The following is a 67,793-nucleotide window of genomic DNA, read 5'->3' as shown; positions in this document are numbered from 1 at the left end:
TGGTAAGTAAGCTACTAACTATAATAATATCTTCAAATGAACGCTTTGCTTTCTTAAATACCCATAAACTCCATGGGAGATTGTGCACGACCATGTTACCACCGCCAGACTTTTGTCAACTCGCTAAGTTCCCAATCACGAGGCTCATGGATGCTTGTAAATGTTTACTAGGTGTCCGTCAATTATGTCCTCTAAGAAGCAAATCAGGCTCCTAACTCACTTAACTCGCTCGCTGGCAGGGGACATCGGTCGGCGATTTTATTATGGTTTGGGAGGGACTTAGTTTTCTTCTAGATCATGGCACCTCATACACTATGATCACTAGCAGTGTAGTACCTAGAGAGAAAAGGATCGTATCTTTGGTGTGAAAGAAGAATTTATTTTTCTTCATACGAATTCACTGTTGGACCGCGCAATGGCCAAAAAATTAAAATACTATAAAATCGGCACAGAATGTGACTCGACAGTCAACATTGTAGAAAAAGATCAATTATTTATTTACGCCAAAGATACAACCCGAATCAAAAAAATTTGTAAACTGTAGCACTTGTTTTAAACTCCATGAATGCAATTAAAATAGAGAGAGTGTGTGAGTTGGTTTTTCCATGTCACATAAAATGTTATTAGGCTCTTTTACCAAAACAATTCAGTAATGATCATAAATTGTAGCTAATCAAAGAAAGAAACACAGCTTTAGTGTGAAAAATAGCAGCGTGGATTTAAAACCTAACAGATTTTTAATTACATAAACTTGCTCTCCCTATTCATGGCTCCTACATATTAATCACTGAATCAATACCTATAAAATTACAAACAAAAAAATCCTCAATCTTTACTCTACCAATCCATCAAACGACCATAAATATCGGAAAAATCCAGCCACCAAGCGCCCAACTCACGCAAACCGGAGAACCAGACCCAGCATACTCGCCAATACCACCACCGACACCCTTTCAGACCCCACCATCTTCTGCGATAGAAGTTAATGCAAAAAAGTTCAAAAGTATTTGTAAATAAGTTTTTAATATAGAATAATATTATTCCAGGAAATAAAGGAAAGGGAAAGCGGCGGGAGAAATAATTTACCGTGGCTGACGAGATGGTGGAGTAATAACCGGTGGACGAAGCCCCCGGCGAGTGCGGCCCGGCGCCGCCGCTACTGGCGGTGGGGGCGGTAGAATTGCCGGCCGGGGCCTCCGCGACTCCAAGATGGTAGGCAGGGGAGCCGTCGGGCTTGAAGAGGCCGTAGTGGCGCTCGGAGGCGGGACCGGGCTTGAGGTTCTCGTTGAAGAGGGCGAAGACGTAGACGTGTAGCGGCGCCCCGGGGGCCATCGGGGTCCCCTTCCCCTCCGCCACCATCCGCATCAGGTTCCCGTTGTACCTCCTGGCGTTCTCCGCCGTGGCCCCGACCTCGTCCTCGTCCCCCGCCGACGGCCATCCCGTCTCCGACACCCTCACGTCGACCCCCTTCCCCCCGCCCGCTGCTGCGATCGCCGCCCGGACGGCGTCCACCTGGGCGTGCAGCATGTTGTCGTAGCGGAGGCCAGATCCGGGGTCCACCACGCCCTGGTTGGGCTGGAAGAGGACGTAATCGAGGGTCACCCGCTTGGGGTCGGCCTTGTATGCGAAGTAGGGGTACGCGTTGATGAGGAACGGGGATCCTGTCTTGGATAAGAAGGAGAGGAGGGGGGTGACGTAGGGGAGGAGATCGCGGCGGAAGGCGCCGGCGGAGGGGGGGAAGGAGGTGGAGAGGACGGCGAGGGAGTGCGCAGTGGTGACGGCGACCTGGCGGTCGAGGCCGAGGGTGGCGAGGGCGGAGTGGACGGACTGCATCGCCGGGAGGAGGGACTGGGTGAGGGCGGAGTCATTGCCGGAGAGGACCTCGTTGCCGACGGTGACGGCGGCGATGCGGGTACGGGGGAGGTGGGGATAGAGGTTGGCCTTGACCCAGGCGAGGGCGGTGGCGGGGTCGCGGACCTTGGGGACGAGGCGGTCGGGGAGGCCCACCACGAACTCGACGCCGGTGTCGGCGAACGCGCGGAGGACGCGAGGATCGGTGTCGTAGAGCTTCACCCGGCCCACGCCGAGGGGCCGGAGGAGGCGAATCACCGCCTCCGGCGACGGGAGGTTGTCGGCGACCTGGCCGTAGTTTATGCCAATCGCCGCTGACGAGGAATTGGAGGCGGAGGACGGAGAGATCGCCAGGAGGAATAGGATGAAGGGGATCAGGGAATGGACGGCCATTATTGAATCTCACGCGCTAGCACGGACGGGGAGGGAGAGAAGGTGAGTATGGTGTAGTGCGCGAGCGAGCAAGGCTGAGGGGGAGCAGTGGGACTGGGAGGACTATAATAGCCGGTATTTTTGGGCGGTGACGCCGTCAGATCTAACGAAGGAAAAAGAGGAGACGAGAGACTGTTTGTCGGTTTTTTCAGCCGTTTTCCCGTTAGTGCGCTATTTTCGCACCTACTTATCTTCCTTTCGAACAATTTTTTTAAAATTATGCGGTTATCTTTTTAGCAAAAAAAATATGCGGTCATTAGAAGATTAGCGCCTGGACCACACCTTTTATTTATTTTTTTTTGGTACAATTGTTGCTCATCCTACTCTGATATAGATGCAAACAGCAAAATTAAGAGCTACAATCTGGCATAATTGTGAAGGAAAATTCTCTGATGTATCCAGAGGACCTCATCGGAGTGCTGTGCTGCATAGAAAGCGACCCAGTCGACGGCCCTATTCACCATCCAATACACGTGCACTGCTTAAAAGGCATTGTAATCTCACACCATCCACTGAATATCGTCGAGTAGAGAGTTTCCATCCTCCCCTGCCTCTCCTCTCGTATCCAGTCGATCAACGTGGCCGAATCTTCCTCGAGGATAATATGCTCCGCCCTCAGTCTCTACCTTGCATCGGAGATACATTCCTATGTTGCTCTGAGCTCCGCCCCTATAACTATCAGTCCATCGGTGTGTCGCCCTCCTGCAGCAATAATCTGTGAGTCATAACTTCTGATCATAAAGCCCACATCTGTTCTGTCTCCATCACCAAAGGATAGGAAAACAAGGACAGATATGGGCACTATATCATAATATTTCTGGCCATGTCAGATAAAACCCTCATAGCAGCCCTAGTAATCACATCTGTCCAAGCCCTTATTTTTTTTTACAGAGAGCCCAAAGTTCCTGGGAAAGATAAAATTCTCTTAAAGCAAAAATAAAAAATAAAAAAAATCTCACGGTATCCGTACTCCGTAGGATCAGCCTTAGCTGTGTCACGACTTTCAAAGTCTACGTGAGCTGGCTAGGCTTTGAACGTTTTGCTTCCTTTCTTTGCAGGAAAGATAGGATTAGAGAAGGTTCGCGGTGAATGGGAATCTAATCCGAGTGTCAGAACTTTTCCATCCTATGTGGGAATCTAATGTCGAAAACAATATAATGGAAGTGGGTGCGGGTGGGTGCCGTCCAAATTGATCCAACCAGCGGCAACCGGAACGGAGCCGTGCCTCACTTTTTCTTTCATTCTTCTCTTCTTCTCCTCTTCTCCTCTCAAATAAAATCCACCGTCATGGACCATCTAAGAGACCGGGGATTGTGCTTGCGACAGAGGGCGTTCGGGGGCGGACGTGGAAGGAAGAGTGAGAATGCCTCCAAAAGAAGGTAAAGCATCCATGTGCGTTTAAAAGCCTTTTTCTTTTCTATTCTTTTGTGCTCAATTGTTGGGTCCACCCGTTAGGGCTTTTGATTGTTAGATATGTCCCATGGTTCAACGAAGTTTACAGTTAAAGCATGCGTAAAAGTAGCTCCGGGCTTTATCGAATTGGAGCAAGCTTCACCCTCAAGAGTCCACTCAGCAAGGAAAAGAAAACATAAGGTGGCCTTCCTATTTTGGTATTATTTTTTTAATTCCCATCTTAAAATAACCCAAACGTCAGGCTTCTACTAATGGAGCTATCAGTCCATAATTAAAAAAACAAAAAAAGGAAAAAAATATGTTCGATATCCTCTTTCTTTCTCATCAAACCCCTTTATCCGTCCTTTTTTCTTCTTCTTTCCAAGTCTTTTTGTCTTCTTCCAAATTTCAGAATTTTTGTACATAAGAGTTCATGGAATCTAAAAAATGATATATATATATAATTCCTTATGTCAGACAAAGCTAGAAAACTGCATACTATGTATTGGTGCTAATGAACATCATGTTTTGAAAATTATGTATCGATTTATCTAGAGATGTGTATTAGCTTGCTAGATAACTAATTTGCTTGGTATGTATTACCAGCAATATAGTGTATACTAGTAAAAGGTATATTCGGAAAACTATGTATCGATTTATTTAGAGGTGTGTTTTGCTTCATAGCTAGATGTGTATCAAAGAAACTTATAGTATGTTTTAGGAAGTCGACGAGTGTGTATCATTCAGTCATACAGCGTGTGCTGGTGAATATGACGTTCTAAAAATTGTGTATTGATTTACTTGGAGGTATATATTTGGTTGCTAGATCACTAATTTTTTAAGTATATATCATCCGATCATGTACTGTGTACTAGTAAACACAATATTATAAAAAATATGTATTAATTTACTTAAATATATGTATTAGTTTGCTAGATGACTAATTTGCTCAGTATGTATCATCTAGCTATGTAGTGCATACAAGTAAAAAATGAGTAAGAAATAGGATGCTATATGTGATCTCTTTTCCTATTTTGTTTTTTTTTTAAGCAAGGATTGATGACTCTATTAGTAGGAGAAGTTTCTGACTTCTGATTTTCTTTTTTTTTAAGATGGCACTAGAAAAAGTATGATAAATAAGAAAGTGCGCACTATTTTTTTCTCTAGTGCCCGCCACATATGATTTTTGTTTAATTTGATGCAAGAGATGTTAATGATTGCATTTCTTTCTATTAGTGTCTATCATCAACGAATGGCACATATGAATGATAGCTTTTTCATGCGGGTTTCAATCCATGAGTCACGCGATGTACACAATGAACGTGGGCTGGTGGAGGGATTTGGTCCGACAGGACTCTCGAGGAAAATAATCTACAAGGACTATTGAAGCCAAACGAGTGATAAGTGATAACTAGGGGAGATGTAATGTTTTCCTTGAGACTCTTTCTCTACAATCTATGCTAGCTGCAAACACTATAGTAGATAAAGTTATGAAAAATTACACACAAAATTCTAATAAAAAATAGTACATTTTTAATGAAGAGTTTTATATAATCTCATCTATTACAAGAAAATTGTTTTATGAGGGAGTCCATCTTTCTTGAGTTACTTAGTACTAACTAAAAATATTTATCATAGAGAATATTTTTGGAGGCGGTGTTTTTGAGTATAAGAAAGTTTGGCATTGCATTCATGATTCTTTGGAAATAAAGATTATTGCCACTCGAAACCCAACCTGATGGGTTGATGAGCCAATTAGTGAGGTTGTTCTACTCGGTTGGGCTGGAGAAGCATTGCATCATGTTGGATTTGATCTCCAACCATGTAATAGTGCATCAATTTGCATATTCATCCTTTACTATAAATAATAACTCATGCCAATCCTCGAGAAAATAATTAACATATCCTCCTCATAATCAACAAACATCTATCAAGCATTCAAGCCTACAAATTAACCAGACATTGGAGAAACTCTTCCTTCAAAATATTTGCAAAATCATATATACCATATATTTATTTTATATGCAAAGTAAATTATTATCAAAAACTTTTTGACAAACATCCCATGGATTTATTTTATCTGGTTAATTTTTATCCAAATGAGTTATTTCTTGATATGGGTAGTAACGTCCTTGTTGGGCATCTCTATCTCACATGACGTCAATATAAATCTTATACACCCAACCAGCCACTGTAGCTTTGAGCAGTTTGATTATTAAAGCAGCTTGGCTCATGTTAGTTCATACAAACCACTCAGTTCAAAGGATGTGCAAATGCTATCCCATGATTCGAACATTGTTAATCTTCATAGTACGATCTCAATTAGACATGTTATTAAGCTAGCGGGTCAACCGTCACACCTAGGTGTTAATGTGGTGTCTGTACTTTAGCAACCAAGAAAGGGATGTATTATCCACCATCTACAGCTATTTAATAGTCTTCCAACTTCATCCTTATCTGTAGCAATTATAGAGCAAGAAATGAGGGTCTTAGTTCTCTCTCTCTCTCTCTCTCTCTCTCTCTCTCTCTCTCTCTCTTTCCCTTTTTCTTTTTGCTTAAGCGGGTTGTTTGTATCACTCGGGTACGAACATACCTAATAAAATCGAAAAAATAAAATGTTCCAGAGTACCCTAGGCAACGCACTCTCAGTCATCCACAGCGTGCCTTCCGTGTGGTTGGCCACATAAGCCGCAACCTAGTCCGCGGCCTTGTTTGCCTTTTTATGTACATATTTGGCCTGGAAGGCCATCCCATCATTATCCATCTTCCAAATGTTTTGGGTCAGAAAGTGGTCCGTCCCCATCCTGGTTGGGCCTCTTTGGATCCATCGAATCACTGTGGCCAAGTCTTCCTCCATCAGGATGGAGCTAACCTGCAAAATATGTCGCGCATATCGGAGGCCGGCTTATGCAGCTCTCAACTCTGCACCAGGACCGTGGGTCTTAGTTCTCTTTTAGTTAACTAATTAGTTGACTAAATCTCCTACATTATTTCTATATATTTTAGGTATCTAATTGGAGATACAAATTGCATACTATTGTAATTTATCCAAAAATGCATAAATAACATAAAAAAATATTTTAGAAAATGTATCTAGTATAAAAATATGGCTTTGCTTGTGGCACTAGCTCCAATGAGGATATTCATGAGGCAGGAGTTGGAGGAGAAACCTCCAAGTCAGTGTCACTTACTCATTTGGACCAATGATTTCTATTAACTAGTACAGCAAGAGTTTGCCATGCCTTTAGCACCACCAAGCCCTCCACATGGTTTTCTACGATTTATCTCCAACGAAATTTGTTTGGGATTCATAATTGTGTTAGCATCATGGAAAAAGGAAGGGAAAGAGAAATATTTGAAGAATTTCGTAACTTCTCGAGAGCTTTGCCGAGGACTTATGGCTAGAGATTCTTCATCTATCTTCAAATCCCACAACCTTTTCTTTGAATAATAATTAGCATTAATTATCTCCTATTCAAGAAGTATTGCGTGACGCTTCAAAATTTGGGCCTTTCACTTCTCTTAGAGACAATCGAACGCTGGTTTTATAAATCCTATCAAATCAAAAGGTAATTGCTCAAACAAACTATTTATTTTATATGCATGTTTGGTACACATTCATTGTAATTGTCATGAGCCAATTAGATAGTTGATCATCCATAAAATTGCCCTATCTGAATCAATTACTAATATATAATTTGTCTATATTAGAGATAAGAAATTTCAAGTCTACCATTGATTAGGCAAAATCTCGATTTTCTATCCCCTGCCCTAGCGCATGGCGCTCACCTATGTGATTTGGCGTCGCATGGATGTTTTTTTTCATTAACGGATGCTCGCCCAGCCCAATCTGGCTCAGCACAAGTGGAGCCCCTTCGAGCCTAATTGGATGGCAAGTGGCAAATTGGGTGGGGTGACTCCGTCAACTAGAAATAGAGGAATATATATATATATATATATATATATAGAGAGAGAGAGAGAGAGAGAGAGAGAGAGAGATATTCAAAAGGCTGTGCTCATACGAGACTATGAGCTGCCGATATATCCAAAAAAATAATAAAAATTAAGAGATATTAGTCTTGGTCTCCAAAAGAATGTTTGGTATGGGCTGATGATTCCAAAATCAAAAATAATGTGAGTGGAGGTGATAGGATCATCATGCTTTGTTGCACTATGATGATCCTATGTAGTAGCGATCCTAAATTACTTCCACTCCTTAAATTACCACTAGAGCTGATCATGGGCTTTGGGTCACCTATGTAAAATTCGACATTTTCTATGCCCAAATTCAACTCATGATCAGTTTTAATCACCACATAACTCGATAATGAAAAACTTTTTCGTGAGAATGGGTATCAAAGTTCACACCATGACAACGATATTGGATTGAAATTTGAGGACAAAAATATGGTATTTTATCCTATAAATATTATATATGTTATATTATATAGTACTTATAATGTAATTACATTATAATATATAAATAATTAGATTATTATTTAGTTCTATAACAACAACTAGTATATTTTTATAAAATTAATAATTTATATAATTAATAAATTAATACTTTATTATAATTTTTTTTATAATTAATAAATGTATTTTTATAGAATATATTAAAATAGTTCTGGAATTACATTGTTAATGAATATCAAATATATTATTTATAATAAAAAAAATTAATTACTAAAATATAATATGGTGATGATGTTAGATCATCGGAAATAGGTTATCGTGCGAGGATCACGGTGATCTAAGATCACCTTGCTCTGATCCCATTCGGATCACCATACGCAGCCTAAAGGCTACCGCTCTCATCGGACCTAGGGCACGGAGAGGAGTCTCTTCTTCTGCCTCTCTCGCACCCTCCTACGTCTTTGCTCGATCTCGGCGGACAGCGGCGGCGGGCGAGGCTTGCAAGGGTCGGAGTAGACCACTCCGCTGATTGATTGAGGCGAGCGCTTCGTTCTCCCTTCCTTCTCACTCTCCTTTCTCCTTCTCCCTCCCCCACCGTTTCCTTCCCCACTTTAGTTCTTGTAGCTATTAATTCTGAGGAACGGGGTCGTTCGAAGCCTCCGAAACAGGGCGGAACTTTTTTGTTTCTGACCCCCTCTTCCATTACTGTGAGAGAGCTTTGAATGCTCTCCCATAACTTGTACTTCTTACTCCGAAACAGGGCTGGTTCTATTCAAATGCCAGGATATAAATGATTTCTTTTGTGCTTTCTTTATTCTCAATTTGTTGCCTTAGTTATGATTTACGTTCTGAAATTTTTGATCTATGTTCGTCTGCCCTTAATAAAAGTGATTAATACTTTGCTATGATCGTGACAGCACTTTGAGAGTTTAGGATTCATTTTTATAATCTTCAAGACTCTCTTTTGGATTCGAAATCTATTGATATTATTCTTGATTTTTGTTGTACTATATTACGCTGTAGAAATAAGAAAATTTGCTTTCTTTTCATATGTCTTCAATAGTACTAACGTGCGGGTATTACTACTGTTGTCATACTATTAACATGCTTTTGTTAAGAATAATCCTTAGCGGTTGTGTACTTGTATTCTATAAGTTTAGATCAAATGATAAAACTGCAATAGACTTTGAAGTCCTATATCTTAAGTAGAAGTCATGCATTATTGTTACTGATGTATATCTGAGTCATGTGATATGGTAGTTTATTGAGAAAGATACAAGTTTCAATTGATAACTGACACATATGAAGGTATAAATTGTTGGATAAATGATGTAAAATTTCTGTTGCCCAGGCCATCGCCTAGTCACTGGGACTTTCACCTAGGCTATAGGAGGGTTCATTGCCTAGGGTCGCTTGAGCTATTTGAAAACTATGATATATATAGATGTATCTATATAATATGAACGTGTTTGTGTCCAAATTTTTGAAAAATCCCATGTCCGACAGTTCGTCGAAATCCCTCTCTTTCTCACCCCGGGGATCTGGATGCTTAGACATGTGACATCTCTATTAGTTGTCCAGGTAACGCCTTATTCAAGTTATTGGCCACTTTGTTCTATTCCACTGATTTTACTTAGAGGTGAAGGTGAAGTGCTGAAGAAACAAACTTTAGCTAGGATGATAGGGGTTGGGTTTCATTTACTGATTGATAAACCAAATTGCTTCATGGTTGACCTAGATCACAAATTCTTGTTGCAAAAGATATTCTTTCTAATGCTGCATGGCATGACGAAATGTGTAAATTTCAGGGCAACAGGTAGATATTATTTCTTGGCCTTGTTCAGTGTCTCGCTAAAAAAAGCCACTGATCATTCTTTTTGGCTGTGGATTCCACCAATCGAAGATGAGTGCCATCAGATTATACCACAAAGAGCTCCTTGAACTCAGAAAAGGGTAGAAGTAGTTTCTCAGGTACTTCACGATAGGGGTCCATTTGAAATTTGAATGCTTCAGGCACTCCATGATAGGGGTCATGATGGAACTAAATCTGCTATTGACCCTGATGGATCTTTGATAGAGAGAAGCCAAACCTTGGAAGCTTCAATATGCCCAAGTGAAGATGACATTCACCCCTGCTAGATGACCTTGATCTTGGTTGGGTCTGCCTTTAGTCCTTTAACGGATACCATGTAACCTAGAGTACTATTGATATATAAATGGTCTTAATATCTCTCCTCATGCAAAATCACATATAGATAATGTGGGGAGGATTTGTCTTAATAATCTATTTGCAACACAGATGTTATCATTTCTTGTTGCAATCGTAGAGAGGTGATAGTTTCACCAGAATGGTTAGTGACTGATTTTAACTAAATGCTTTGAAGATGTACAACTGCAAAGATTAGTACGAGCAGTGGTATGGATAAATCAGCTTCTAGTTGCAGGGGACTGTCCCAGTCTGACACACACAAAATATGGAGGACAGAAGCAATGCTTTGCTCTATGATCTTAATCTTCACATCTATTATTAGATTAGTTAATTCATTTTCAGAATTGTGTCCTGTGGGGGTCTTGTTGCAGCTTTATTCGCTGAGAGGCAAGAAGGGCAAGTGTTAAATTGGATCTGTATTCTATGAGTTTGTCTTTTGGAAAATGAGGGTCTAAATTTTTGTTGAATGGAGACAACAAATGTGGAATACTTTTTATCTGTATGTACGTTTGCAAACAAGGGTCCACTTGAGATCGATGGCCAAGATATAACAAACTTCATACCTGTTCAAGACAACACCATCATAGAACAGGTTGGCTGAAGCAAGGATGTACTGTTGTATTGTCTTGTGATTGCTATACTTGTGAGATCAAAATTGAATTTCTTTTAATATTTTATACAAACATATATGTATATGTATGCATATATATGTCTGTATGCACACAGCATATGCATGTGTGGCAGTTGCATCAACAAGTGGTTGGGAGTGTTGGAAGAGAAAATGATGAGAAAACCAGAAAGAATTTTGAGGATATCCTGAAAGAGTTGCAATGTCTGAGAATTTGGCCTTCAACGGAATGAATCACAAACAAGGTTTCATAAATCTAGCTCGATCAGATGGTTTAGTACATCTTTGTTATCATAAGTTTGTATCTCTGGCAGTTGAGCCTGTCATGTTATGTTAGCAAAAGAAATACCTTTGGACAGAACTCTCCTTCAGGTTATTGCTATTCCATTAATCTCCATGCTTTAAATTTTTTTTCTTCTTTTTTGTTTTATTCATCTTTTCTTACGTTCCTACTTCCTGGCTGTGGTTGTTGAGACCATGCATATGTTATTTTGGCTGTGCAAATGAGACTACTTGCTTTTATGAATGTCCGAGGCCACTAAGAATACTTTTATGTTTGCTTAGGTTGGAAATTAGGCACTCTCCTTTATACATTTATACTAGTCTATATGCATGTGTATTGCTCGTAAAGTCTGGAAAAAATTATAAATTCTATCAAAAGTATAATAATTAGTTATATAGAAATGAAAAATAATTATAGGTAAAGAAGAAATTTATATAAAATCAAATTAAGCTATGAGAAATAAATGGCTGATATTTAAGTGATTTATTTTATAGGAAGTAAATGGGATAAGCACTCCACCCAAAATACAATAGATAATTATCATTAAATAGATAAGTGGCTATTAAGGAGGGGGGCGGGAGGGGGAGGATTCTCATCTGATGTGATAAATTCATTTTTTTTAAAATTGTAATAATGGACAAAATCCATATGTGTGTGTATATATATATATGCATATATTTATAAGAAAATGACTATGATTTCTTCTTTTCTAAATTCTTAGTTATGTTTCATCGAGTTTTGACTATTTTGAATGTTATACAAGGTCCAAGTAGCGATGAGATCTGCCGCGTGATTTCAATTATTTTTCTACCTGGTAGATATTCAACAAAGTAGCATTTAGATATTGTCACTGTCATCTTGCTAAACTATTATGATTTCTCTGTTCATAAACACAATTAGAGTTGAGGTAATCTAAGTTTTGCACTTCACACATATTCCAGGTCTTGTTTCTGTCAATGCTGTTGTGAAGAAATCTATACAAGGTAAATCAGTAGATCTTTTGTAAATATTATGCATCTTGTAACAAACACACTTCCTTTATGATAGATGAAAGATGCTGGAAATAGGAGCTTTGCAGCTGTCAGTAGGACTATAGAGGAGTGGGAGAAGTCAGTGGAATAGTAGGTATTTGATAGAGATTCTGGCATGTAAAGAGGAGCCCTACTCTGCACCTCAATAAAGTGGAAATTTTTTCAACATATATTTCAATTATTTATAGCTATGGAGCCTTTTGGAGGATATGAGCAATGGAGCCTGTGGAGCACCATTCTTGGTTTGCGTCAAAATTTTCACTTTTCTTCATTTTTTTTAATCATCGTACAGGATCCATGTTGTTGTGAAATGACCGTTGTTGGATTGGATTGAGGATGAAATGTAGTCTTGTTATGAGGTTATGCTTTTAATGGTCTATCTTTCTCCTTGTACAGGTTCTACAAGCTATCGTGTCAATCATGAGTGGTCGTTTAAGTCGTACCATCTATGTTGGCAACCTTCCTCTAGATGTACGAGAATCAGAAATTGAAGATTTATTTTACAAGGTTTGTATTGGTTATGTTTTGTCCAGTCTTAAGTATGCATATGGTAGTGCTCTTCTTTTAGTAATGGATCTCTCCAGATTTATTTTATATAGTTTTTCAACCTTCCATAGCATGCATATTTACTTGTGTTAGAATAATGATATCTTTGTTGATTGGCTATCACATAAATATTGCTCGATGTTGTTATGCTCACATGCATCTCTGTGTATATCCTCTATGGGTCTTATCTATTTTCATTTATTTATTTGTGTTTATGAAGAGTATTTGTGAGCAGACTAACAGAAAATAAAATTTTTAAGGGCTGATGAATCATTTCTCTGGTTGGCTATCAGAGTTTCCTTTTCAATCTTCCATGGGTGCAACTTTAGTTGCTGTGTTAAAATAATGATATCTTTGTTGATTGCTATCACATAAATATTACATGATGTTATTGCAATCACATGTATTTTTGTGTATCTTCTATGGATCTATCTACTTCTATCAATTTATTTATATGAAGAGCATTTGATGAGCAGACAAGTGAAAATAAAAAATCAGAGTTACAGGCACATCATGCTGAATTTTTTAAGGGCCGATTAAACGATACCCTGACTAGGACATAGAAATACTATAAAAAACTAAATAGAATATTTTATTGAAATTTATAAGCTCTAGCTATTAATAGTTTTGAATTTGTAGAGGTGTATTTAAAGTGTTCTAAATGTGTTGGACGCATAAGGATTTTGCTTAAAAGTTTTTTTTATACCATCAAGATTTGTTCTTTTTTGTAGGGGCAAGTGTTTGTTTGGCAATGGAGTTTTCTAGTTACTCTCTTGTTCTTTTTTGTAGTGGCAAGTGTTTGTTTGGCAATTGAGTTTTCTAGTTACTCTCTTGTTCTTTTTTGTAGTGGCAAGTGTTTGTTTGGCAATTGAGTTTTCTAGTTACTCTCTTGTGGCAACTTGACTCCACTCTCTTACTCTTATATTTGCTGGCAAAATTGGTTTTAACTTGAGCTGTATGAGTTATAACTTCCTTGAGACCACCTGCCATTCTCTTCTTGCTGCTTCTGTTCTAACCTTGGTTGTCCCAAAGCAGTTGCAACTGTGGTGCATCTTTTCAATTATCCACATCCATAATAACTGCTGGTAGCTCTCTTCTTTACCATCCATATTCCTAGCCTCTTTCTTCTCATCTGTGTCTTTGGTTGTTAACCTGTTTTCTTTTTATTCCTCCTGCTAATTTAAACCAAGTACATAGCTAGTGTGCTATGTACATCTTCCCAGAATTAAATCTTGAGTACACAACCTACCAGTTTGATGATCCTACAGAGCATCGGCTACAGGCCCCTGAGATGGTACTGGTTTTGAGCATCTACACTGTTATGTTATTCCTTGTCTGCTGTTTCAATTGTCCTCCTGTGGATGGTGATCTTGCTCATTTTTATCTTTCTTTCTATTTCCAAGCTTTCCAACACTTGAATTTATACCACAAGGGTGCACTTCATTTTGCTTGTTGCTCACAAACATGCTGATTCTCAATAATTCCATGGATAGAATCCTGCTTCATTTTCTCACCATTCTAAGTATTGCTAATCCTGCTCATCAACACAAAAGATCACCAAGGTGGGTTTATATTACTCAGGTATAACCACAGAGTCATAGGCACATCTTATGGTTCTTATTCTTGGAGGTTGCTGAATCTTTACGTTCCCTAATTTACACATTTTGAAAAATTCTTTATTCTTCACTTGGAAGTTGTCTCTTGCAAATATTTCTTAAATAAGAATACAATGGTTTGATGGACTGACATAAGTGCTTGATTCATGGTTCATGGCTTCACCTAGTATAATGTGGATTATTAGACCTTTGTTTACTGTTTTCTAAGATAACCGCCGTTTGGTTGTTCATTGTTGTTTGTAATATTGTACAACGGCCTTTTTATATGTGAAGAATGTGTTTTCTCATAGGATTTGTTTGGTTCGCGAGAAGAATTTTGCCTCATTGGAATATTTTTTCTGAGAAGCTGATGCTTGGGTATATGATGCTTAGAAAAGTAGTTTTTATATGTTTAGTTAACTATGGAAAAGTGTCGTAGGAAACCTCCTTTCCAGAGCGACATATATTTGGTTGAGCATCTACTTTTATGAGAAAATTGTATAAAATACCTGTAAAACATCACATGCATAATTTTTAATACCCATTTTTAAATATTTAAAAATAGGTATTAAAAATATTTACTGGGTTGAGTTTTTAGAGTTCTAACAATTTTATTAGTTAGTCAACTTTTTATATTTTAGTACTTTTTAGTAGTTATTAATATATTTTTATATTAAAATTATTATAACTTCTTTATGTTGTAGTAATTCTTAATAGTATATTTTTAATAGTTTAGGATTATAAAAATAGCTATTAAGAAGATTATGATGGTTTAAGGGCATTTTTGGTAAAAAAATTAATACAACTTCCAGCTCATGGGAAAGAGGCTTTTCCGTGTCTCATATGGGTTTTCTTTTATGTGAAATTTAGGAAACTTATTTCCATGGGAAAGCTACTTTCCTATCCCTCTCCTTTGAAACCTCCAACCAAACATGAGGCATTTTTTTATTTTTCCGTTGACTACGCTTTCCCCCCTCTTCTTTCCGCGAACCAAACAAGTCCATAGTAATCTGCTCGAGGAGTTCTATGTGCATCCTTCATCTAGTCTTCCTATCCAACCAACATGTTTGTGTCTAGCAATTCTTGATACTAAATGAGCTTCTTGGTCTTATTCTTAAGAACTTAGTCCAGCACTCTCTGTAGGCAGGTTTGAGTAGCCAAGCATAGTCATACTTCATTTGTTTATCCTCCCCATTTTGCTATCTAGATGGACAATATAATTATTATAGGGAATGACCCATGTTATATTAAACGTCTCTAGGAATATCATCAAAATCAATTTATATACACTTAGGGCTGTTAACGAGCCGAGCTGAGCCCACGCCTCCGCGGGCTCGGCTCGGCTTGTTTCACAAAATTCCAGGCTCAGGCTCGGTACCGAGCCCTGTATTGGGCTCGGCTAGGCTTGTTTCACAAAATTCTAGGCTCGTGCTCGCTTCGCAAAGCCCGGCTCGGGCTCGCTTGGCAAAGTCCGGCTCGGGCTTGAGCTCGTAAAGCTCGTTTGCCCGAGCCCGAGCGCGAGAGCGAGCCTGAGCGCGAGAGCGAGCCCGCCCCACCCCATCCTCATCCCCATCCCCATCCGGCCATCCCCGAGCAGCCGAGCTCTGTTCGTCGTCGTAGAAAAGAACAAAGGAAAGCAAGAAAGAAAGAAAGAAAAGAATAAGAGAAGAAAGAAGGAAAGAAAGAAAGAAAGAAAAGAAGAAGAAGAGAAGAAAGAAGGAAGGAAAGAAAGAAAGAAAAAAGAAAAGAGAAAGGACTCACCGGTTTCGGCCGCGAGCACCGCCGGCACGGGCGTCGGCCGCGGGCTTCTCCTCCCCTCCTTTGTCGCAGTGTCGCCGGTGGAGGAGGTCTTCTCCTCCCCTCATCGTCGCGTGCGGAGGCCGTCGGCTTCGGCCGCGGGCACGGCCGTGGGCGCCACGGGCTCGGCCACAGGCTTCTCCTCCCCCCCTCTGTCGCAGTGTCGCTGGTGGAGGAGGGCTTCTCCTCCCCTCCTCTGTCGTAGTGTTGTCGGTGGAGTCGGCAAAGAGAGGAAAAGAAAAGGGAAGAAACAGAGAAGAAAGAGGGGGAGGGCCCTCGTTGGTGGTGGCGTGGCGTTGGAAGGTTCTGGAGAAACCGAGAAAGGAGAGGAAAAGAAAAAAAGAAAGAGGAGGTGCTGAGGTGGAGGGAATTTAACGGGTTGGGTTCAGGTTAACGGGTTGAATCCGAACCCGAACCAATCCAATCTGATTTAAAGAAATTAAATGGATTTGGGTTAGGTCGGGTGGGTCTGATCTAAATCCAATTGGGTTCAATCAGATTGGAATTTAAATTGATTAAGCCAAATAAAATTTAATTGTGTTGAGTCCAAGTTTAATTGGGACGCAATTAAATTATTAATTGGGCCGAGCCCTCATTTGGGCTCGAGCTCGAATTTAAACGGCCTCATTTTGGGCTCGGGCTCGGGCTCGTTTGACTAACGAGCTGAGCTCGAGCCGGGCTTTTACCGAGCTGGGCCCGAGCCGAGCCCGAGCAACTCGGCCCGTGGGCAGCCCTATATACACTTTGGGTTTTTGTAGTAATTTCCTCAGCCTTAATCTGACCCATAGTTTTTGAAAATTTCTGGTTTCTCGTCATGAGTCGATGATTGGCATTATTTTCATTCTAACTTTATAGATTGTTGGATTGCTATTCCATAAAGCTTCTCTTGAAGCTTTGGCTCAGCGAGGACAAGTATCTGTTTTAGTTTACACATTATAGTTTGTTGACAATGTGGACTGTTTGGCAATCCCTTGCCAAGATTTTTCCTAGCATCCATATGGCAGGTCAGTTTGCAACTCTAGTATAGACTACTTGCAATGCTTCTGTTTGTATTCCCTGCCATCTATATTAGACCACCACAGTGCACTCCCCCATTTGTCTCCTTTGTCTCTTCAACTTTGAGCCTTTTTTGATGCATACTAGTATGATGTTGTACAATCTCCTTGCTGTCTTACGGATCTTTTTCCAGCTTTATCCTCTCCTGGAACATTAGCAAGAGAGTTGAGATTAAGCATGTTGCCAGGGCTTATACTCTCAAGGCAATTGTTTTTCTCCATTGCCTGGATGATTGTGAATCTTTCTTGACACTCATATTCCTCTTCACCGTGACAACCATAGTGCTTTCTAGATTGCCTGCAGTTCACTATGTTGAGTTTACCAAGCACAATAAGATTCTTTTTTGACTTTATGCAAGCCTTTCTTGGGTTCTTTTCTTACCACCTATATCCTCTCAAACTGTTATCAGATGCTCTTTCCTACGCAAACTTTGAATGTATGATCCATAGTGAGTTTGATGGCTACTGTACAACTGCATGAATGAAAATTGCATGTTCTTTACTTTTCTCAGTTCTTTTATAGCTTTATTTACCACCAATGTACAAACAGCTTGTACATTTTATATATCGGGTTATTTCTGAAATCGAAAATTGTACAGAGCTTTTTCTTGTTTTCTTCACCTTTGTCTGAATAACAATTGCAAGCTAGATGGAATGGTGAGAACTGAGGACTAGTAAGAGATGGTGGGTAACATAAAAATGAACATAGGTTCCATCAACAGTTATGAATTAGGAAAGGGAAGCTGGCTGAACATAGGCAACCCAACTTGCAAGAGTGCCTTTAAGAGCTTCTGCATGCTAGTGGTGAGGTCTAATCCTTAAGTTAGAACAGCCTACACCAAGGTTGAAATCGAGTGTGTATCAGCCACACGCTGGCTGGTATAATAGTATTCAGCCGAGAGCTGGTAGGAGTCCATATTAGGCAAATCAGGTCTGTGTCATATTGTATCGCTCATAATCTCATACCAAGGCACACCAAGGTGTATCAACTCTGTACCACTATACACTTGTTCTTGCTCATTTTACTCAAGGTGTATGGAGACATCCTGCCCATATCAGGGACCATACCATATTGCCTGCCACTATTACAGTATCGACCCTTAGGATTTAAATCTTTTGTCAAGACCATAGATGTAGGCCTTACAAATACTATATCTAGTATTGTTTTTAAAGGCTTAGGGTTGAACTGCCTAGTCTTGGACTTGTATGCAGAACAACTACCTAGTGGGTGCCCAAGCGATTCTTTTAGGGCTCGTTTGGATCGCGGGAAACATTTTCCCTCCAGAAATATGATTCTTGGGAAACAAATTCCTAGGAAGAGGATGCCTAGGAAAGTACTTTTGGCATGTTTGGTTGACCATGGGAAAGTGATAAATTTCCAAAGTGCTTATGTTTGGTTGGCCATCCACTTTTCTGGAAAAGTTATGTATAATTTCTATTATGCCCTTAATAAAAATTAGGTCTTTAATGCCTCTTTAATGCTTCTTTAATGCTGAAGGGTCTTTTTGGGAAAAAATAAAAATGGAGTAACTTTTCCATGTTTCTCATGGGAAAGTAACTTTCTCATGTTTCTCATGGAAAAGACTTTCCCATAAAATGTGGGAATCATATTTCCATGGGAATACAACTTTCCTGTCTCTCTCCTTTGAAAATTCCGACCAAACAAGAGGCATCTCATTACTTTCCCGTTGACCACACTTTCCTCTCTTCTTTTCCCCGCGAACCAAACGAGCTCTTAGTTCTTGGCTAGCCTGCTTTTGCATCTTTCTAGTTAGGCTGGTGTAAAGTTAGGTTGGTTAAGGTATCAGGTGTATTAGGCTGGAATACTATAACCCTCACCATTTTCTATGGCCATCATTGACAGTTTAACAAAATTAACCATGACTCTACTTTGTAACAATAATTTATTCTATTGGGCAAGGTTTTAAATACTGTAGGATTGTACTGTCCTGGTTCCTCCATGGGACGGGACACCAGTGGATGTCCTATCCTTCCCTGATCCATTTCCCAGCTTGTCCCGTCTTGACACTCAGGACGATGGGATGCCTTATTATTCCACTGTTATTTAAAACCTTGCTATTGGGATTTGCCTAATGATAGTCGAGTCCGATGATGTGGAGCTTTACCATGAATAATGAAAGTTGTGGTGCATTCTATTCTCTCATCAGGAGAGAAGCCAATACAGAAAGTTGCATGACTCAAACCTAATGATATCAGAACTCAAGTATATAGCCTGTCTTGCATGATTGCCTTATGAGGTGAAGACTTTTGGGGATGTGCTTGATTTCAATCTTTTGAATGCATGCTTAAGTAGATGTTCTGTTGCTAGTTTGATATGTGAAAGTTCTAGTACCCATAAAGACCCTTTTTCACCTTCTCGGAACATGTAACTTATTAATGATTGTACTTCGTAGAAAATACAACTATTTTTACCTTTGATATCTTGTTATACTCTGATTGCAGTATGGTCACATAGTGGAAATTGAATTAAAGAATCCACCTCGCCCTCCTGGTTATTGTTTTGTTGAGGTAAACTCTATTAGTTGACATTCAGACCCTTCAGCAATTGTTTCTTTTTTTCATTTTTAACTCGTTATTCTACAGTTCGAAAGTTCTAGAGATGCTGATGACGCAATCCGGGGTCGTGATGGCTATAATTTCTATGGCCACCGTTTGAGGGTAACTGAGACTACTTTCATGTCTTTGTGATGTGATCATGATACCCACCAGTGGTTTGATTATTCTTTGGGTCCTCATGCAGGTTGAGCTAGCCCATGGTGGCAGAGGGCAGTCATCTTCTATTGGACGGAGCAGTGGGTATGCAAGTGGGGGAGGCGGTAAACATGGAATTTCTCGTCGTTCTGAATTTCGAGGTGCTTTTAAGAAATTGAACTTCACCATTTTAATGAGGTTATCATTTCTTGTTATTATAGCTAGACATGCTTTGGTAAATGTCCCATAACTGGTATTTGTTATTGTCGTGGAGTTGTATTTTAAACTCTCAACCTTTATTAACTTTTGCAGTTGTTGTTCGTGGACTTCCTCCTTCAGCTTCATGGCAAGATTTAAAGGTGCGAGCACAGCCTACCAAAATAATTCACTTTTTCCTTTCTGAGCTTGGGGCTTTTAATTATTTATATTTTGTAGGATCATATGAGAAAGGCTGGGGATGTATGTTTTGCTCAAGTTTTCCGGGATGGTGATGGTAGGTCTTTTACAACTATCATGATTTGCTGTGTTGTTTATTCTTAAAGCATGGAATTATGATCATTGGTTTGCAATAAATATTTCAATGATGCTTGATCATCACGTAAGCATGATTAGTATTGTCCTAGGATTCGGAATCTGTGTGCACGTGCCTATATGTGCATGTGCAAATGTGTGTATCTGCCTTGCACACCTGCGTGCAATAGTATAACCGTGTGCAGGCGGGCAATTATGTGCACACCTTGTGATATGCAGTTTAGATGTTCCTTCTTGTGTTTTCATGTTCTGCCAATAAATCTAGATTCTAGATTCATCGGAAAACTTAGTCCTTGATATATGTGTGATTGTTATCAACTAGAAGCATCTGTCATTAGTTGATGGAATTGGGAGTGTGTGTAGGAGCAGGCACGTGTATGTGTTTAGGGAAGTAGACACGTAAAAAACTCCTAGGCAATGTTTGATTCGCATGAATGGGAGGTGGGAATGGGTATTGGGTTCCCATTCCAGCAAACTTTCCATATTTGGCAACTCATTTGGACATACTAATGTTGATTCCAATGATTATTGAATTCCCATGAATGGAGTTAAACCATGACCAAGGCGGGGCCCTAGTGCTAGATAGGTGCCTGGCAACATAAAAATTCTTATATAATAAATAAAAATACATTGAAAATATATGTAGTAATATAATCTTTATTAGATAATCTAATATTATATATTATATATCATAGTAATATTGGGGATCATATAATAATTTAAATTATATTAGTATGATATTATTAGATTCTCAATTATTATAGTAATTGATATTATAATTTATAATATATTATCAATAATTTTAATATGACACATAATTATGATATTGTATTTTAGGTTACTATTGTATAATTGTAATTGTAATATTATGATAATTTTTATTATATTATTACAATTTATTATTATAACTATTATTTTATCATTTATTGCACCATGATTTATTATGTTAATTTTATATTCATTGTAATAATAATACCATCCATATGCATATTAAAATTATAATATTATATGATTTTTTATATTATAATATTAATATTATATTATGTATCTTTTTATATTAATTTGATATTTTATAAATTTGATAAATATTGTCATAATATTATGCGATGAGTTAGACTAGACATATTACATTAATTCTTTAAAAAAGAAGTTAACGGATTATCCAATTTCAAGATCCAAGTTATGGAACACCATCTACATTGGAAAAAATACTGAGAAGCCAAAATTCATATGTTTTGCTGGTCTAACCTAATCATCAAATTGGTGTTAAAATAAACAGTTTTAATAGTGTATTATATTTTAATATGATCTAATCATCAGAAGCTAATGAATTTAAATCCAACCGTGTTTTAATTTGTGTAGATCATGATTAATAAAGTGAAATTTCAACTTATTTGCCTGTTTATATATTTTACCATTATTACAATTGATACTGTTTATTTTGTCTGGACTTGATTCATAGGTTAGAAAAACCATCAACATATATGAATTCTAGTTTCTAGGCATGTTTTGTAGTGTAGATAATATATAAAGGTTTGGATCTTCAATTTCGATGTTTTATGATTGTTTTTAGAATTGTTAAAAGTTAAAGTACATAGTCCAACTCTTATGTAATATATTTCAATAATAGTATGTAATATATTATAATATATTATTGTTGATTTTGCAATATCAATATGACAAATAATAATATTTTAAATTTTAGCAACATTAAAATTATTATTATAATATTAATAATCTTAATAATATAATATAGAATAGAAGAGTATTACATGGTTATAAGATTGACATCAATATTACTATATTAATAGTATTGATATTATCAAGTAATACTTTCTAATATGTTATGATAATTATATATTGCATACAGGAATTCATTATTTAGTATTATATAGTATCACATTATATCATTTTTATGTTATATAAATTTGATATCTTATAATATATTGTTATAAAATATATATGATAAATGTATAAATAATGATAAATATTAATCTACTCTCGATTTATTATTAGCATTAATATAGATAATACAATAGGTACATATTTTTATAATATTAATAGTATTTGTAATTACAATGTATTATTATTGATTAAAGAATGGCAATATAATGAATAATTATATGTATTAAACTTTCTGCTGCAGCTTTTATGCATTACGTGTTCTGCTTGAAACACTTTCCATGCTTAGTGTTTTGCATATGGTTCACTTGTTGAGTTCATGTCTCTAATTATAGACATTCTGACTTAGATTTTTCCTATGCTATTTTAGGCACTATGGGTTTGGTTGATTATACTAATTATGAGGACATGAAGTATGCTGTAAGCATCTGTCTCCAATATTTTTCTTGTTATACATTGCAACTTCATTTGTGATATCTAATGGATTTTGTTTTGTTATCAGATTCGGAAACTTGATGATTCTGAGTTCCGAAATCCCTTTTCGAGGTCCTATATTCGGGTAAGTTCTCTTACTACTATGGATGTAATTTACTAAGACTAACTGTCATTCATTGTTTTATAAAGCATAACTTAGTATTCTAGTATCTGTAGAAACAAGGCATTGGCTCCATGGTGTTATTACTGTTCTTTTGTGTTTTACAAAATCAAGTAAAATATTGTGATAAGAGGAGGGTAATTGCAGAATTCAGGCAATATGTGATATAATTTAAGGCATTTTTCTTTATTGTGTTCATATGCAGTCTTCCTAACTGCACTTTCAGCTTATAACTTAATGTCGACGTCACCAATGGCAGAAAAAGTTATTTAGATTTTCCTGTAAATGTGTACGGCAAGGTTGTTTCTCTTGTTTATATTTTTATAGCCCATCATTTTTTGCCTGTTGAATCAGTGGGCCTCCCGGATGAACAACAGACTGAAAAATACACTAATTGGGCTGTTCTAACTATTGCACTTTTTGATTTTGGATTCTTGTGAATGGAAGTAAAAGGTGAAGACGTATATCATTTAACTTGATCCAATTCTTCTGTTTAAATGTTGTGTTGTGATCCATGAATAAATAGTTCCAGAAAGATGGCATTATGTACTGTAAAATCCAAGGTCACAACTTTTGTAATGGCCATCATGACAGTACTCAGGTTCTTTGTTTGAAGATTTGTTTCATGGCTATAATTGGATCTTGAAAACAGCAAACTTGTTTTGAGGACTGTAAAGACTTTTGAAATTTACCTTTCATTTTTTGGGAGTTATAGGAAGAACCATAGGGCTATATTAGGGTGTATGTATGACAAATTTTTAAACTGTGCTATGTTAGTTCTAAACTGTCTCGGTTTTTTTGCCGGAACTGTCTTAGTTCGCCGCTAGTACGGCTTGGGACAGTTCTGCCGACCGTGCTTGCGAGACTCTTTGCTTATAGAAATTGTCAATCTGGATGATTTTATTGATTCATAGGTTTAGCCAAAGATGTGGAGAACAAAAAAAGAGGGTAAGACACATGGTTGATAATAGAAGAGAGTTGGACAACAAGAAAACAACAAATGTGGCTATGTAGTGTTAAGTCAAAGAGTGTGTGTGGAGAGTGTTCTAAGGAGAAAGACAGGAAATTAAACCAGAGATTATCACAATTTACTTAAATTCATTCTCATTATTAAAGAAATTTTTGTTCACCCAATTGCTTTCAAATCATAAGCAGGTAGCTTCCCTTGCTGAGTTTTTTTTGGTGAACTAAGTTCTCCTACTGGGGTGTCACGCACTCCAAAATTTCACTCACTTTGCTATCATAATTTAGCAAAATGAACTTTAATTTGATCACAATTTTACAATTTCTAGCTCTATCAATTTGTAATTACAAGTTTAACTGTAGAAAATGGAAAGATTGGGGAAAAGATCTGTATAATTTTATAATGTATATTATTGTTTCATAACTTTTTTTTTTTTTTTTTCTGAATGCTTCCATATCCTAGCTTTTCATGTGCATTTCCTTTAATCTCCATTAACTCTTACTCTAGGTAGCTAATAGTCTCCTGTTCATGCACTCTATCTTCAGGTACTGCATTGAGAAATGGGTGCTGAAAGTGATATGTGGACAGTAATGGAGAAACTAGGGTAAAAAGCATTTTAATATGAAAATTACATCAAATAATTGAAGATTAAGGCAAGGAAAACCATAGAGAAATCAAGACCAACTATTTTTCTCAATTCTTTAATATATTCTTACCCTGGCTTCCCCAACCTCTTTTTATTCCATTCCATGGGTGCTTCTTGCCATTTCCAAAATGTGGGAAGATGAAATCGGGGAATGTTTTGTGAGTGGAAAAAATATTTCATGGTGATCATGCCTCCAACTAATCCTTAAGGACCTTCCTCTATATTCTTAGTTGTCAATGGAGGCCTATATAGGAGATGAAAGGGTCTGTTGGCTAGTTAACATGGCTATCATAATTCTTGACAGGCTGTTTTACTACTCAATTTTGACTGCAGCACAAAGCATCATCATTTTGGATTGTGGATTGAGCTGCCATCCATGCTTGTTGGCATGGATCAGCATGTATCTTGTGATTGCCTTACTGGCATGTGGTAGGGCTGAGTGCCTGTATTCGTTACACCGTGGTGTGAGTGCATGCCTACCACTGGCATGTGACTGCAAGCACCTTACTAATGCTATATCGACACAACATCGGCACACAATACTCCAATCCTTGCACGACTTAATTCCTTTTAAGGGAAGCTATTGACTTTCACTTCCATTTCGTTTATTTATTCCATTTCTTAGCAAATTAGTACTACTAATATTTTTGGATGAAGTATTGCTGCCTTTGTTTCTTTCTCTTCTTGTTTCACATGCTTGTTTTATTTTGTTATCAAATTACTACTATTAACATTGTTAAATGAGTGTATGGCCTCCCTTGTTTCTCATAATGATTCTTGAATCTTTTATTGAGGCTATATAAAGGGCATGAACATTGCTTAAAGCAACCTTTTAAAGAATCAACATGTCCATCGCTACACCAAGACCAATATATTGTTAACAAATGATATGATAGTTTTTCTCAAAACAAAAAAAAAAGGTATGTTGATTTTTTACCAACTTGTTTGTGGAATCCGTCAGCCTACTTAATTTTCAAGCATTGAATAATTCTAGGTTTATGCATATGAAACCATGACAAAATGAGAGTAGAAGTAGATCAAATTTTTTTAACAGCCAAAATCACCCAAGTTGCTTCAACACTCGAATGAAATTACAAATGCCCAATTGACGTAGCACAAGCGAGATGAGCTAATCTACATAAGACTTTCCTGTGAAGTACTCCTCATCAAGTTCTAATAGCATTGTTGCCATTAGTATTTGTTGTAATATTCCACCTACTTGAGTAGTATTTTTGGCTCTGTTCATATTCACTTTCAAATGATATCCTATGTCATTCATCACCTCTGGGCTCTGATCCTTAACCATTTTATGGTTAATGTCTTTCATTGGCAACCCTATTAAATCTCCCTAGAAAGCACTAAATGGCATCTGATTTGGATTTAGTGCCTCGTAGCTGGCTTTGACCAACTAGAATCTTCTGCCTAGATTGTTATATCTCCAATATTTTGTTCCCTCTTCCAGCCCACATCCGATTACATCTAACCTTTGTTCATCAATCAATTTTTAGTGCTACCATAGTTTGTCAAGTAAACTTTAATTTAGTCACAATTGTTTCGTTTATGATATATCATTTCATAAAAAACTTTGCCCCAACTCATTACGGGCATGGTCACAAGTCTAGTGTTTGGGGACATCCTGGCATGATTGAAAGATTTGAATTTGGAAAAATAATTTGGCAAAAAGTCTGGCTACAAGTCAGGAAAAGTTCCAAATATTTTAAAATGTTTTAAACAATAAGAAAATAAATAATTGTTCACAGTTCTATATCATGACTGATAAATCTCTCCAAATTACATTCTTACAATAAATTCAAGAAGTTTTAAAGAAATCAAAGAAAAATATTTTTAAAGGGTTAAAAAGTACCTGAGGATTGGGAATTTTGTTCGAACTTGGGCCTTGGTAGAAGTAAAAGAGAAATGATGAGGGGGGCTGAGAAGTTTGGGAAATTGAGAACAAGAAGGTTGAGAATGGGAAGTTTAGAACATGAGAGATAATGGAACATATTCACTGTTGAAGGCTTTGGATCCTTATTTTTACCCTTCAATTTAAATAGCCCAAACCCTCATGCCCACACCTACATTCTTGACTGCGTAAGGCTGCATTTGTAGATTTTAGGCGCAGCAGTTTTTCAAAAATTCTTCTTTTGTTTGTAAGTCTCGTGAATTCCATGATTCTCAAACCGCGAAACAATTCGTAGAATTATTCAATTGTGGTCTCATCTGCACATTCTTTGCAAACTTTTCAAAAATATATCGAATTCTGTTACTTGGTTGCGGGTAGCTTTATATTATTTTATAATACTTTTTGTTTTTCTGGGTATATCCATTCATGGGTCTTATTAAGTTTTCTTGAAATCTCCACTTCCTCGCCCTTTCACCCAGTCTTAATATAGGCAACTGGAATTTTTCATTTTACTACGCCAACCATACATACCACATTGATTAATCGTTCAAGAAGTTAAATACAAACACTTAAGTAGAAACTATGCTGAAAATTTGCTATAATGCAAGAAGAACAAAAACATATGTTGAGTGTAAGAGAAACAAAAGAGAAATAACTAGAAAGCCAAGCACATTGGTTTTCCTTAATCATTTTCCTTTTTATGTAGCTCAACTCACGTAAGCCAAATCCCAAACTAATAGGGGTCGGCTACATGAATCCTTTTCCTCTGTCTTGCTCTGTTTAGGGTTACATTTTTTTTTGAAAGACGTATCGATATCAAGTCTGTCCTTATTAAATGCCATGTGATTTTTGGTGTACCTTACCTCTACTCCTCTTTCTTTATACATCTATCAAATCACTTCTTCGTAACGGTGCATCCCTCGGTTTACATTGTACATGGCCAAATTATCTAAGTTGTCATCTCAATTTTTCCTCAATTAGTGCTACCTCTACATTTTTGCGAATGACTTCACTTCTTATTCTATCTTTTCTTGTATTACCTCATCCATCTCAATACTCTCATTTCGACCACATTATCTTGTGGATTTGTTGTTTTCTAATTCTTCAACATTCTGTACCATAAAGCATAACTAGTTATATGGCTCTTCCGTAAAATTTTTCTTTCAACTTGGCAAGTATCCAACGATCACATAGTATCTCAATTGTATTATGCATATTATCTAACCTGCTTTATTCTTATAGATTTACAATCCGTCTTTCCTTATGAATAGTTGATTCTAAATATCAAAAATTATCACTCTTAGAAACGTCATGATCCTCATTTTTCACTCCACCTTTCCCTATTTCTAATTTTACTAAAACTAAATTCAATGTATTCTGGTTCGGTCCTACATAATCTAAAATCTTTAGATTTTAATGCGCTCATCCATAGTTTAATGGTACGATTAAAGCCCACCTTGTTTTCATGCAAGAAGGCTATATCATCCGCGATTAGCATGCACTAATGAATATCATTCTGAATATGCTTAGTAAGCTCATCCATAACTAATGCAAAAATGTAAGAACTTAGAGTAAATCTTTAGTGTAAACTTATTGTGATTGAATACTCATTAGTATTATTACTAGTAGTTCTCACACTGGTAACAAACATATCCTCGATCACATTAATATATCTAATGGAAACTCTTTTCTTTTCTAACACCCATCATAAGACTTCTCTAAAGGCTTTGTTATATGCTTTCTCTGTTGATAAAAACCATTCGAAGATCTTGTCTCTTTTCTCTATATTTCTCCCTTAATATGAAAGAAGAAAAATTGCTTCCATAGTTGATTTTCGTTCTATAAAATCAAATATGATATTTTTGTGTCACGCCTCTATTCGTGTTCAATCACCTCTCAAATTTTTATAGTATGGATCATAAGTTTAGTACAACAGTAGTTTGAACAATTTTGAATGTCACATTTATTCTTATAATGCATAACTATAGTGCTTTTTCTGTATTCATTCAACGTTTTCTTAGTCTTTAAAGTCTTACTAAACAAATTAGTTAACCAAGGTATTTACACATCACCTAAACACTTCCAAACCTCAATGGAGGTTCCATCATATCCAACCACTTTTCTTATTTTCATCATTTTCTTAGCCTTCTTTATCTCAGATACTCTAATTCTACGTGTATACTTAAACATTGCTATCCTCAATAGAACTAGCAAGGCATCTTAAATCGTTTCCATGACTTTAATTAAATAATTTATGAAAATAACTTCTCCACCTTTCTTTGATCTCATCCTCCTTAACTAACTTTTTTTTTTTTTCATTTTTGATGCATTTAACATGAGTCAATTGTCTAGTTTTCCTTTATGTTAGTTTTGCAATTTTATTAGATTTCTTTTTTCCCATCCTTAGTTTCTAGTTTGTAGTATAACTCTTCCTGCATCTTGAGTCTAACCCTCTCATACCTTCTTCATAACTTTCTTCTTGATTTCCTTGAAGTTTTCATTTGCTTCTCTATTACTACATTTAGGTAATCTTCTATAGTACTCTTTTTTTTTTAGCCTTAATGGTTGACTGAATTTTCTTATTCCACCATAAAGTTTCCTTACTGTACTGCCCTTTCTCCTTTGATTCTTCAATATCTTTGTTGCCACTTTCTTAATTCTATTAGCCATCTCGTCCCATATGTTATTGATTTCTTTATACAGATCTCATTTTCCTTCCTTTAACATTCTATCCTTAAAAGTCATTTGTTTCTCTCACAAATTCTAACCAGTAGTCCTTGGGTTCCTAATTTTCCTTAGTCCTTTTCTTCCACTTCCTAATACACACATCTAAAACTACCAATTTATGTTGGGCGGTTAAACTCACCTGGCATAAACCTTTATGATCTTTATACAAAACTCGATCAGTTTTCCTAGTCAGGAAGAAATCTATTTGACGAGTATTATGCCCAATTTTAAATGTTATCAAGCAAGATTAATTCTCTTTAATGTAGGTTTAGCTAATACTAGGCAGAGTACAAAACCTAGTTGGAGTTTTTCCTTTTTTTTATATTTTATTAAATATATTTTGGCAAAGCTTTTCGCTATCTTCTACCTAACTTATTTCATTGAGATTCATAATTTGTGTTGAAGGTATTTGCCAAGCCAAAGGAATCTTAAGAAATGAAGTGGTCTTGATTTGTCTTTCTTGATAAATGCTTTGTGAGGTGGAAACCAATTTCTTGGTGATGGGAGGGTTTGATTGGCTACCACCACTTCATAAAGGGGGCCAATACAACATAGTCAATGAGAATATCATCTCCGTCCAAATGACACAGAGTTATCCTTCCCATTTCATGTTTTTGTTCCATTTCCAAGTAAATTGCTAGTAAAGGGATGATAACAAATGATTTGTTGCTGTATTTCATTCTCATAGTGCTTCCTGGACTTATTTTTAAGACTAGCAGGTAGGATATGAGCCCATGATCAAGGAATGCTGATCGGCCTGTATCGGCCGGTTCAGCCCGTACCGAACCGGTACTGGTTGTGACCAGTCCGGTTCGGCGTTAAAAACAAGTACCGGCTTGTACCAGTCGGAACCGGCCAACCGTACCAGCTCGCATCTGCCTGTACCAGTTTCAAATTTTTTTTGGGCTTCTAGATGCGTGAACCAGGCTGAACCATTGGTACCAGTTCGAACCAGTATCGGGTTCGGTACCGGCGCCAATTGGTACGTCTACTGGTACCGGTTCGGCAATTCTTGCCCATGATCATGTTCAATGCAACTTCCATAGAATGCTTACATGTTCACAGTTCCATGTGACAACAATATGTTGTTTCTAGATTGTTGGATAAACTTCTCAATCTGCTTGTATTGGTAATCTTTCGACATACTTGCAAAAAATTGGATAGATCTAGCTCTATTTTTATTAAACCACCTTGAAATGCTTAAGGGGCCCTGGCTGCTTTGAAGTGAATTTCATGAATCACTGCCCAAATTTTAAATTGCTGATATGGCCATGCATGTGCTTGGTGACATGGTCTATATATTAGTTGTTATTTCATATTTTTTTGCTATGGCCTTTAATGTATACTTTAGAATTCATTATATTATGTTAGCTAGTGCTCTTTCCTTGGTCATACTTCTCCACTGGTATTACCTTTTACCATGAATCACTTCACCATGATTCTGATCTCTCATTCTTGTAAAGATTAATGGCCTTTCAGAAGCAACCTCATTAACTTAACTTTCGAGCAAACCAGTTGTCCTATATATACCAGTAATTGGTGTCTTTTATGCGTTTATATCAGTTCTATCTCATAATTTTCAACAATAGATACCAATGATATTTTTTTTCTCAACTGCTAGTACAATTAACAGTAGTGATAGGCTGATAGCTTCATGTTTTGGATCTTGAGTGCTAGTTAAAGTTCAAGCAACATTTGCTTTGATACAACTTTTGAACTGGGGAAGGCTGAGCTAAACACCAGGAGTTCAACATCTAGTCTGTATTTTCTTTTTTCATATTTTCTTTCACAAATTCTTTGGAGCAGATTGCTTTTACGTAGAAGAAAATGGTCGACTAAGCGCATATTTGGTGTTGCTTCTGTTTTTTTAAAAAAATTGTTATCACAAAAGGAGAAGTTATTTTAGGTTCTCTAGCTTCTCCTGACAGTACTATTTTAATTTTTCTTCTCATAGAACTTCTCTATTCTAGGAAGCATTTTTTTTGCTTTAAAAGTTACAAAAGCACTATTTTTAAGCAACACCAAAACATGCCTTAAATCAGACCATGAGACTTAAAATGAAATTTGCCCATTATGATGTTATATTTGATTTTAAAACTTTATTTATTTTCAGGTAAGAAGCTATGAGAGAAGCATGTCGAGGAGTCGAAGCCGAAGTAGGAGCAGTAGTAGAAGCAGAAGCCCTAGACGGAGTTGGAGGTGAATTCCTAATTTTGCTGATGTGCATTGAAATAGATCCTCTTTCTAATTAAAATTGGTTCCATTCTTTCCTCTACAGCAAGTCAATGGAAAGACCTCTCTCTAGATCACCATCAAAATCTGTTTCTCCAAGATCTAGATCCGCTTCTCCTGTCAGATTTTCAAGGTAGTTGCTAGTACATATGATAGGTTCTAGAAGTTCTGAAATTGAGTCTTCTGTTATTTATTATTAATATATATTGTCATTCCCTTTTTTAAATTTCAATATACAGGTCAAGGTCAGGCTGATTGTGCCAGGTAATGTCTTCATCTTGCAGTTTCTATAGCTTTATCTACTCTTAACATCATTGCAAAATTTTAGCTGGGAGAGGATATTTTTGGATGCCTTAGTTATTGCAGTTTGAAAGCAAAACCAATACAATAGTCCTGTCATACAGTGAAGAGCGACATTATGCAGACATTAATAGGATTAGGAAGACTAGTAGTTATTGTTAGACAGTACATTAAATTGAATACTAGTATTTTACATGAGTGATAATGTGAAATAATGCAAAAAATCTCATATTTGGTTGCTGACTATTTTGGATTTTTGCCCCTTCTTTTGGGAAGAAAAATAAAAAAATTGCTTTAACTTTTAAGCATCTGCAACTATATTTGTTTTTGTTTCCAAATTACTAGTTAATATTGGAAGTATCCTTTCATCATCTTACTCTTCATTTATTCATTCATTTAATTATGCATAGATTTTTTTGTCTTTGCACAATGGATTGTTATCTTTTTGTTCTCTTTCATGCAAGCACAAAGAAAATAATAATAATCTTAACAAGTAAATAGTTATGCCAGGCTGGTAAGGGTCATGATGCTTCACAAGATGTAACCATAAGCATCATTTTTTAACAGATTAGATCACTAAATCCATAAATTTAACATATCAATGAACACTTTTATATCGCTCTTGTACAAGTCCTTAACTTCTTGTTTGAAAATTGAACCACAAATTTACTCTACAGGTATAACTCATGGTCCAAACCTGGTTCTGACCCTATGAGGCCCTTTCCGATCTTGCTTATTAGGGATGTGGTTTACACAGGAAGTTCCTATGGATTGTGAGTTCACAGGAACCCATGAGACCATTTGCTGATCCATGGATCACATCCAATAACCCCCATGTATTGTTGTTGTGCTTTATGGTCCTACCCTATGTGTGAGTTGAGGTGTGCATGAATGGTAGGTGCCATTGGATGCCATCTAACAGTCTTATGGATTCTTGTGATCTATATCAGGGTTTTAAATATCCGTATCGAATTTCATACTGTTTTTAATGTAAAAATATGGTATCAAAACTATTAGCTTTCAAAAAAAAAAAAATATCGGTACTAACCGAAATGATCAAGTGTGGTACTTTTAATATCCACTAATACGGACCAATACATATTAGTACCAAGGAATGCCGAACCGTGCCGGACCGGCCAGTTCGGAGTGTATCGAACTGGACCGGTAGGGGACTGGCATGATTCCACCTATTAAATCGGTTCACCTCTCTCACGTTTGACCTCTAGCTCGGTTTGATTAAAACCTGCTCCCCCCTTGGCTTTCGTTAATAGCCCTTGTCGTGCCCTTTGTCTTGAGACCCCCCCTCTCCCATTGTTTTGATCATTCGAGACCCCCTCTCCTGCTGTTTTGATTGTTCGAGACCCCCTCTCCGTGGCTTGCGACCACTCAGAGAATACCCTTTCTCGACGCCCGCTCGCCCCCTCTCCGACGTCACCGATAAGAAACCCCTCCTCTTTTTCTCTCCCCCTCCCTCTCTCTTGGCCCTAACCCTATGACGATGAGGGCTCGAAAGTCCTCTCTCTCTCTCTCTCTCGGCCTCTCTTTGCGCCCTCCCTCTCTCTCTCTCTCTCATCCCTCTACCTTTGCCTCTCCCCCTCTCTTTCTTGCCGTTTTTATTGCAGAATAGGGGAGGACTCTCTTTTATTTTCAATTTCAAACTCTTTTTATTTTCGAATTTTGATTTGAAGTCGACAAACCATATACCGACTTCAGTGCAAAATTTGAAAATGAAAAAGGGGCTGAAACGGACGGGAACAGTATGGTACTAGTATCGATACAACCAACCTTGATCGGTACATATTGGTACGATTGTTTTAGCATCCTGGCACCCATGCTAGTGCTAGTTTCATGCCGCAATAGAACGATATTGGTCGATCCGTCCTGTTTCAGCGATTTTTGGAACCATGATTTGTAGGGACTCTTTAGGTAAATTGCTCCCCTTTTCTAGACCCATAGGGTATGGGTCTTATTTTTCCTAGTTGACCCTAGTCATGTATTAACTTGGTCTAAATAGGTCAAACGCTAGATAACCGGATCCAATGCAATCCAGCCTGATCCAATTCTAGCCCAAAACTCATGAGCTTGAAATCCCTGACCCCTCTATCACACAACGCAGTGCTGTTATTTAAGGTTTGTTGGGTATTATTTGTAGGCTGAAGGTTTAATTGTGGTTTGACCGTATCCTTATCGGCGGCATATGTAGTAACAACCTGTTTTGACACCCTCTTATAGCTATCTTCACTTGGCATATGTGTCAGTATTACTTTTCCTTCTACGATATATAATGGATTAGGTACTTCTTGAACCTATCTGATCTAACCTGTCTTGAATGCATTGTTTTTGGGATTGGGTTATGTTTGGCTCTGCCTGGCCCAAGTGATTGACCCGAAAGAAAATTGGATCGTGTTGGGGTCATGCTTTACCTTGTCTAGATCTTACGAGGTTGTAGGCCTCAATGTAATTATCTGTCCTTTTGGTCTAGGTGCGGGGGCATAAAGTATATTATAATTGGAGTATCTAGCAGGAACTATGGACACTATAAGGGGAAAGGAAAATATGATGCTACACCTGTGACATGCAACTTGGTTTTTCTTATTTGTGAAGAGGAATTGAAAGTAGGGGTGGCTTTTCTTGATTAGCAATAAGGTTGACACAGGAGCTAAGTAAGATCCCAAAAATAAAGTGATAAAAAACTGTATGTTAATGGACAGGGTGCTATTGGTTCTGTCAAATTGGTCTGCATGAATGCTCAAAATATGTCAAATTAGCTGAATTTTTGTAGATGTCAAATTAGCTGTTTCTTAGTGCTCATCTGTCGAAGTTGCTATGGCTCAAACTGCACTGAGATGCCAAGTTCTCTTGTAGGCTCAAGGTGCAAAGTGAGGCGCATGACGTAGCGAAATGAGGCACCAAATGAAATAAGAAAAAAGTAAGAAAAGAAAATAACGAACTTATGATTTGAAAATATTTTGATAATAAAATTAGCATAAACAATGTGCCCACGTGCACCCACATGAATCACACATTATTATGTACCAGATACATAGGACAAACAAACACCCCCTAGTCAATGAAAAGTCATATGCACAAGCAAATGCACTGATACAGGAAATACGTACAATACATTACTTTCTGTATCAATTATCTATTGATAAAGGCCACAGCTTATTTTTATAATTTGTTTTAGTTGCTTATGTATTTTCGTTTTCCCCCAACTTTGGGCAATTTAATGTTTACAATTTTTTGGCTGTAAATACCATAATTGGATCTGAAACAGGTAAAGTTGCCAAAACTTGGACTTGTTTGGCCTGCTAAAATCCAAAATGAAACCAATGCTTTTGAGCCTTGAGCCCTTGCCTATACGGGATTACATGGAGACAAGTTTGCAAGGCTTTTGGAATCTTGCCATTGCAGCAATCTTTCACATTTGACACCCTATGAGCGCATGTTTCACATCCTCTTTTTCATCTGAGTTACAGGGAAATTAGTTTCCAGATTCAAGCCTAACAAAGATAAATTAATATCAAAAGTTACTTTGGCACTCCTGTATTCGATTCCGAACCTTGTTTTATTTGAGGTCATCTCTCTGGAATTTGATGCTAAGAACCAAGCCACTAATTTTCTTTCTTCAAACATCTGCTCATATAATGGTTTGTCTCCTAATTGGAATGCGCCAAGATAGGTCAACCCAACAAATATGTGAAATGCACTAGGAGTCCTCTTGATGCTCTTTGCAAATCCATGTTGGATGCCTGATATACGATGGCTGTACACCATCATCTATTTGTTGATGCACCACATTAATTTGGAGGCAATAACTAGTAAGTAATTTTGGTTGGAGAAAGTAATTGATCTTTGATAGATTGGATTAACGTATGGTCGGACAATTTCAAGGGATTCTCTTTGCTCTAGGCTTCTATCTGATGGACATTCATTTATCAAATCAACCAGTTCTTAATTTTTTTTCTTTCCATAAAAGCTTTTACTGTTCTCTTAAATTTCCGATCTTTAAGTGCCCTAGATCTGGTCAAACTGGTTAACATCACGAAAGAACCTGTGGTTTGTGGTTTTCCTGGTTTCGTGCAGGAAATTGCTCAGGTGAAATCAGGCATTTGCAGTTTTTGGGATTCAGGTTTTATGTTATTCTACTTAAAAGTTGTTGATTGTTGTTATTGCTTCATGGCAGGCATCATACTGTATGGTGGTGGCACTTGCTGTTTTCAGATGATCAGTGTTGACATGGATATACTTTCTGGACTTTTGCCTTTTGTGGCAGAGAATTTAGCTTTTGATAACTGTGAACTTGAAATGCTAGGTTCTCACAGTTGTTCTGTTTTCACTACTGTATTCTGTGAATGTCCTCAACTAAGTGATCAGCATATCCAGATGAGCTAGTAATCTGAACTGTTAAGAAGTATGCATTATGGGATGATTGGTAAGTTAGTATGTTTTATTTTACTTGTCAGATTACTCTTCAGGATTGGATGGCTTATTCAACTATAACCTGTTTGACTTGATGAAACCCTAGGGTATTGATTGACGTGGGTTTTGCTAGTTATATGGAAGCAGCTCGTACTGACATGAGTACCAAAACTCATTGATGGGTATATTATGGAGTGTAAAATATAGCAGCCATCTTTAGAGCGTGGCCATCAGATCCTGTGCCACCTGGAGACCCAAAATTTGAATTGCCATCAAGCATTCAGGCAGACCTGAGATCCTTTGTGGTGCACTATTTGCACCATAGAGTTTTGTGCAGTGCTTAATGGCCGCCATCAAGAGATGGACGGTCATCAAACAATGCGCTCTTACGTGTCATACACGGCGTGCGTTGTTTGATGGCCGTCCATCTCTTGATGGTGGCCATCGAGCGCTGCACTGGACTTTGCAGTGCAAACCGTGCGCCATAGAGGATCCATGCGCCTTCAGACATTAGATTAAGGTCCTAGATGGGTATGCTACGAGTTATATATAGATCGTGTATATTCTTAATTGGGGAGGTTGTTCGGGACTGCATTATATGTTCTAATGACTTGTGCAATGGGAAACTGTAAACATCAACTTTCTCCTGTTCAACCTTGGAGAGAAGATGGTTGCAACCGCTCTCGTTCTGGCTATTTTAGACCACTAGGTGTTGAAGTGGTTGCTTCTATATCCTGTGACTTAGGTTGTCAAATGTTACCATACATGTAAAAATCTCCCTTTTTATATATAAATCTCTTGAAAGATTATTTTTTTTTTTTCATTTTTCTTTTCATATTTTACTTATCGGATTGGGTAAAGATGACTGGGTAGCGTGAAATTTAGATAGATTCATTCGGCTTTGGAGCTAGGATTTCTAGTAGTCTGATCTACATGTATGGCATGGTGAAGATAAACGTGGTCTTTAAGATAGCTCTTTAATTAACATTTCCTACTTATATTTGATCATCTACATTTCTTGAACAATTCATGCTAAGTGGGCAGAATTTTGCCATATTTCCTCCAGATACACCATCATTTGACCAAATATCATCTGTCTTGTGAGTGGGAAGCGCAAAACCTGGTCCTTAATGTCATGGTTTGGCTTGCTCTAAATTTTGAGGCTGCCGAAACTTGAGGCTTTTTCAAAAGTTTATTGCTGCTCCTAGGGTTTGATCGTCCCTGTTGTATATGGCCAGTCATGAGGTAGGGTGCAGGTGCAGCGTCCGCATTGCCGCTGTTTGTCCGTGTGAAGGGCTCGATGGCCTTTGATAGGGCATTGGTTATGTTAATGTCTCCTCGATCTCATCAGCGGTGATCCTGCTGCGGCTGCAATCGATATATGGGCCTCTGCCAAAGAATGGTGCACCATGGGCTGTAAGGATGGTCTTCCAAAATTAGATGGCCGTGGTTGGGCTACTTGGTGCTGCCATGGCCATGGAGTCAATTGGTCGAATATTCTTAGCTGCTTTTCATGGATTTGGGTTGTGTTTTGTGCAAAAAAATGGTTGATCTCTTTTTTGCGACATCAACCATTGGATTGCGCTTTCAACAGATTTCAAAGCATTTGGATATTGTCTTCCATCTACCTGCACAGATCTTGAAGCAGACATTGCATGATTCAATGGTTGATGCAATAGAAGATGAATCATTCTTTCATGGGAAAGATACAATCTGAACCCACAGTCAGCATATGTGTCCTTACTTTCATTCTCATCTCTTTTGTTAGAAAGCAACAACTTCGTGCTTCCAAAAGATCTAGAGTTGTTACAAACAATTTCAAGACCCAAAAGGATTTCATTATAGGGTTTTGTTTATTTTTCTTCCTAGGTTTTTGAGAAACAGAACAGCAAACTGAAGCATCACCAAACTGGGCCTTAGGTTTCATGGATATTCTATCCAGGAATTTCCTTCTCTCTTGGTCTATTTCAAACTAGAAGTTTTATTTTTTTTTTCATGCTGAAATTTTTGTTTCATTGATTGCTGGCATTGGCATGGTGAACTTTCATTCTTTATTAGCATACTTCATTTATTATTTTAAAATAAAGTCTGCTATAAAAGAAACAAAAAATTGTAATGTATGTTTATTTTGCATTTTTGATTTTGTAATGACTTTATAGTGACATTAAAATTTCAAATCAAAAATTGAACATTGTATCATGATATAATAAATCGAAAGTTACCATGAAAAGTTTCACGATGCTCGCACAAACACCTAAGCCCTTTAAAGGTCTGCATTTTCCTGTTTAAGCTTTATGTGTCTTACATATATTTATTCTTTAGCCATTACTTGCACAAATAAATTTACTTTAATAGGAAAAGCCATTATAGAGACAATACCTTCTTGTTGACTTGATTATCTACATGTCTGAATTAGTAATGAAATCAAAGACAAGAAGAACCCAAATATCGAGAGAGATCTTAGGAGGGTTATACCTCTGATAAGAGGCCTCCAAAGCTCGAATAGCTACACCAAAAATTATATTTGAACGAGCATGAAAGTCATCACTTTTGAGATTCATGCTAAATTCATGCTAAGACTAACAGGCGAGATAGAGATCAATATGAAGGACTGCTAGAATTCTAGCATCACTCTGTAGAAAGATAAAAGATAACACTCGACTTATAGATACCTAACAAGTTCGAGTTTTCCCAAAGGCAGTCTCATACACATCGGTTCAAAAGGAAGCTTTACTAGTGTCAGTATAGAATCTTCACATTGCACTACTTCTATACATCCAGTGCTGAGTTAGCTATCCATTACTTTAATCACCCAAATGGAGGTCAGATAAGGAAGATTGGCAGATTTATTGAATATCTATCATTGTTGACAAAGTTTTAGATATTTACAGAAATACCATTCTATGGCAACATGAATTAAGAACAATTTTCTTTGCATGTTTAGCTAACCTTTCTTATTTCTTCTTCTACAAACATTTGACAGTCGAGTTAAAAATCTTTTTAAACCTAGAAAAGTAATTTTTGTTATAATCACTTTATTTTTTAAGTTTAGTTGTATCTTAGGGGTTAGGAAATTTTTATGAGCCTTAGGAGCCCTCAAGTAAAAAGACACATGTATTGTCCTAATTTTTTATTATAGAAATCAATGAAGTCCTCCTAAGGGATTTCAATTCTTCCTAGTGCAACCTTGTTTAAGTACCCATGGTGAGATGCTGCTGTTCGGGAGAAGATACTAGTGCGAGGCTAGAATTTTTTGACTAAAACCTGATGAAGATTAGAAGTACAGATGATTTTCCAGGAAACATTCCAATTATCCCATATCCTTGTTTTTCTTCTAATTTAGGCTTCTAGTTATATAATTCATTGCTTCTAGTTCTACATTATTTTTCTTTTTCTTTGCTATATTGATCTCATGTGAGCTAAGGGGTTCCCTTGCACTCCTTACATTAATAATAAGAGAAGGATTATGTCGATATGAAATTCCTCTTTAGCTTCTAATTTCTCTCTCTCTCTCTCTCTCTCACTTCTTTTTCTTCCTTCCGTTCATCTTCTTTGCATTAGTTACGATTCATCCTTGAGTACTAGGAAGCACCATATTCTTTAGATATATTTGACAAGAAATCCAAATGTTCATAAACACAAACTACCAGTAGGGTTGCAAATGGGTCGGGTGGACCCGTGACCCGACCCGACCCGAATTTTAGGACCTGCAGGGCCGGGTCAGGTCCTAAATTTGGACTCGTTCTATTTTTCGGGTCGGGTTGGGTCCACCCAATTTTGACCCGGACTCGACCTGTTCCTTTTTTTTGTCAGTTTTTTACTATTATATAGTAGAACTTTGAGTATAAAAATACATAGACCCGGACCCGACCCCGACCTGACTCGACCCAAATGACCCGTCGGGTCAAAATTTGTAAGCATGGACTCGACCCGACTTGAATTTCAACTGGGTCGGTTTTAGGTTCAAAATTAGAACCCGAACAAGAAACCGGGTCGGATCGGGGTCAATCAGGACCCGACCCGACCCATTTGCAGCCCTAACTACCAGTCAAAGTAGGACTAGATGATTGGTCATGGTATGCTCGGCTTGAAAAGTTAGCCTATGGATGGTCCAAATGGAGGTAGTCCTCCCTTAATTCTATGGCCTGATAATGCTGGTCCTGAGCAACAGTATCTTGGTTGAAGGAGGTCCTTATAACTTGATTTTGATAAGTATATGGCAGGTAACTCTCTTTCAATTTCACTCATTATTTTCCAAGGGTAACATGTTCTAAATAAGTCTTGGGGTGATTTCTACCTTGTATGAGCTTGTCCATTCAGTTTGTTTCTGACAAACTCCACACACATATGTCCAACTACATTATACCAAGAAAAGTAATCCTTAATAGGGATCAAAAGCCAATCTATGAAGGCTTCTGGATTCAGTTGTCCATCCAAATATATCTCTTCCAAGTTTGACATTGCTAGAGGCATCTTCATCATTAGCTCTAAATTGGTAAGCTTGATTAGCTTATCAGTAAGTCAATAAGGCTCGAGGTATGATGGATGTTTCAGCTGTATGCTGAACTCTAGCATTTTTTATGTGAGTTGCTCGATTGAAGTTGTTATTCACTCAATTGACTGCTAAATATTCCACATCTACTGCTCCTTGGCATCCATCCTTAGGTTTGAAGTACTTGGCTATTTACTCATGCTAGCTATTTTCAGCATGCACTTGGTGCATTAATTGCACACATAGGCTAGGATTGAGAAAGTTTTGTTCCTTCTTCTTTTTGACTGGAACTTTGTTAGTTGTTGGTTTGATCTGATAGTAGGCATAAGGCCATCAGATTCTAAACTAACACTTATGGGGATGCCTTAATTTAGAGTCTAATGGTTAATGGCTTTTGTTAGTATTTGCCTGCTTCTGATGGTGGACCAATTAACACTAGAAGCAGTCTTGAGAGTCCAAGTATTGTCATCATATCTCTAATAGTGGGTCATCTCCCATTGGATTTGAGTTGCTTTTAGATAAGTGCGCAGCTGCAACCTGTTGGAACCAGTGGATGGCCTTTGCAAGCCAGGTGCAGGCCTACAGTTCTCAAGATAAAGCATATCATAATGCAAGCTCTTCAAAAGCAAATAGGAATTTGAAAGCAACTTTTTTTTTGTGTTAGTTTTTCAAGAGAACTCGAGAGTAGCTGGGAATGCAAAAGCAAATAGACAGAAACTCCTCCACTATTTCCTGTAATATATGCAAGATGGAGTCTATCCATTTGTCACAAAACCTTATAGGTCTCCAAAGTTTTTAAAAAGCACTGTCCTGCAAAGGCTTCTTATCAAAATATAGAGCTCTCTCTATAAGAACTATAGGAGTAGGCTCTGACTTGTTATTGTTTCTTGTCATCATAAAATGATGAATTCAAAGTAAGAGGATGTTGAAATGAAGAATTCAGACTTGTTGTCAATCTAGAACCATGACGAGAGGGCTGTATTTTGTGCTAATATTGATGCAATAGGGGGCCTTCTTGATGTCTATTGCCGTGGCTTTGGAGCAAGTGCAAGTGTCTATGAAGCAGAGCTGTGGCTCTCAAGAAATTCCAGCCATTAAAAAATGTAGAACTACTCAATGATAAGGGATAAACAAACAAGATGCATACATTAACTGAAAAGCATTGCAACAATGTGAAGCTCTATGGTTCTGTTTGTATTTTGAATTGGTGCTTCTTTGTGTATGAATACACTGAAAGAGGAACTTGCCAATATCTTTTAGACAACGATGAAAGGGCTAGGAAATTGGATTGGCAAGAAGGGTGAGGTCTATAAAAGATGTCGCAGATGCCTTACCTACATTGATCATTACTGAACCCATCAATGGTACATCAAGGCATATCGAGCAAGAACACATTTTTTGATTTACAGTTCATTTGATTTTGGTATTGCAAAATTCCTGAAATTTGATTCATCTAACAGGTCAATTCTTGCAACCACTTGTGGATACCTTGCTCCACTCGAACATAGCTCGGTGCCAATACTTTGTCAATTACTTCTCTATCACTTTGCACATCACTATTTAGTTTAGTTATTTTAAGCAAAGGAAAAAGAAGAAAGAGGAGAAGAAGATGCAAAATGGTTGTGCCCATATGATCAATGAAATTTCCATGCACTAGCTTGGATGGTATCCCTCCTTTCAATTTGGGCAAAAGGACAATAGTTCGATTCTTGTGGGAGTTGGATTTAGAGATATAGGTTGGATATAGGATTGAAGACATGGATTAATCTCCTCTTAATAAAATTAATTTCTTACTGTGAGGCATCTCTGAAAGGTAGTGTAAAGAAGAGAATGATCTCTACATCAAGTTCCGATCAGTTTTTCCTTTCCAGTTTTTCATTTCTTTTGTTCCGTTGACAAACTTTATTTTTGTTACTTTGTGCATTAGAGAGCCATATTTCAATCAAATTCACATCTATTTCTGTCACACGTGAATTTTTTAATTGCAAGATTTTTGTTTGAAATTGATTTCTACAAGCAATGGCAAGAATCATTTAGGACTTCCTCAATGATTACTTTGAAGCTAAATAGTTTAACAATTCATCATGGTCAATCACCAAAAGTAAAAATCATGAATTTTCGGTTTGCGGAGAGCTTGCTTATCCATTGAGGGTTGCTGAAAAATGTGAAGTTTATAGCTTTGGATTGTTGTAATAAAAGTGATGATTGGTAGAAATCCAGGAGAACTCATGTTTATCTTCATCAGGTGGACTATTTACCATTGTAAAAGATGTGTTGGACCAACTTCTCCCACATCCCATAATTCATGCCATAAAGGAAATTGTCACCATGCTTATGCTAGCATTAGCATGCTTGTGTGCTGATCCAAAATCTAGACCAACAATGCGATGCATATCTCAAGAAATCTCGAAACTCGGATGGTTTTTACTTAACCGATGAAGGTGATTACTTTGAGCCATTTGATGAACCTTGAAATATATATCTGATGATCGCAAGGATGCGCAAGAAGCTGAAATAATAATGATATATCATCTCATTCGAAATCTCGAAACTTGGATCGTTTTTACTTAACTAATGGAGGCGATTACTTAGAGCCATCTGATGAATCTTGAAATATGTATCTGATGATCGCAATGATGCGCAAGAAGCTGAATAATAGTGATGTATCATCTCATTGTTTACCATCTATTTCCCAGGAAAAAAATGTAATAAACTAGCTGGATCACATATTCTTACCGTAAGAATGGCTGCATCATTTAGCAGCACCCCCTAATCAAATGCAGCGGTGAAATTACTAATTCTTTCAAAAGAAAATTAATTGTTGTTTTTACAAGAGTATCCATTATGCAATGGCTGCCAAAACACCACAATCAAACGAATGATTCAAGCAATGGTATTAGTTGTTGTTCCATAAAGGTTGGTCCAAAAAAACATGTATTGCTTTGTATTATTTAAGTTGTCCAATTTTTAACTTCATATCTAGGCTAGGGAACTCCAAATCGCATGATTTTTGTTATGGAATTAGTTAAGTGATAGTAAATTACATCAAATAGCTTTGAACGAACAATCATTCAACATTCAAGTGTAGCCAAATCTCTCTCTCTCTCTCTCTCTCTCACACACGCACATGTTTATGCTTTATCTTAACTTGATTTGTACATAAACTTAATTAAATAGTCATTTTGAATCAACTTGGAGTGTGTGTGATCCAACCTGATGGAGAATAAGGCTAAATCTCACCCTATTAAATGACACTGTAAATTGAATGATGAATTACTTGGACAAGTTGATCAATGCCATGAGAAGTGGAATGACATTGGCTTTCATTGTAAGTGCCAAAAAGCTCTTTAGCAAGAAAAGTATGAAAAGCTCTTAACCATTAAAAAGTCATCTCTATTTGTCCACAGCTAAAATGGTTAATTCCTTGCCATCAGTGGAAGTGCTAAATTTCTACAATTATATTGATGGATATCCAATCTGAATGTTGTTGTGCAAAACATCCACCACTGGATCATCATCAGGTTTAAACTTAAAAAGTTACTACAAACAAATAGTTGTTATCAAATGGTGCACTAATGATGGTCCATCATTCAATGGGTGTTGGATGATCATAAATAATTGAATTGGCTTAAAATTTAAACACAGAGAACTTGATGAGTATATTACCATATGTTTTATGTTTTATGGATCACTGACCAAAAGATAAGTGTATCTGAGAGATCATTAGATCGACGTAGAATCGGACTTCTCAAAAAGGTGACTGCAGAAAGGGGCAGCCTTTGAATTTATGCATGATCTTAAGTAGATTAGTTAATTGGTTGTCCAGATTGAGGAAAACCTTTTCTTTGGAAGAAAAAATGTTGGCTTTGGTTGCTTCCACTGTTCATTCCTTTACCATTAGAATGTTGACCAACAAACGGAATGAACTTGGACCATTGTTATGCCCCTAAATTGCAAAATTTATGATTTAGTAATAGAGTGATGAGATTAAGGATGGAATAGGCAATTTTGTCAAAGTTGTATAAAACTTTCATACAAAGGATCAAGGCCATTGGTTTTGAAGAAAATACTTTTTGATTGGATTTAACCAATTACTAATTATCTTGTTTTGTCTCAAATATCTCAAATAGTTAGAAATAGAGGTGGCTTGGCCATGAGCCTATGAAGCCAAGGTAGTGCTAGATTGGATCGCAATTGCAGGCAAGATCTGGCCCACCATAGCCCATGTATTTATGAGCCCCGCACAAAAAATTAAGTGTGGCAATCGGGTCGGATCGGATCATATATGAGTCGGGTTTAATTCTAGAGCTAATATATGTAACAAACCTCAACTTCCGCAAGGGATGCATTTAGTAGATAAAAGGTCGATATGAGCTTTGCTCGGCGTTCTGATGATTCATGATAACTTGACGAATGACACGACCTATGTGCTAGCGGCGCATCATTCAAATTTATGCGCTATCAACTTTCGATGGTAGTATAGGGGCCTACCATGGTGGTGACGGGTGACAAAGAATTAGGGTTCGATTCCGAAAAAGGAGCCTAAGAAACGGCTACCACATTCAAGAAAAGCAGCAGGCACGCAAATTATCCAATTCTGACACAGAGAAGTAGTGACAATCAATAACAATAGTAGGCTCTTCGAGTTTGGTAATTAGAATGAGTACAATCTAAATTAATTCAAATCCGACCTATTAATTAAACAGATCAAAATTTTAGATCTGAATCCAACCTATTTAAACAGATAACTTGATTCGTGTTCTATGGCCCCACGTCAAGTGGGGTTAAACAAAAATTTAACAAATTAAATAGATTTAAACAAGTAGAACGATTTTAGCGGTTCAGGCTAAATCGATCAAAAAAATTAAGCATGTTAAATAGGTTAAATAGCTTAGGTTTTAATTTAAATTAATTATTAAATAGGTTAAGATATGTTAAACGAGTCAAAAGCCTGCATCTGAATCCTATCTATGTAATAAATAGATATGGATGAGCTAATCTATTTATGATTCAAATTCTCAAAATGGATCATTCGCCTTGTAAGTGGGGTACTGGGTTATAAATTGCGACTCCTTAAAGTTTTTTTATTAATCCTCCCGGTGCCGCAAAGAAAGAAAAAAAGTCCGACCCTTTGCTCCGAGATATCTAAATAATGATGATGAATGGAGAGATTTTTCAGACTAAACATATCTTTCGTGAAGCTAATGAGGCTGCGGACTGGGTGGCTGCTTATGTAGCCAGTCATTCGGATAGTATTATATGGGCTGAAGATGGAGAGTTGCTATTTTATTTTTTAATTTTATTGGATGTATTGTACTCGTAGAAAAAAAAAAAATTTTTTTATTAATCTTCCCGGTGCCCAAAAAAAAACCCTAACCACAAACTAAGAGTGAGCACCGGTCCGGCACGCATAAATCCTTCCATCGCCGCCAAAACCTCGCCTTTCTCCTGCTGTCGAAACCCTAGCTTTTTTCCGTCTCAGATCTCGGGTAACCTCTCTTTCTCTCTTTTCTCTTCCGTCTTCTTTTCTTGCCTTCTCTCTAGTTTCTTGCAGAATCTTAGAGAAACCCCTTCGATTTGCTCGTAGATCGTTCCGTCTTGGCGCCATGTCCACTGCAGAGCTCGCCTGCACCTACGCCTCCCTCATCCTCCACGATGATGGCATCTCCATCACGGTTAGTCTCCCCCCCCCCTTCTTTTCGATGGCTTCTAGGATTTTGATGTCGTCCCAGTTTGTAAAACTAGGGTTTTTGATCGATTACTTATTTTGTGATGATTAGGCGGAGAAGATTATGACCCTGGTGAAGGCGGCGGGCTTGAAGATCGACTCCTACTGGGCGCCCCTCTTCGCCAAGCTCCTCGAGAACAGGAACGTCGATGACCTCATCTTGAGCGTTGGATCCGGTATCACCCTATTTCTCTTCCATTCGTCATATATTTCTTTCTTTTTGCAACAAAAAAATCCATTTTTTGAATTGATCTTGTATATCTGTTACTTGTATATTTGTAGGAGGAGGCGGTGCTGTCGCTTTCTCTGCTGCCCCGGCCGGTGGTGCTGATGGCGCTGCTGCCCCTGACGCTGCCCCTGCGGCCGAGGAGAAGAAGGTGAATCTTTCTTTTTTTCCTATTTTGTTATTGTGTTATTGTAAGATGTGTGTATTGGTATTCTCGAAGTTTTTAATTCTAACATGTGTTTTCATGTTATCGCAGGAGGAGCCAAAGGAAGAGAGTGACGACGACATGGGATTCAGTTTGTTTGATTAGAGAGACAGAGAGGCGTTCCGGCTTCTTTGTTATGCTTTTCTATATGAAGATTAGGTACTGATGTAGGTGGTAAATGTGTCTTTCTTTTAGGTTTTTTTGGTGTTAAAATGTTTGGTTATGGTTGGATACCTTTGAAGAGGACACTATGATTAAGCATGGTTTTGTCTAATGGAAGTTTCAATTTATTTCTGTTGGTCTTTTATGTCTCTTCTATTGAAGTTATGTGCATGAAAATGGCGGCTCTTGGGGTTTATAAACCGTATGAGTGCTGACAGAAAGCCACTGTCTATTGCTTTATATAGTGCTGTGAAGTTCCTTCTATTTTTATTTCAGTGTGATTATCAACTTATCGTAAGCATTGCACAGTTCAAACTACAGGTGGGTGATGTTCTTACTTGTGATAGATTATGTTCCCCTGAGTAGTTTTTTTTTTAATAATTAATCTCATCAGCATATGTAGTTCAGAATGGATGGTTAGTGTTTATTATCATACTTGTCCCTATTTGTTCTTTAGTCTGGCGCACATTTGTAGAAATTTGCTCAATTCTGACATTATATTTTAGGACCTCATATTTTTGGAAGAGGCTTGGTGGTGTTAGTTTTTCTTCTTGGTGTTGATGTTTTCTCAATGATTATTATGATTTATGAGAACAATGTCCAGCATTGCACATGCAGTGTTGTTCTACGAATCAGAGTCATCCTTTATGGTACTGTGAGTAATGATATCTCAATCCTAGACATATAGAATTAGGTTTATTCATGAAAATAGAGAATTCATGTATTAGAGGTATCTATAGACAATTGAAGTGCTGCTATTGTTAAGAGGAAGGAAATTGAGTGTTTTGCAGTTAGGTTGTGTATGTTCATGACTTAGTATTGTGTGAGTTAGCTTTCAGGTCTCTCTTCTAGTGTTATAGAACTAGTTTACCTGTTGATCTTAAATATTTATTCGTTTTGTTGAATGCTGATGTTGTGTTAGGATTTGTAACATTGAGTATGAAAAATGTGCCTAGTAACAAAAACCACCTGTACCTCATTTCATTGAGTGGGTATTTGTCTAACCTAGGTTACTTTTTCCTTTTTTTAATCTTTAATTTATTACTGTTGTTGGAAATATTTAATGGACTAGATGCTCTTGAGATTTGCAGCAGGAAAAGGCCACTTGCTGAAATCTGTGCACATAATCCTCGGTCAACTGTCTTGATTTGTCTGTTTTTTGCCCTCCTTTTAGTTTCTTTTCTTCCTCTGATGATGTGGGAGAGTGGAATACTTGAAATAAGTTCAGAATCTATTTGACGGAACCAAATTATTGAGACAAGACTGGATGGATATGATTATGGTTGTCGCACTGGAGATTTATGCAAGTCCTTATATGTTATAGTTGGGGTATTACTGTGTGTTTGTTGGCTTCACATCACCCTCCAACCTGCTATCATTACTGCCACTATTTCTCTAATTGTGGGTGGTAAAATTTTCTGCATTCTATTATATTTTTACATAATGCAGTGCTCACGTGTACTATTTCTTGGATAAAAGAGAAGCCAAGGAATTTGGAGTTCTAGTGCTTTAATTTCATTCGCATCTGTGCTGGACAATCTGCATTCATAGAAACAAAGTCTTTTTATCAATGAAACTACTTTGGCCAGACACTTTTGTCCTGCTTTGAGATTGGCCAGGCCAAAGTTTACTAATAAAACTAAAACCAGTACTCTCTTCTGATTGTGCCTAGTTTTTGCTCGTCCTCCCTCTTTCTGTTGGTCATTTGTAGTGCTGCTTTTATCTTGTAAATTGGCTTCAAATTTGTTTCCATGTTACTTGTACTTTCTTTTACTTAATCTGGCCTTATCTAATCTCTCTCTCTCAAAAAAAAAAAAATTTCACATCTGTCCATGTGTTTAATTTTAAAAAAAATCTAAGAGGTGTGTGCCTAGAATCAAATCGATTTTTGTCTTCTACTTTCGTATGTGCTTCACCTCCATCCAACATTTTCTGAGGACATTCAAAAGCTGTCCTCGCATGCAATTTGATTTTATTATATTGACTGGTACATTTGTGTTGTTGGTTGAATATTTTTTTTGTATCCTGAAACCTCAGGTTTTTTTTTGGGCGTGTTCAATTTCAATTTATGACAGCTCAATAGTTAGATTTGTTATCGATGATTGGGAAGCATAAAGTCTAAATTCAAGGTTTGATATGTTATGACTACTATAATGAGATGATATTGGAGAAAGACGAATGGAAAGAATTTGTTCCTTATACTGAGTTACTGTTTATGCCTCCCATTTTTATAGTAAGTTAAATTTAATCTTGTTCCTGTGCGCAGGTAAGTTGAGATACAATTCGTTGTTTCCATCATTCTCAGACATTGGCATGTTCTGTAATTTGCAGGAGATGCCATGCACCATTGTGTTTAATTAAAAATTAATCTATTGCTTAAATGTCTTTTTGTTTTTGTTGAAGAATATAGGATTTGATATTCAAATATTATCAATTAAAGAAAAATAATTTAATATTAAATATTTGAACGAGGTTGTACCAAGAAAGACATTTAACAAAAGGACCTATAGGAGTATCAGAAAGGTACCCAAACTAATGCAGTGGAATGTGGAGAAATTGGAGCATTTAGATGTGAACAATTGGTGCAAGGAAGTAAAGATTTCAGCAAATGTAGTGTGAGATCTGTGAAAAGAATTGAAGAATGCCTGGAGCTCTGGAGTTGGAGATACAATACAATTTAAGCAGTATTGCAATTTAAGTTGCAGGAAGCTCATTTTTTGTTTTTGGAGGAGGGTTTTGGCAAAAGAGGAGCCTGTTGGACAGACATTCCATTGACACCTTGCGCGCAAATGATAGGTTGAAGCACTCATTGTACATGATAATAAGAATGGTTAAGATGAATTGGTTGGCATTGAAGCTACAGGTGGTGAGGGCTCAGTTGCTTAGGGCCTGGTGCTTGTTAGATGCCAGGCCTTGAGTAGGGCAGAGAAGACGAAGGAAAAGAGCTAGGTTGGTTGTTAGAGGTGGTGCATGGTAGTGTCGAGGTGAGGATGGGTGATTGACTATGGATCAATCTATCACAAGATAGTGCAAAGTTGCAGTTTAATAAGCAATTCAACTTATTGTGCAATTTAAGTGGTAGGCATCTAAGTATATAGGTTGACTTATACTTGAAGCTTGTGTTGCATACAACTCCACTTATCGAACTCCAAATAGTCTAATATTTGCATTATAGAAATGAAAAGTCATTAGACACTTGCACAAAAAAAGGAGGCCTATCTATTGATCTACTCACCAACTATAAGTACCATGACCGGCTCGCGGTCTATCCGGAAAGGTTCTATGCTTCATTATCCATAGTCGCACGCATGGGTTATAGGGTAGGTTGACTCGAATACAATTTATAATGGCTTAAAATCTTATCCAAAAAAGTTAATTAGAAGATATTATTTAGATTTCTTGATCTTGTATATATATTCAATATCTCTTCAATACACAACTAATGTGAGATTAAATGTGTGCCTGTTTAGGTTCTTACATACTCTGTCCGTTTAAATCTTATTATTCTAGCTAGGCTAAGATTTAAAATTAAATAACAAAAGCTATGATCAGCTTGCGGTCATTTCTAAAAGGGATATGTTGTATCCATCCTCTAGTTTATATGGGCTATAGGTTAGTTTTGCGTTGATATTATTTGCCACAACACAGTATTTCATTTAAAAAAGGCTAACTAGAAGTTATTATTTTGATTTTTTGGCTTTGTGCTCAAGATTTTTCTGGCGCACAGCTAATGTAGGACTTAATATGGTGCGAACACTAGTGTTAGGTCACCCGTCACTCGGGTCTACAGTTGCCGCAAGAGGATGGTCCAGTCAGTTTAATTCTATTTTGGAGTGATCTTATGTTATTTTATTTTATTTTATTTCATGTTGATTGGGCATATTTGCATATTGTTATTTTATGGCCTTTATAGAATTGTTTTCTTTGTAGGGGTCTTTTTGTTATTTCTTGTCCCTATATATATGGGTCCATGCACTTGTTTAGGGTTATTGAATGATTGAAAAAAATAGTCTCCTTTTCTTTGAAACGCAGGTGAGAAGTCTGGTTCTTCTACTTCCCCCTTCTCTTCTGTTTTTCTTTCTCCTTCCCTCTCCTCCCTGTAGTTGTCCCCCATCAACTTTGGTATCAGAGTAGAGAGGAAATTTTCTGAGTTCCTGTGACATTGTTCTTCACGTGAGGGCTCAGACTTCACACGTTTGGGTGATTTCTTCCTCGGCTGAGAAGGGTGCCGATCCCTCCTTCGTCTGAAGCATACTGCCACGTCGCCTCACTGACCGTCCCGTGGGAATCAAGCCTCATAGGGAAGCAACAGAAAAAAAAAACCCTAGCTGCTATGGGCTGTGGCCACCCCGTGGGCCTCAGGCTTCATAGAGGAAACAAAAGGAAAACCTAATCTTTCAGTTCTCGTGGACAACTGCTAATCTTTTTCCCCTCCCCGTGACCCAACAAAGAAGACCGCTGCCGCAGCCTGATCCCTAGCCGCAACCACCATCCGAGGTCGGGTTCGGGAAGAGGAGTGTTCCGTGTCCGAGGCCGCCGCGTGCCACCTGTAGCGCCGCACTCGGCCACCACCGCAGGTAATCCTTCCCCTCAAATCCCACGAAGGAACCCAATCCAATTTGGATTGGAAAAAAAAGAAAAAAAAAAAAAAGAAAAAAAGGAGAAAAAAAAGACGCACGTGACTTGCACGTTGTTGGGAATTGTATCCTAAATGTCAATCGTCAGCATATTGATGATTGAATTTTGTAAATGAATTGATAAATTAATAAAGTATTATTTGGCATTATTCATCATTTCATCTTCAAATGAACTCTTATATATTGAAGTCTTTAGAACTTCTATTATAATAAAGAAGGATTTATCTTTGAGTCCTTAAATTTGTTCGCGACCAAATGATATGTTGTTACTAGGATGACAACATTATCGAGATTAGGTCGTTGTGTGGCATATACGTTGGTTGTCCTCTTAACCAAGGAGTGTGGAGACACTGATATGCCATACAGGTGAAGTGTAGGAGTACATTTCACTGAACGTGACCAATTCCGGAACGCTCTACTGTCAAGAGATGTTCCGAGTGGATATGGGTATAAGTTTGGCCCTCTGACCGTGACTAGCAAACAACTCACTGTACTTTGGTATCAGACTACCTGAATTTCTAATTCAGTGACGGAAGGTCACTGGGTGCAGTCAAGTACTTGCGTAGTCAGTTCTGAATCGAGATGGAATTGACGCCTCCTGTAAACAGAAGATAATGTCTTGTGATTAATTTAGCAAAACCTTGGCCAGGGTAATCCCAGTGAGGAGTCACGGGATATCTAAAGTTAATCACATAATGGATGTACTAATTATAGGGTTGACAATGAGCTCTAAGTCATTCTGGCATCAGGAGTCAAAGGGATTGAATTATACGGTAACCATAGTCCAGGGTTCCAGAATATTTGCTTCGCATATATTCGGCCTATCCGGATGTCGGGTACCATTGCTAGATGGTCACATCGATTAGTATAGGAAGACGTTCCTATACTATCGACTTAGGTTCGAACCTATGAGGTCACATGCATAGAAGTTTCTAGGTTGATCAAATGGCTGATTGATGATTAAGAATCATTCAGGGGTAATTTGGTCAATTCGATTGACAAATTATCCAAAGCAAAAGTTGCATTAAAATAATTATTGAATTATTGGAGGACTAATTAGCAATTAGATTGCTAATGAACTCAATTTAATTGAGTAATTGGGCTTAGGTTGAGCCAAATTGAATAGGATTCAATTTGGGCTGCATTAGGGTTTGACCTAATTGGATTGGGTTCAACCCAAGTAGATTGAGCTTGACCCAATTGATGGAACTTGACCCAATTGGATTGGGCTTGATCCAAATCAATTAGAAGACCTTATTTGATGAGGATTATGAGTCCAAATAATCAGAATTGGATAAGGAGAAGAATTCCTAAATTTTAGGAACCCATCCTTATCTTCTTGGAGAAGAATGACACCTTAATTTATCTCCAATATTTTCTATGCCTATCCTCTTTATTTTTGGCCAAAAATTGGCATGAGAAGAGAGGAGGCATGGGGCTATATTTTCTATAAAAATGGCGCCTTAAATCTTTCTAGAAAGATTTAGATGAATTTCCTAATTTGAAGGGATTGCATGGTGCATGAAATAGGGTGGTCTGCGGCTGAACTTTGGACGTATGAATTCCTATCTTTTAGGGATCCAAAATGCATAAAATTTGGATATGTTTATCTGCTCTTAGCTGCCAAACCACCAGAAGTTTTTAGAAATTTTATCAGCCAAATTAGTTGGCTAAATTAGGTGTGAGGCATTGGGTGGTCTTTTGGCTATAAAAGACCCCCATGCCTTGGGTTCAAGATATACCATATTTAGAGGTTTCAAAAAATTCTGAAAAAATTCTCTGAGGGCCTCCATCCCTTCTTCTCCTTCTTCCTCACGTCCATCCTCCATCTCCTTGAAGAACAATCAAAGGTTGAGTGTTTAGAAGGAGAAAGCTTCAGCCATTGCAACGTTCCTGCGCGAGCTAGCACTCCCGCGAAAGACGATCTACCTAGGGCTTTGCGTGTACTTCTCATAGAAGACATTCGTGTGCGTGGCTGCGAAGTCAAGGATCAGATCCATAAGTTTCTTTCATTATAAAAGGTATTAATCCCACATCAATATTTTATTTTGGAGTCAGGGTTTAGGTCTGATTTCCCGAGATTTTACCCTCCTTTGGGGCTCCTCATGGAGTTATCTCCAGAATCCATTCGATGGATATTCGGAGATTAATCGGAATAGAGTTCTTAAGTTTCAGATCTGATAGTTAATCATGCATGAAAGTTTTAGCATAATTGTTTAAACGATTCCGGCATAATTCTATGTATTCTTAAGGTGCTGTTTTCTAGATTTGATCTTGTAAGCATGCATGAAAAAATTGTTTGATTCGGTTTTTCCGCTGCGTTTTAAAATTTAAAAGAACTACGTATGGCTTGATCCCCCTTATGAAGGGGTACGTAGGCAACCCGATCAGGTTCAGCCATGATTTTTTTTTTTAAAAAAAATTTAGCATGCTTAATACCGAAGAACCTAGGATTCACTTTCACACGTGACAGACCTGTAACAGGTTATCGGAGCGGGTTACACCCGATAACCTGAATCCTAACGGATTCGAGTTTTTTTTAAAAAAGAGAGAACTCACTGTTCATCTTCTTCTTCCGCGGCCGTCCGTAGCGCTGCTCCGCCCTTGCTGCGACTGCCTCCGCCTTCGCCGCTCCGTCGTCGCCGCTTCCGCCTTCGTAGCTCTGCCCTTGCCATCACTGCTTCATGCCCTCGCATTCGCTCGCCGCCCCAAACCCTATCGCCACCCCACAACCCTCTCCATCTCCGCCCCGCCTCCCTCGTCCCGGCTGCTCCCAGGGCTGCCTCCACCACACCCTCCACACCTGGCCTCTAATTCGAACCCTAGGGAAGCAACCCTGAGTTCGACCGCCTCCCCACCACCCCTCGTAGTCCCGATGGATGTAGGACATCTAATTTTAGAGAGACCCTAGTTGTTCAACCTTAATGTCATCATCTCTGGTCGATCCAATTCTTTTTCTTTCGTGTTCGAGGGCAAAAAGATTACGATCAATCCTTTGTCGCCCAAGCTACCTGACAAGAAACAGAGAAGTGAAGTGTCAAAGGATAAGGATCTTCACATCCTGCATCCTACTGAATTTGAGCAGGAAGTGTTCCACAAATCTTTGGTGCCCGCTCTATTTGTCCAAGAAGTTCACCCCCACAATTCAGTCAACATGTCCATAGGCATGAGTCCATTTGAGGTAGTACATGGTTACAAAGCTAGAAAACCTTCAGATCTCTTACCCATGTCACTCGATGTTAGAATTTTTGAGTCTGCACATGCATTCGCACAACACATTCATGAATTGCATCAGAAAATCCACAAGTGCACTCATGCACTTAATGCTCAATATAAGCTGCAAGCTGATTCTCATGCTTAGAAATTTCAAACTAGGAATTACGTAATGATTTGTATTCGGCCTAAGCGGTTTCTTCCTGGAACCATTAAGAAATTGCAGGCTTATAGTGATGGGCCATTCAGGGTGTTGCATAGGGTTGGCACCAACGCCTATGTCACTGACCTTCCATTTGATTTTGGTATTAGCCCAACTTTTAATGTTGAAGATTTGGTTGCTTACAAGGGCCCACCAACAATTTTCGATGACCCTTTTATTGAGCCATCTAACGAGCCTGTTGATTCTCTTATTATTGATCCCATACCAGTTTCGATTCATTTACCCCTCCGCCGAGCACACTAAGAGCACATTGATGTTATTTTGGACGGTCAAACAATTTTTACTAGTGATGGAGGTATCCAGCACTTCTTGGTTCGTTGGCGGGGATGACCAGCGTTTGATTGCACTGGGCTCACGCACGAGGAGCTTCAGTAGATTGCCCCGGACCTGTTGGAGTACTATCAGAGCTATACCATGTCGCGTTCGTCGAGGTCGACTTCTTCCTATCCGGGGGGAGCTGGTGCGGACACCAGTGCCAGGTCACCTGTCACTCGGATCTACGGTCGCCGCAGGAGGATGGTCCAGCCAGTTTGATTCTATTTTAGAATGATTTTATTTTATTTTATTTTATTTTATGTTGATTGGGCTTGTTTGCATATTGTCATTTTAGAACCTTTATGAGATAGTTTTTTTTGTAGGGGTCTTTTTGTTATTTCTTGACCTTGTATATATGGGTCCATGCACTTGTTTAGGATAATTGAATGATTGAATAAAAATAGCCTCCTTTTCTCTGAAACCCAGATGAGAAGTTTGGTTCTTCTTCTTCCTCCTCCTCTTCTCTTCTTCTTCCTCCTTCCCTCTCCTCCCTGCAGTTGTCCTGCATTATAATACATGCTCGCATAGATCCTCACAACCTCCACCGTTGTCTCTCCTATCTATGCATCGGTCTCCCACCTCCTAGGCTAACCATCATCTCTGCAGCTTGGCCGCCCCTCTCTATTGCTGTCAACCATCTTCTCTGAGCCCCAGCACCATGGAGCTAGAGGAATCAGAGGGCGAAGAGCCTTGACTTCTTAGATCTCCGGCCAATCTCTCTGGAATGAGGTCGACTTAGCCAAATCTATTTGGATCTAGCATTTGATCAAGTTCAGTCAGTCCTAGAAAAGCATTTGGTTGATCTGAGTTGCATTTGGACCGGGTCAGGTTGGGTCTTTTGCCATACAATGAAGATTGGAGATTAATTTACAATATAAGGGCCAAAGTTTTGGTCTTAAAGCTTGTTGGAGGTGTGGGTGAAACATGGATCGAAAAGTTTGTTGGAGTTGGTGTTCTTGCAGCGTGGATGAGATCAGTTCATGTGGAGCGGAGGAGGAGATGATAGGAGGAAACAATCACACATAAGCTTTAAAGCAGGTTGTGAGGGCATTTGGGAGCATTTGGAAAGGTGGAGCAGCTAACTGGTTGTTCAGCTAAAATTTGTGCTGAGATCAAAGTCTAGAGCCACATCCAAGTGTTCATGTTGCTCATGGTCATGGATTTTATAAATTACCTACTCTAGTTGATAGGAATCTAAGAGGCAATTTAATGAAATTGAAATTGAACAGAGAGATCTAAGAAATCTACCAAGTTTTTTTTTTTAAAAAAAAACTATTTCTTTTTTTTTGGCTAAAATTTTAAATCTATTTCTTTACATGTCAAATAGGGGAATGTTGGAGCAGAGATTTGTTTGTTTGTTTGTTTTTTTTTTTTGACTTTCCTTTTAAAAGTTTTGAACTTGAATCAACTTGACAGGGAAGGTACGTTGCTTTGGGACTGACTTCCTTTGCTTGTTTGTTTGTTTAATGGAAGAATAAATATTGTAGACACAGCTAGGATTGGCTTATTCTTTTTCTCAGTTACCTTTCAGCTCTACTAGTGTTTTGGTAAAATTTAACTAATGAATATAGGATAAATGTTAGAGAAAGGATTTATACCCCTATCAACACCCACTGGCTTTCCCTTCAACGCTCTTAGGATTAAAATCAATAAGTGATCATAAATTAAATATTTGCTCCATGGTTTTGATGGATCTTCATATAACTAAAGTACCTTCGACAGTTTAATTTAGTTTTAAATTAGTCGGCATCCTATCTCATCATACCTTCAAATGATTGATTGCATATTAGGTACACGTAATTGAATCTGATTGCATCAATGGAGTGATTATTCCCAAATTTCAACCCCAAATTCCCACTCCTTCTCATAATTCGTCCCACTTCACTCCATTCAAAATCTAACTTATTCTCTCTTCTACCAAAATTCAATCCCAATTGATGATTTGTAGGCTTAATTGGACAAAATATAACTCACCCTCTCACCAATTTTCTCGAACCACTTTAGCTCAATTTTTTTGATTTGGCTTGGTTGCTAACCCCACGCCGTTTCTTCTTTAAATTGATCTAATTCGATTTTTTCCCCCACTTCAATTAGTGTTCCATGGGTCTAATTAGTTTTAACTACAACCAATGTAATCAAAATCCCACACTTGCAATAGATCGCCAACCTTGTTCCTGTTTGAGTCTAATTTAGGCTAGTTTTCTGTACTTATGTCAAGTAAGCTCCAACAAGGCTAAAAATTGAGCCATGACCTCCTATCATAGCCAAGGTATTCTGTATCTAATTCTATAATTTTGGAGATCTTTATCCTCAATTTAAATCATAGTAGAATCCACCTAAAAATCCTTATAAATAATAAAAAAAAGAGAAATCAAATAAATTAGAGGAAGGAGTTCCTAGTCATCAGGAGAGCATTCAATCCCTCCCTTTCAAATTTGAATCCTTAACTCCTTGAGGACCAATAAATAAATGCCACTTGGTATTCTATTTCCAAATATAAAAAATTCAAAATTCAATCATTAGTCCACCCTCCTACCTTTACAAATAGCTCTCAAGAGAAAAGAATTGAATATTTTTGATCCTTTTAGTAATCCCCTCTTACTTTCATGGGGGAGTGCATCCAACTTTTCTTCTTGTATTGCATCTCGGCTCTGTAGATCAATAGGCAATAGTTTTGTCTCTTGAAAGTGATCCTGTTGCACCATATAGTTTAATAGCGGGAGCTATCTGAAGCCATACATCAATTCTAACTACAAATCTAAGCATTAGTGCATGCATGCACCCCCCCCCCCCCCCCCCCCCCCTCTCCCTCTCTCTCTCTCTCTCTCTCTCTCTCTCTCTCTCTCTCCCTCTCCGCGCGCGCTTGTGCGCACATGTGCGCATGCTTGCGTGCATGCATGCAAGAATTTTTTTGCATGTGTCTGTTTGTATGCATGCTATCTATGTACCCACAAACCTTCTGAATGTCATATGAGGTCAAGCTAGAAAGAAAGGCACCCACAAACCCCTTAGACTCAGCTATTTTGTAACTGATCACACTCCTAATTAAACGTGCACCACAAACACTGTACGCTGCCTCCAAAGATGATTCAGTTCATTTTGTTGGAGTATTTCAAAATTCTAAGCCTATCCTTACTTTTCTTTTGTGTATTTTTTTTTAGACTCACATTAGAAAGAGATGAAACTCAAATGGTCTTTATATAGTCTTCAACCTTTTTAACCTAGTGAATCAAAAAAAAGTAAGAAACCCACGTACGCACGAGACAAATAGGGCTCGTTTGGTTCGCGGGAAAAGAAGGGGGGAAAGTGTGGTCAACGGGAAAGTAATGAGATGCCTCTTGTTTGGTTGGAGTTTTCAAAGGAGAGAGAAGGGAAAGTTATATTCCCATGGGAATGTGATTCCCACATTTCATGGGAAAGTCTTTCCCATGAGAAACATGGGAAAGTTACTTTCCCATGAGGCGGGAATCACTCCATTTTTACTTTTTCCCAAAAAGTCCCTTCAGCATTAAAGAAGCATTAAAGAGGCATTAAAAACCTAATTTTTATTAAGGGCATAATAGGAATTATATATAACTTTCCTAGGAAAGTGGATGGCCAACCAAACATAAGCACCTTGGAAATTTGTCACTTTCCCATGGTCAACCAAACATGCCAAAAGTACTTTCTTAGGCATCCTCTTCCTAGGAATTTGTTTTCCAGAAATCATATTCCTAGGAAGGAAAATGCTTCCCGCGAACCAAACGAGCCCATAGAGGCCCAAGGCGTACGCTTGGAGTGATCCTACTATATCGAGATCTATTCTTAAGAACAGTGATAACACGCCTATATGCCGTGGATTCATGTGAGGTTGGCCTCGCCTCTCTTGCTAATTCAAACCAAGAAATTTAGCCTCCAACCACAAGTTGGCATGGAGTTGATTGGACTACTGGCTCACGCAACTGTGGAGGTCTACTCGCTCGAAAGTAGACAAACCTTTTGTTTGCTTCGGGGACGAAATCACGAGCGCGAGGAGAGTATGCTGAAAGATCTGTCACCGAACGGCTCTCATTTCATTTCAGATTTTATTGTGGGCCCACACAAAAGAAAGATAGCCTCTGAACAAGACCTTGTGGCGTTCATCATTTTTCTTGTGTAAATTGGTAGCTGCTCCCTTCATTGGTTGTAACTTTTAATTCTTGTTGACTGAGATTAGATTTTAACATCTACCAATATCGCTCCATATTTGATTCATATCCGAATAATATTCTAGTATTATCCATATTTGGATAGAAAAATATAAATATAACTAATATATAATTTGTATCCGCTTTCGTTTAAAATATATATGAATATACTTAAAATTTGATTTGTATCAGTATCTATATTCACTGAAAAATAAGGATATAAATATAGATATATTAATATCTAGTTCATATTCGTTCCACTTTCTGCTCTAGTCCAAAAGTTGCCTGATTTGTAAGCAAAAGAAATTACATTGACTTACCTACCGTATCTATCTATTTGTGGTGAAGGCAGGATTTTAGCCCAATCAGGGAGCAGTGATATTCAATAATAGATGAATAAATGTCTAATTTTGATAGTCATTTTGAGTTCAATTGGGCTAGGATGGATTATACCTTATTTTAAAAATTTACATCAAGGTATCTTTCAATCAAATCTTGATTCAACAAAAAAAACCTACTAACCTTTTATCAGTTAAGTCTAATAGTCGAAGTCATAGTCAAATATAAAAGACTAGATAAATAATACCATCTCCTTAAATTTTTTTCTACTTTCTTTTTGTTCATCTTGTTTTTGCAAATATTCATTTTATGAAGAGTTTTGAATATATAAAAATAATATTGCATGAAATATATATAAAAAAATATATCTAACTAGTTATTAATAGGGTTTTCAGTCCAACTATGTCTTAATGGCGACAAAACATATGGATTCTTGAAATCCCCACTGCACTACCAAGATCCAAATATTTGGGCCCCGGCTCCGTCCTGACCGAAACCATCAATTTACGTTAACAACGCATGAACACGTGCCGATGTGATCCTTTAACACGTATGTAATGACATCTCACGTGTGTAAAAAACTAGTGCGGGTAAATTCACATGACGAGTAAATTATCTCTCGAATTTCAAATTTCATTTGCCTCAATCCCTACCAAGCTCCCATCGATCCATCGGATCTCCACCAGAATATCCCTTGCTCGATCTCTTCAAATTGACCAAACTACCCCTCATATCGAGCCAAACCCTTCGGACCCCGCAACGTAAAGTAAGGGTAATCATGTAATTTGATGCAGAAGTCGGTTCCTTCCCCTCTCGATCCGGCGGTCGGTTTTGACGGAGACGTCACATCGGTGGGGCTCGCGCTGGCGACGTGTCCCGCTCTGGAACGTGAATTCCGCTGACGTGGCAGGATCTGCAGTGCTCCCCCGCGGCTGGCGGGCTTTTTTTTTTTTTTCCGAGAGAGAAGGGACAAGCCCCCTCACCCCACCACAAGAATGTTTGATGCTGCAGAAATGGCGTTATATTGAGCATTCCGATTGATTTTACTTATATCCTTCCTATTCGTGGGTTCAACTCAGTTATCCCTCTAAGCTTCAGCACAAATATCACATATAAATATGTCACATCTGGCACCACCAAAATTATCAGCAAAGCAATACGTCCTTCCAAATCTCCATGTTTGAGCATGAAGTATTGGGTCCCATAATTTAATAGATGCTCATATTAGAGTTGGGCAACGGGCCGTGCCGGGCCGGCCCGGCCCAGGCCCCCCGGGCCCAAAGACTAAACGGGCCGTGTCTGGCACGGCCCGTCCAGCACGGAACTGCAGCCCGGCCCGGCCCCAGGCCCCTCTATTGGTGGGCCGGGCCGGGCACGGCACGACACGGGCCGTGCCAGGCACGGCCCGTAACGGGCGCAAACGGGCGGCCCGCAACGGCTCCGAACGGGCCGTGCCTGGCACGGCCCGTCTGGAGAGGGGGAGGAAAATAGCCGTTTCCAACGGCTATTTTCGGAAAAAAGACGCTTTTACCCCTCCCAACAGTCCAATAACGGCTGAATTGAGGGGTATTTTGGGAAAAAAAATTTTTTGGGCTTCTATAAATAGCCCATTCCTCCCTCATTCTCACCACACCAAACCTCTCATTCTCTCCTTCTCTACTGCTATTATTTCTCTCTTCTAAAGTGCTCTTCTAGCAATTTAATTTTTAGTTTGTTCAAGTGCTACACAAGAGGAGGTTCCTGTTGAGAAGAGAAGGTCGCTTCTGTTGAGAGCACAAGAGGAAGCTCGGAATCTCGGCTCTGCCTCTGCCCTCCGACCCTCTACTCAATTCCTCCTTGCGGTTAGTTTTTATTTTTTGAATTAATCATAGATATGTCATCTTTTGAGGAAAGTCAGTTTGGCATTCCTGTTTCTGAGGGAGAAGAAATTAATCCCCAACCCCCTGTTCCTAGTTCCTCTAGAACTGGTGAACCGAGTGAAGGTCAAACCTCTTCTCGTAAGAGGACTAGTACTGTATGGAATGAATTTGATAGAGTTATGGTTGAGGGAGTCTGGAAAGCTAGATGTAAAAAATGTGCCAAACTTTATAGTTGTAGTAGTAGTGGGGGAACAGGGCATTTAAAAAGACATCAAGAGAGTCATAGGATGCATGATTCTTATGCTCAAACTCAAAGTAGCCTTAATATACAAGGGGGATTACTTGTAGGTAATTTTGCATATAATCATGAAAATCAAAGAAAAGCACTTGTAAAATGGATAGTTAAGGATGAATTACCTTTTAGTTTATGTGAATCTTTTAATTTTGAAGAATATGTTCAATTAAACCTACAACCTGCTTACAAAAGAACTAATAGGCGTATATTTAGAAGAGTAGCTATGACCAATTTTTTAGCAATGAAACAAAATTTAATTGAAACACTTTCTACTTTAAATGTAAAAATTTCATTAACTTCTGATATTTGGTTAGCATCTGTAGGTAGTAATTGTTTTATTGCCATTACTGCTCATTATATTGATAATGATTGGCAATTAAATAAACGTATTCTTGCTTTTCGTGCTTTTGATTTTCCACATTCTGGGCAACAAATTTCAAATATCATTTATCAAACTGCATGTTCATATAATATTAATGATAAAATTATATCTATTACTTTTGATAATGCATCTAATAATAATTCTGCTGTTGCATTATTAAAAGACTCATTGCATCCCATGTTAGATGGAAATTTATTACATATTAGATGTGCATGTCATATCTTAAATCTTTCTGTTCAAGCTAGCATGGGCATGATTCAAGATGTGATTTCAAAAATTAGAAATACAGTTTCTTTTATTCATGCTTCAAGATCAAGACTTCAAGAATTTAAGGAACTATATATAAATCATGGTAAACATTTTAAAAAATTTAAACTTGATGTAATTACTCGTTGGAACTCAACATATAGCATGATACATGATGCATACCCGTATAAAAACTTATTAAGTGCATATATTAATGATCGTGGATTAGGCTTTACATTGACTGAAACTGATTGGAATAAAGGAAAAATTTTGGAAGATTTTTTGCTTAGTTTTTATAATGCTACCAATGTTCTTTTTGGTATTTATTATCCAACTTCATGTTCATTTTTACAACAAGCATATATAATTAGTCAAAAATTTGCAGAACATAGATATGATGATGTTTTAATGCCTATTATTGACCTAATGGAATCTAAATGGAATGAGTATTGGGACAAGATATGTCCTATGCATAACTTAGCTGCTGTATTTGATCCTAGAGTTAAATTAAATGGCGTGCTAATTTTACTTGATGCATACTGTGAAAATATGAATCAAGATCCTGAACCTGCTAAAAATGAGGTAAAACAACTTCTTTATGATATTTATACTATATATGATGAAAAAATTTGTGGATCTAGATTTTCCGTACAAACCTCTATTTCTTCTTCTAGTAGTTCTCGTTCGTCATCTATTTTTTCATTCATTGCACAGAGAAAACACACACATGCTTCAAGTTTATCTTCATCTTCTTCATCTTTAAGTAGTGAACTAGAATTTTATTTACGAAATGATCTTCAGTCTGCATATGATGAAAATCAAATAGAGAATCTAGATGTATTAACTTGGTGGAAGAGTGTTAAAAATCAATATCCTGTTATGTCTGCAATTGCACGTGATATTTTAGCTGTGCCGATGTCCACGGTAGCATCGGAATCCGCTTTTAGTGCAGGTCGGCGTGTTCTTGACGAAAAGAGAAGTAGGATGACGGGCGAAACGGTGGAGATGCTTCTCTGCTTCAAGGATTGGCTGGATGCTGAGGCAAGACTTCAAGATAAAGGTGGACATAATACAACATCCTCTGATGATGATGATACAAACACTACTGAAGACTGAAGACTGAAGACTGAAGACTGAAGACTGAAGAGTGAATACTGATTCACTGAATCACTGATGATTAGTAAGATTTCTTAATTTTTTATAATTGTACATTTTTATTGTATTCTGGAGGTCAGACCAAGGTCTAAACCTCTTTCTTAGTTTCTTATTGTATTCTAGAGGTCAGACCAAGGTCTAAACCTCCCTTCATGTACCATTTTGATTTAAATTAATAAACTGGTAGGGGTCTATGCCAAACCCCCCACCATTAAGGTGGCTTTATATTCATAAATCAAGATTTCTTAGTGTTCAATATTTATTAATTTATTAAAAAAATTTATGAAGCATTAATTTTTATCGGGCCGAGCCGGGCCCAGGCCCGGACCGTGCCAGGCTCGCGTGCCAGCCCGGCCCAGGCCCTTATGGGCCGTGCCGTGCTGGCCCGCGGGCCTAGACCGGGTCGTGCCGGCCCAGGCCCGAAGCGGGCCGTGCCTGGCACGGCCCGCTGGCCAGGACCCTCTAGCCCAGCACGGCCCTATCAAAGGGGCCGGGTCACGGCACGGCACGAAGCTAGCACGGCCTGCTTCGTGCCGTGCCGTGACCCGGCCCAGTGCCCATCTCATATGTTTCAAACTCGAAACCAAGTAAGACCGCGCTTTTACTGGACTACCACCTCAGTGGTGCCCCGCGCTCCATTTGCCACCGTCCGCTCCCCCCCTATGGGCCCCACGCCCCCGTCCCCGTGACCCCAACGGCACGACCGTGAAGCGTCAGTGAGAGGACCGCTAGTATGGAGCCACGTGTCGTTATTGGGCGTCTTCTCATTGTCTCCTGTACAAATACCCAGGCGTCAGCTGGCTCGCAGCAAGCGCCAGTGTCCACTGCGAGAGGAAGAGAGCTGAGCGCCTGTTCTCCCCATCTCTACTTGTCTTCGTGGTCCTTGAAACCTAGCTTTAGCCCTTCCATTGAGGAGAAAAAGGTGATCTCTGAAAAATCTCTACCCATTCTTCTACGAAGTTTTTTTTTAAATTTAATTAATTCTTCGTTATTTGGGTTTACGCGGTTTTTGATCTCTTTAGAACTTGAGTAATGTGTTCTTTAGCTTGATTTCACTGGTCTCTTTCTCTCTTTTTTTCAAAAAATAAAGGAAAATTCATTATAGGTGGTTACTTCCTGCTTTTTCATAATTTTTTTTTTGGAGAAAAAGGCTTGGATGATATAGTTTTAGATGTCATTTAAGACTAGTAAAAGAACAATGGATGTTCGCTCAAAGCATGCTGATATGGTTTCTACTGGTTTTCGAGAACTTTTTATTCTGATGTCATCATCTGAAGCAGTGTTTTGATGCTGTTGGTGTTTATTTAGTGAGCATCTGCCAATGGCTGCTGTGACGGCATCGCACCTCGTCTTAAAGAGCTCTTATGGCAAGAATGGGGGAGTACTCGAATCGGAGCCGAAAATGTTCCAGAACAGAAGGATTCCATACTTGAGGAATGAGTCCACCGCTTACCATGGGCTGAGATCTCAAAATATGGTGGATTTGCTTCAGATGAAGAGCAGCGCAAGAGCAACATCGAGGCAAGCTAAGGGTCATGCTAACTGTAGGCCCCGGGCTGTCGTCGTATGTGGAAGTGGGATGAGTATAATCTTTGTGGGAGCTGAGGTGGCTCCATGGAGCAAGACTGGGGGGCTTGGTGATGTTCTTGGAGGACTTCCCCCGGCAATGGCGGTAATTATCGGCTAACTGTTGTTCGCCGCTAGGTTGTGCTTTAGGATTCATCTGTTTGTTAGTCAGGGAACGGCTTTGTTGATGAGTACTTATAGGTATTTATGGTGCTGGTCCTTCTGTAGGCAAATGGACACCGAGTCATGACTGTTTCACCACGTTATGATCAATACAAGGATGGATGGGATGCCAATGTTTTGGTTGAGGTATGTCTGTTTTGAGGATGGAAAGGTTATCATGTGAAGTATCTTCACTGTTTTGATTAGCCATGATCGTCTCTATATGATTCTGCTTGACTTTTGATGCTCTGTACAGCTAAAAGTTAGGGATCGAACTGAAATTGTTCGCTTCTTCCACTCTTATAAAAGAGGAGTTGATCGGGTTTTTGTTGATCATCCTGCATTTCTTGAGAAGGTTTTTTCTTCATCTCTACCCTTAAGCTCCTTTTCCTTCGTACATAGAGTTAAAGCATCAGAAAGTGTGGCACTTCATGTGACATATCACTTGCTCTTAATCTGAAAATTTAAGGTTTGGGGAAAAACTGGCGGAAAAATATATGGCCCCGTCACTGGAACAGATTATCAGGACAACCAGCTACGGTTCAGCCTCTTGTGCCTGGTTAGTGATCTCCATCTAAATGACAAAGAACCTTTTTTTCATCCTTTATTTGGATTCTTCTGACAAATCGTCAATGATATTGGTCTCGATAAAGGAGAAGATAAGTCAAAAAATGTAACCTAACTGTTAATTTTTGCACCAGGTCTGTAATATTTATATTGCATAAATGCTCGTGCTATTGTTTTTCAAACTACTGCTCTTTAAAGTTAAACTCAACAGTTCTTCAATTAATTCGTGGGAAAGAAGGTCAGAAGCTTGCTCTGGTGCATGTCTGCTTGGATGGCAGGCTTCCTGTGAAAACTTTATGTGTATTAGATTAAAAAGGAATATTTGCTCTGTAGTGCTGCTGTAAGAATTTTGCAGGACATTGTTTTCACTCACTGAAATTTAATGTTCATATGACTGATGTCTCTACTAGGTTGTTATTTTCCACCATCTGGCTAGAACCTGTGCTGAGTGCTCATAGCTATCCTTAACCTGCACATTGGATGTAATGATTTTTGAATGATAATACAGTATTTTTCCATTGGTTTTGCATGCTATCATCTTATCTTCTGGATTTACTAATGTCATATTTAATTATGTACTACTGAGTTGTTTCATCTGTCCTTCGCAATAGTTTCTTTAGTCCGTGTTGATTTCTATAGGACAATCATCTTTTGTTCAATTTGATCCTAATTCTGCAAAAAATACCTTTAACTTTTTGTTTCCATTGGCAAAATAACTAAAATTTCAACTAATTAATGATGAATTTTGAAATTTCTAATATGCTCATAAGTCATAACATTACAGGCAGCTTTGGAAGCTCCAAGAGTACTGAATCTCAACAACAGCGAATATTACTCGGGACCATATGGTATGAATCATGTTTGTTACTTTGGGATGCTACTGAATCACTTCTGGTCACGACTTTTTTTGCATCACCTGTGATTTCTTGATGCAGGGGAAGATGTTGTCTTTATTGCTAATGATTGGCACACTGGTCCTCTTCCATGCTACTTAAAGAGCATGTACAAATCGCATGGTATTTACAAGAGTGCCAAGGTAATCCTTCATTGTGGTGTGATTCTGATCATATTTTTAAGAACTGTTACTGATGTGGAGCAGTCATGGCTGACTCGGTTCGACATGGTTGTTAGGTTGCTTTCTGCATTCACAATATTGCCTACCAGGGGCGCTTCGGCTTATCGGATTTTGCAGTTCTCAACCTCCCAGATAAATTTAAATCTTCATTTGAATTTATTGATGGGTACGCGACTATGAATTTCAACTTATTTTACAAGAAAGAAGCTAATCTTCATTGTTTGCATGGGGCATTTATTTTTTATGAGCATATTCTATATGCTCTACTCTTTGATTTTGCAGGTATGACAAACCTGTGAAAGGATGGAAAATAAACTGGATGAAAGCTGGAATACTAGAATCAGACAGGGTTGTAACTGTGAGCCCATATTATGCCCAAGAGCTTGTTTCGGGGGTAGAAAAGGGTGTTGAGTTGGATAACATTATACGCATGACCGGCATCACTGGAATAGTAAATGGAATGGATGTTCTGGAGTGGAATCCAATGACCGACAAATATATCTTTGTCAACTATGATGCAACAACTGTGAGAGCTTCCCAAGATTTTCTTTTGCATTAATTTCTGAGGAAATTAATACTGATAGATGGACACTTTTCAGGTAATGGATGCA

General features: G+C 38.1%; 4 protein-coding genes across 10 annotated transcripts in view; 3 read left to right on the top strand and 1 right to left on the bottom strand.

Annotated features, from left to right (window-relative positions):
* Positions 1-604: 604 nt before the first annotated feature.
* LOC103695686 (glucan endo-1,3-beta-glucosidase 11) lies at positions 605-2,408 on the bottom strand. 2 transcript variants are annotated; one of them, XM_026800616.2, is made up of 2 exons: positions 1,087-2,408; positions 605-967 (listed from the first exon to the last, which is right to left on the bottom strand). In XM_026800616.2, the coding sequence occupies exons 1-2, from the start codon at positions 2,242-2,244 to the stop codon at positions 896-898; spliced, it is 1,230 nt and encodes a 409-aa protein (XP_026656417.2). In that variant the 5' UTR covers positions 2,245-2,408; the 3' UTR covers positions 605-895. The 2 variants fall into 2 exon arrangements, with proteins under 2 accessions (XP_026656417.2, XP_008775290.2); XM_008777068.4 differs by having other exon boundaries at positions 605-970; positions 1,087-2,365.
* Positions 2,409-8,410: 6,002 nt separating this feature from the next.
* On the top strand, positions 8,411-36,224 carry LOC103695689 (serine/arginine-rich splicing factor SR34A-like). Of its 6 annotated transcripts, none has more exons than XM_026800614.2 (14): positions 8,412-8,629; positions 12,153-12,194; positions 12,639-12,749; positions 19,699-19,764; positions 19,840-19,914; positions 19,997-20,108; positions 20,260-20,306; positions 20,383-20,440; positions 22,751-22,800; positions 22,883-22,939; positions 31,329-31,414; positions 31,494-31,580; positions 31,687-31,711; positions 35,934-36,224. In XM_026800614.2, exons 3-13 carry the CDS (start codon positions 12,663-12,665, stop codon positions 31,700-31,702), a joined length of 741 nt encoding a protein of 246 aa, XP_026656415.1. In that variant the 5' UTR covers positions 8,412-8,629; positions 12,153-12,194; positions 12,639-12,662; the 3' UTR covers positions 31,703-31,711; positions 35,934-36,224. The 6 variants fall into 6 exon arrangements, 5 of the variants coding, with proteins under 5 accessions (XP_026656414.1, XP_026656415.1, XP_026656416.1 ...); XR_003383195.2 differs by lacking the exons at positions 8,412-8,629; positions 12,153-12,194 and adding exons at positions 12,259-12,484; positions 34,613-34,676; XM_026800611.2 differs by lacking the exons at positions 8,412-8,629; positions 12,153-12,194 and adding exons at positions 12,275-12,332; positions 12,431-12,484.
* Positions 36,225-45,997: 9,773 nt separating this feature from the next.
* Positions 45,998-47,127, top strand: LOC103695687 (60S acidic ribosomal protein P1-like). Its single transcript, XM_008777070.3, has 5 exons — positions 45,998-46,150; positions 46,249-46,336; positions 46,442-46,565; positions 46,672-46,766; positions 46,872-47,127. Exons 2-5 carry the CDS (start codon positions 46,268-46,270, stop codon positions 46,923-46,925), a joined length of 342 nt encoding a protein of 113 aa, XP_008775292.2. The 5' UTR covers positions 45,998-46,150; positions 46,249-46,267; the 3' UTR covers positions 46,926-47,127.
* A 17,488-nt stretch (positions 47,128-64,615) lies between these two features.
* LOC103695691 (granule-bound starch synthase 1, chloroplastic/amyloplastic) overlaps positions 64,616-67,793 on the top strand; it is a 5,200-nt gene continuing 2,022 nt past the window's right edge. The window contains exons 1-10 of the mRNA XM_008777080.3: positions 64,616-64,734; positions 65,121-65,484; positions 65,607-65,687; positions 65,797-65,895; positions 66,010-66,099; positions 66,892-66,955; positions 67,043-67,143; positions 67,239-67,348; positions 67,465-67,708; positions 67,782-67,793. The exon at positions 67,782-67,793 is cut by the window's right edge and continues 165 nt beyond it. Of these exons, the coding sequence (XP_008775302.2) occupies positions 65,134-65,484; positions 65,607-65,687; positions 65,797-65,895; positions 66,010-66,099; positions 66,892-66,955; positions 67,043-67,143; positions 67,239-67,348; positions 67,465-67,708; positions 67,782-67,793 (1,152 nt within the window). The 5' untranslated portion in view covers positions 64,616-64,734; positions 65,121-65,133. The remainder of the gene's footprint in view (positions 64,735-65,120; positions 65,485-65,606; positions 65,688-65,796; positions 65,896-66,009; positions 66,100-66,891; positions 66,956-67,042; positions 67,144-67,238; positions 67,349-67,464; positions 67,709-67,781) is intronic.

The sequence above is a fragment of the Phoenix dactylifera genome, unplaced genomic scaffold, assembly GCF_009389715.1.
Source record: "Phoenix dactylifera cultivar Barhee BC4 unplaced genomic scaffold, palm_55x_up_171113_PBpolish2nd_filt_p 000667F, whole genome shotgun sequence".
Classification (NCBI taxonomy): Eukaryota; Viridiplantae; Streptophyta; class Magnoliopsida; order Arecales; family Arecaceae; genus Phoenix; species Phoenix dactylifera.
Note: the sequence above shows the minus strand (reverse complement) of the source record. Positions and strands in the feature narration are given on the sequence as shown.

Coding starts and splice junctions, on each gene's coding strand:
- LOC103695686 (XM_008777068.4), bottom strand. CDS start 2,244: ATGGCCGTCCATTCCCTGATCCCCTTCATCCTATTCCTCCTGGCGATC. Junction 971..1,086: donor CCACCATCTCGTCAGCCACG/GTAAATTATTTC, acceptor CTTCTATCGCAG/AAGATGGTGGGGTCTGAAAG.
- LOC103695689 (XM_026800610.2), top strand. CDS start 12,452: ATGAGCAATGGAGCCTGTGGAGCACCATTCTTG. Junction 20,441..22,750: donor AGTTTTCCGGGATGGTGATG/GTAGGTCTTTTA, acceptor ATGCTATTTTAG/GCACTATGGGTTTGGTTGAT. Junction 22,801..22,882: donor ATGAGGACATGAAGTATGCT/GTAAGCATCTGT, acceptor TTTTGTTATCAG/ATTCGGAAACTTGATGATTC.
- LOC103695687 (XM_008777070.3), top strand. CDS start 46,268: ATGTCCACTGCAGAGCTCGCCTGCACCTACGCCTCCCTCATCCTCCAC. Junction 46,337..46,441: donor ATGATGGCATCTCCATCACG/GTTAGTCTCCCC, acceptor TGTGATGATTAG/GCGGAGAAGATTATGACCCT. Junction 46,767..46,871: donor CTGCGGCCGAGGAGAAGAAG/GTGAATCTTTCT, acceptor ATGTTATCGCAG/GAGGAGCCAAAGGAAGAGAG.